At 43.8% G+C, this 71,676-nt stretch overlaps 1 protein-coding gene and 1 long non-coding RNA gene across 9 annotated transcripts; one reads left to right on the top strand and one right to left on the bottom strand.

Annotated features, from left to right (window-relative positions):
• Window positions 1-29,006: 29,006 nt before the first annotated feature.
• LOC132230225 (uncharacterized) lies at window positions 29,007-33,867 on the bottom strand. The gene is made up of 2 exons (XR_009451828.1): window positions 33,443-33,867; window positions 29,007-29,197 (listed from the first exon to the last, which is right to left on the bottom strand). It is a non-coding gene; the product is annotated as an uncharacterized LOC132230225 (long non-coding RNA).
• Window positions 33,868-33,988: 121 nt separating this feature from the next.
• Window positions 33,989-57,326, top strand: BCL6 (BCL6 transcription repressor). 8 transcript variants are annotated; one of them, XM_059687344.1, is made up of 10 exons: window positions 33,989-34,103; window positions 44,748-44,786; window positions 45,606-45,777; window positions 47,283-47,504; window positions 48,968-49,939; window positions 50,214-50,404; window positions 51,809-51,976; window positions 53,071-53,201; window positions 53,308-53,445; window positions 56,111-57,326. In XM_059687344.1, the coding sequence occupies exons 3-10, from the start codon at window positions 45,617-45,619 to the stop codon at window positions 56,252-56,254; spliced, it is 2,127 nt and encodes a 708-aa protein (XP_059543327.1). In that variant the 5' UTR covers window positions 33,989-34,103; window positions 44,748-44,786; window positions 45,606-45,616; the 3' UTR covers window positions 56,255-57,326. The 8 variants fall into 8 exon arrangements, with proteins under 8 accessions (XP_059543327.1, XP_059543330.1, XP_059543329.1 ...); XM_059687347.1 differs by lacking the exon at window positions 33,989-34,103 and adding an exon at window positions 35,206-35,832; XM_059687346.1 differs by lacking the exon at window positions 33,989-34,103 and adding an exon at window positions 40,573-41,907.
• The last annotated feature ends 14,350 nt before the right edge of the window (window positions 57,327-71,676 follow it).

Here is a 71,676-nt window from a genome sequence, read left to right as displayed (position 1 = left end):
AACAGCAAGAATGATAAATGGCTGGTGGAAGGAAATGACATTTCATTTCCAATAATTTCCTATTGAAACACAATTTTTCTCCCCCAAATCACCCTCATTTTTATTAAGGACAATTTGGCCTGATTGTTTACATGAACACAATAGGAATAACATTTGATCACATAGGCTATTTTTTAAAAATATGCTTTGCTAGACTCTCATGATCAAGCTTTAATTAATCCTGCAGGGCAAAGAAGCTGAGCCACCAAGCTGCCATCAGGTGTGCCTACAATACTTATAGATGGGAGAATTCCTCAAGTTGAGGTCTCCAATGATGTCTTGAGATTCCTTCCTTGCCATCTCTCAGGAAAGCAACCTTTGTTCCTTACCTAGAAAGACTGCCATGAACCATGTGACCAAGCAACGTACCAGACTATTTCTCCAAGCACTCATATTGGTTCCAAAATTAGCTTTCATTCCTTAAACCTTCCTTGTGACATCCAGCGTGTGGGCATGTCTCTCTCAGACATGACATTCCAGTCAGTCTTGGTTAATATAGACACAATTGGGAACAAGTCTTATTGAATTCATGTAAAGAAACGTATTGCCACTTATTAAGAATTGTCAAATTCTGGAGGGGCAGGTAGGAAGAAAAATACATAATTTACTAAATTGCTTTAAAATGCTTCCTTATATCTGAAAAACAAAAGTTTAAGAATCATCAATACTTTCAACAAAAGTTACAAAAACTATATAATTATTTTCCATTCATTCAGCCCCATAATCAAATTTTTGTTTCTCCTGATTTTTCCCGCCAGTCCTTCTATAAATCCAGATACTTTATAGAATAATGCAAATGACATGGAATCCTGTCCTTTCTGCAAAACACAATATTCCAGGATAACAATTAGAGCTATAAATGAAAGCATAATATAGTTGTCATTATTATTTGACAAGGCTTCCCATGTACTTCTCAAGTACACAATGGGGGGGGAAAGGAGACATATGTACTACTATTTGTAATACTTTAAACAATAAAAAATAAAAGAATAGATCCAGAGACAAATTGTAGGGGAGGGTGGGGGGTTAGAGAGCAACCAAAGGATTTGTATATATGCTTGCTCAGGGTGGGAATGGCTAAGGGGGAGGGGGAGCAGAGGGATCATCTGGGGGAAAAAGAGACATATGTAAAATTTTAGACAATAAAAAAAATATTTTTAGTGGATTTAACCCTTGCCTGACTGGAAATACTTTTTTTCTAGTTTGTTGATATACATAAGATGTAGAGTACAATTAAGGGGAATAATGACCTTTATTTCCTAAGGGTTTACATATAATGAGAAAGGGGATGAAATTGTTTAGATATAAAATGTAAAGTGCTCAATATTTCAAATCAATTAGCATTTAAGAACCATATAAACATACCTACAATTTCTGGTATCATCCATTTCGTATTCTCTTTCTCCAGCCAAACTTCAATTCCCTGGAATTTATAATAGTCTTAAACAAACCTTAGTGATCAGATTATTTGATGACTTTCTTTTGTTTGTTTATTTGTTTGTTTGTTTCTCAGATGGTGAATTGAGGCTCAGCAAGGAGAGAAATCTGACCAAGGTCATGCTATTTAATTAGCAACAAAAGAATCTAGAACTCAGATTTCCTGGTTCACATTCCATCCCTCCACCTCACCCACCCCCTTTGTGCCAGACTGAAGGTCCAATGGGCTTGGTAGCTGCAGGCTCTTATTCTTTCTATAAGCTCTCCCCTTTTCTCTTTACCTTGGTTAGAACATCCTCACTCTTCCTCCTCACCCACCCCACAAAAACTGACTTTCTGCATCTCTGACAACCAAGACTCTTAAACCTTCAAAACCACAAAGCCAAAGCAGGACTCATGAATAGCTGGGCATCATGCTCCCTGTGCTCCATGCTTATGTCCCCTCAGTAAGGACCATCTTACTTAATCTTTATAAAAAATCAAAGAGGTGTCATTATTCAGTTGGCTAATCTTACAGACTAACCAACTGAATCCTCAAAGCACTGTTTCACTTACCCCCAGGTCACAGCTAAAAAGTAGTAGGGCCAGGATTTACATTTGATCCAGTGTCAGAGCAGCTGATTGCTGCTTTATTGCCCCTGACCTTGGAAAAGAGAACCCAGTGGTTTAACTGAATACCCAGAAGACAATTGAATCTTACCTCTTCAACTGGAGGAGAAGGCACTGTGATCCTGGATTGTTGAACATTTCTGAATCCTTAACCACATACTATGCAGTGAGAACTAGGGCAAGTAACTTTACTGCCACTCAGGTAGGATAGGTAATAAAACACTGTTGTCTTCTTAACAAATATTACAGAATACATATTATGTGCCAGAGACTGGTCTAAATACACTCTATTCTCCATCATCTCATTCAATTAGCAAGAAGTATGTACCTTCATTATCTCCATTTTATAGATGAGGAAACTAAACCTTAAAGCATCTAAGTAACTTGACTGAGGTCACACACCTGTTAAGTAAAAGAGGCAAGTTTTTATAAGTGTACATAGCGTATCTGATATTACTTTATACCACATCTGTCAAAATAAAACTTTTAAAAACTCTTGAGTGGCCTGCAATCAAGGTATCCAGTACAGTAGAACATAAGCAACATATTAAAAGTTCACCAGTGAGAGTGTGTGTGTGTGTGTGTGTGTGCGTGTGTGTGTGAGAGAGAGAGGGGGGGATGGGAAATAGACAGAAAAGCATAAGAAAATTTAATCTAAAGAAATCCACTGTAATTGACCATAAAAGGTACCTCTGTACTTCCTTACACAGAGACTTATAGGCTTACCAGCTAATTCATTGACCAGCAAATAATTGAGTACTTACTGTGTGCAAGGACAAGTGTTCAAGTCTAGAGAATGCAGAAAACATAGTCACAGAGCCTCCTTCATGGACCTCACAAACTCCTGGATACATTGTCAGATAAATGCACTTAAAATTTGTATGTGTGTGTGTGTGTTGTTTGTGTGTGTGTGTGTGTGTGTGTGTGTGTGTGTGTGTGTGTGTGTGCCACTTAAGTAAATTTCCTCAAGGGTGTGCTGAAAATTGCCCTTTTATACACTGCTTAAGGAAATAAATAAGAATGTCTAACTTCATGAAATATGAGAACAGGTTTTGGAGAAGAAGAGGTGAGTTACTTAAATTGGTCAAGACATTGAGAAATAAGATACTTTTATCATTAGTGGAACTTTGAGCTCTTTGCAAAATATTTTTTTTTAAATCCAATGTCCTGAAAGCTAAATAAAGCAAACTGTGCCTTTAATTCCCCAAGGTTCAGATTAAGAGCCCAACTCTTCCATGGAGGACAAGAGAGACTGGATTTCCATTATAAATAACCCCAGAGTTCAGTCAATAACAATTTCTTTTGAAGCCCTTTAAGAAGCCTGGGATGAGGCCAGAAGAAAGGTACCCACTAGGCCAGGCCAAGAGAGCAGGAAAAAAATCTATAGCTGATTTCATTTTACAGAACACTTATTGCTGTAAGTCACAGCAAAAGAAAGTGGTCAGCAGGGGCAAAAGTAACCCCTGATTTGAGGCTCCTGTCTTCAAAATTTCTCTTCCCCGCCACTCAGCATGGCCTTGACTTCCCTTTTGCATCTTTGCATTCTTCTACCTCGGAGAGCAGAAATTCTTTGAATTAGTAGCCATGCTATTCACATCCCAGTCCATCCAATTAACAGCTTTGCCACCGGGAGGTTATCTTATGTCCATGTGAGTTGCCTCATCTCCTCATGTGGCCTACTTCATAAGGCTACTCAGATGACATGACAGATGTTAAAGTATATCTGGAAGTAATCTAATTTCCCAGACATGAAGGAATAAATAACTTAAAATTTCAAAGGTCTGAATATAGGTCCCTATACTCACCCACTGTTAAAAACAAAAATGAAACCAGTGAATGATGCACATACACCCACAAATACCCACCTGTCTACATAGAGTAGAATCCAAACTCCATGGTTTTCAAGGTCCTCCCCAAGATATTTCCAACCTTTTCTTTAGGATAGAGAGACTCTATCCTTCTTACGTCTTTCGTAATTCTGATAAATTAATTGTCCAATGACTCAAGAGCCCATTATATGGGCTTGTTCTTTAATACCTCCATTTATTTATTGGGCTATTTCCACCTCCTGCAAAGCCTCTCCCCTACGTGACTATATGTCCAAACCTGCTTAATGCAGCCTTCTCCAGAAAGGATGCCTTCTCTGACTTTTTCCTGTTTTAAGTCATCTCTACCAAATCTGAGCACCCCTGGCATTTTTATTTGTACCTCATATTTGAATAACATATATTCTCATGAGTTTTTTGGTTTCTTGAGAAGAATGATCATGTCTAATTCCTCTTTGTTTCACTTACAATGGAAATAATAATAGTTAATTGGTGAGATCTATTGAGCACTTAATATATATGATCTTCTTGAATCCTCATAGCTAAGGATATTAATACAGATACTTTTTCTCATTTTGTAGATTAAGAACCAGGGGCCCAGAGATATTTAGAAAGTTGCCCAAGCTATTAAGTGGCGAAGTCAATTTAGAAACCAGAGATTTCTAGTTTAAATCTATGGTTTTTAACATCCATGCCTCCACTTATTATATGTTCTTATCATAGAAAGTACTAAATAAATGCTTTTGACTGAATGAGCAAATTTATGAATGAAGAAAGTGTAAGTCTTCAAGCATGAATATTCCCATCCCATGCACAGAACTTCACATTCCCTCAGGCAGTAGCCACTCAATGAATATTTGCTGAGTTAATAAGTAGAGGGATTAGTACTAGAACAGACTCAGAGATTGCTGAGTCTAGAACGCTCTCAAAGGGGAGCCATTCACTCATTTGTTCAACATTTATTCATCATTCATTCATTTATTCTTTCAACACATATTAAAAGGCTGCTATGTACTGAAGAGATGGTATAGAAACAAAAAATAAACCAGACATGAGACCTAGTTTTTTGGAGCTTACATTTCAGTAAAAGGAGAATTGGTGTTTTTTAAGTCTAAGGAAGAGCAGACATTGGCAGAGTGAAGATAATTCAAACTTAGGGACTGGCCAACAAAACAGTCAGAGGTGAGAGGTAAGGTAACCTTGATGCTGAACATAAAGAAAGCTCCCCTTAAAGAGGAAATTAACTCAGCAAGACTAACTGGATGACTCACCCATCAAAATAGGAAGCTCTTTCTGGTAAGGAAGATGGTGGCATTGAGGTGGCAGAAACCACGGAGATCCTGCTCGAACACTTACCACAGTAGACTTCACCCTCGCTGCTTGGGTTACTGCCTGTGTGGAGACGAGGGGCCGGGAGAACCTGCTCACTGGCCGGGGCTCAATAGAGACAGTGCAGCATTGCAGTGGAAGATCCCTTGCTCTTGGAGTCACTGCTTCATTCTGAGCAAAGGCTCCCTCCCACAGAAGCTCTGCAAACCTGGGCATATAAAAATGTGAATAACAATTTCTCTTTACTGAGTTGTGAAGGTCAAAATGTTAATATCTGTAAGTGCAGAGAACAATGCCTAGCTTATAGGAAGCACTCACTAAAGGTTAGCTATTTTTATTGTGCTTCTATCATTGACTCTAATTGTATGTTTGAACTGAAGAATCCCCAGTGAATTTTAGAAGAGAGAATGCTTATATTACACTTGGCTAAGAAATAGGAGTATAAATCATACGTCTTGCATCTTATAACAACTTTACTTATAAGATGACAGTTCTTCCATCAATTTGGGGACTGACTTCTCAAAACTGCCATATAATTGTCCTCTGCAGCAGAACTGCCAAATGGATCATGATGTTCCATGTTTGTGGACTTGCATCCAAGTCTTGGAGCAGCAATAAAATGATTCTGCTAAAATCACAGTCACATTTTCTTTCACTTTACCAGACCATTGCACCTAAAAATAATCCATGATTTATTTTGGATATGTATATATATATATGCTACTGTTACCTAGAATGTAGGTGTTTCTTTATTATGGCAAATACTGTTTTAATCTATCTATTTATTTTCTATTTAAAACATAGAACTATACATCTTTAAAATATATATATTAGAGAAGAATTTATTTATGCAAGAGTTTATAACCAGATGCTGGATCTACCTCTATTGCAAAAAAAGTTCTGATTTTTAATTTTGCAGATAGTTTTTAACATAAATATGTTTTAATACAAACAACAGTTTTAAAAAATTATGACTAGTGAATAAATATTCTCAAAATGTTGTATTTATTTATTTATTTATTTATTTATTTATTTATTTATTTATTTTTACATATCAAACATTGCAAGTTACCACAAGATGCTAGGATCTTACTTTGCCTTCTTTTCTGTAAAATGCATTAAATTGAAGGACACACCAATAAATGGGGGAGATACTTCCCCAAATTACTGTTACTAAATTGAATAGTCAAGGAATTTCAAAAGAAATATCTAGTTTATTATACACCAGCATCAATTATCTAAAATGTTTAGGGCTTGATGGGCAGGACATGGAATAAGTTTGAGATCATCTAGAGAAGGTGGTGGCTATGAGGAAAATACATAAGATTTGGAGCCAGAAGATTGGGCTCCACACTGACCATGTGTCTTGTGAGCCTCACTTTATTGCCCTAAAAAACAATCATAATAACACTAACCTCATAGAGTTGTTGGAAGGATTAGAGATAATAAGGTATGTAAAGTGCCTGGAACATAGTAGATGCTCAATAACTTTCAGTTCTTATGATAGGAATTATTTTTACATATTCTCATACAGATATAATCAGATGGTGTTTGTTGTGTATTTATTTGTTGTGTATTGACATTTTAAAAGGCATGTTAGCAATCCTCACTAGCAACATCATGAGGTTGCTGCATGGGAAGGCAGGAGAGACTGGGTCATTCCTCTATTCCATAAAAGTTCCTATAGCTCCTTTATAGAACATCACTCTCTTCCATACTCATCATATCATCATTAATAATGAAGAGTAGAACACATAGTAGTAGAAGGGAGACCTATGATTTAGTCCTGACTCCATCTCTAAAGGGCTCTGTGACCTTGGATCGGTTGTTCCTTCTCTCTGCACTTTAGTTTTTTACTTTTAAGATGAGGAAATCAGAAAAGAGTTCCTCTGGAAATATTTCAGTTCTAAAATTATATTAAGTATACAAATTTATAATTTTTTTTTACTTAGGCATGGGTTCAAGAAAAAGAAAACTTGTAGAAATCATTAAAATGATGAGAGAGATGAACTGTCCATTTTGTGTCTGATAAGGAGTGATAGTGACCTGATTTTCACATGTTCTCTTAAAAGCTAAAATCAAAGTAAATCAGATCAAGTTCCTTTTCCTGTGACGAAGCCTCATCATCAATATTTAAGATTGTCATTTGTAAATATTTCTCTAGTCCTGACAATAGATGTACACTATGTGCAGCATACAATTTTTTCTGTTTGCTCTACTGACAAAGGACTTACATATAGGTTGAGATTTAGTGTATAGTCTGTGGTCATGGACTCTGTTTGCATTCATTGAGGTCACCAACCACACATAGTCCCAAATATTTTTGGTAAGTGCTATTTTGCCATAAAATATCCCTTCCTATCTTTGAATCAATAAATAAGTTCAAGTTTAGATCATCCAACTTCTAAATCTGATCAACCATGGAATGGGCCACTGGGAGGCAGAGAGTTTCTACCCTTGGAGATATCTAAAAAGGAGTTTGATGGACACTCTTTTAGGGATGTTATGTCAGAGGTTCAGATATGGAGTAATCTCTAAAGTCCTTCTGAACCCAACACTTTTATAATTTTCTGGTTCTACCTATTTTTACAAGGACAACTCTGAAAATGCGGGTGATTGGTTTTATCTTTATCTTTAAAAAATAAGTTGTTCAACTCTGTTGAAGAAGAGAAAGGAGCCAACTCTTCACATGGGCTTATTGACTCTTAATATTAAAGATAACCAATATTATAGGATTCTGCCGGGGTCCAACCCCAGCAGGTCCAGGGGTCCCCAAAGGCGTGGACGGAGTCGGCGAAGAAGGAATGACACGGAGACAGTGTTCAGTTGATCAGCAGCCTAGCCAGGATCTCCAGCCAAGTTCTGGTCTCGATCTCCAGAGAGGTTCAGCTTAGGATCTCCAGCCAGGTTCTGTCCAGGTTCTCCAGGCAGGTCCAGTCACCAGGTTCTAGTCAGGCTCTCCTCCCAATCTCCGCAGTCAGGTTCAGTCCAGGATCCCCTGCCATGCTCTCTCACCAGGCTCCGCCTCCAGGCTCTGAGGCCAGTCCCTGTCCAGGATCCTCCGGCATGCTCTCTCCAGCGAAGTTCTTCTGTCTCTAGAGAACGTTCTGTGTAGGTTCTGTGCCTAGGCTCTGTCTCTCTTGGTCCTGTCTTCCAAGCCCTGTCTGAGTTCTGTCTCTTGCTGTCTTGTTCTGAGTTCTGTGTTCTGCTGTCTTGTTACATCTGTATTTATACCAGTTGATTCAATCCTATCAATCTCTATTCCAAAGGTTAGGGCGTTTCTTATCTCCATTCCAGGGAGTAAAGATTATGTAGCTTAAGCATGATTGTTCGTAGTTAAAGTGATTAATTACCCGCCTGGCACTTAGTTAAGGGGTTTTATTCCCTCCCTAACTTCAGGGGAAAATCCCTACCTGGGGAAACAACCTTTCTCAGAGGTGACCTTGGTTAAAACACATAGTGCCAAGAAGGTGAGCAAACATATTAAGAAAAGTATGCCATATATGCCAGGTCCCTTGAAACAGCAAGCATGGATCGGCTCCCGGCTGGATTCTAAGCCATTGGGTTCTGTGTAATGCATTTCAATGGAATATGAATGGTAACATTATGAAAAATAGTTCAGTAGAGGTAATTGACATTCCCAGACCTGGGCTTTGGCAAACAGGAGCGGGCAAGATGAAGTTTCTGGTATTCGCTGTTGGTACTTGAAAATTCTTTTCCTGCCTACTTCTCTTTGGATCCTCTGAGAATCCCTGGACTTGGCTTGGTTTGTGCCCAGTTTTGTGCCCATGGTCCAAAGGATTGTCTAAAGTTTCATACAGTTTTTCTCTTGGCATGCTGCCTGGCAGCCTGTTTCAACTCAGAAGTTAAAAGTTTGCACTTCCTTAAAATGTAGTATTTCCCAACTGAACCTGCATCAATCAACCGAATAGTGTAATTACTCATACACTGCTCAAAGCTCAACACTGGCTAATGATCGCTAACTTTGTCCTATACCAGGTTTATTGATCCTGATCAATCTGAGAATTGACCACTTGAAAGGAGGTGCACAGGAAGATCTAAAATGCAACAGGGAGAACACCGTGTCATATTGCCATAATCGTGCAAGAGACAGCATTTGCAGAACCTGTCCAGATCTGGTAAGGTGTTTGAATCTCTGTTTGAACTGTGGGGTGTGGAGGGTGACTTGAGAATTAAAGAATGTCATGGAAAAGGAACTATTAAAGAGGATTCCTGCCCTAATTCTCTTATTGGGCTCTTTAAAAGTCCTATTCACCCCCACTCCACCCTACCCCTGCCTCAGTTTTCTGATTCCCACTATTCATCTTGGCATTGTCTTGGTTTGCTGATGGGATTAAGGAAAACCCTATCCAATGCTGGTAGGCATGACTGCTTGCTCTGTGGGTCAAGAAGGGTTTGGAAACTACAGGAGTCACCCTAGCTTCAGGTGGAACCCTAGACTGAGAAGAGGGGCCTATCCCTGAAGGATTGTTAATGTAAGGTAGGGTCTCAAGGCCTGCCTCCCTCACTCTAGGGTATCTTTTAGGAACCACAAATGGGTGGTAACACCACTAGTTGGAGTACAGGACTCATGTTTCTGCTCCTGCCTGCTCCCTATCAGAGGGTCTTTAACCTTCTATATTTTAAGAAAACTATTTGGCTCTAAACAAAAATGTAAGTCTCATTAACCGTCCTCTATCCAAAGAATACAGCAATATCTCTGTCTTCATACGCTTTCTTCTCTTCTTTCCTCACTGTTTTCCTTTTTGATTGTTTAGGTTATAGCACATGCTCAAACAGGGAATTTAAGGGTTTTGAATGTGTCGGTGAAAAAAGGGAATTGATACTGGCCATTGGGTGAATGGCGACATCAAAGAGAAGCCCACGTTCTGTTCCCTGTAGTGTGGCTGGGATTTTTTACTCCAAGAAGCGGATTAAACAACAGAGCTTTCCAGGAAAAGATTGACCTTTGTTTTTGTTTTTTTTTTCTCTTTCTATCTTCCTTCCCAATCCATTCAGAAATATAAGCATTTGATACCTGGAAACCAATTTCATTTTGTGGAGAGGACTAATGCTATTGAAAACTAATTATAAAATTATAATTCATAAAAATAATAATATCCAAATATTTTTATACCCTTGGTGTTGATCCTCTGAACAACACAGCAGGGGCTGAAAGTTCAAATATAAACATCATCCCAGTTTTTTCATGGAGTAAACGAGGGCCAGAAAGTGAAGTGCTTTACCCAGGGTCATGGACTGGTTAGACAGAAGCATCAAAACATAGCCACTTTTCTGACTTTAGGCCTAGTCTATGTTTTTTAATACCTTGCTGCCTCTTCCCACACAATAATCCCTTAAGATTACAGTTAGAGTTGGGTTCATGGAGTTACTAATGGAACTAAGAAAAATGGAGCTTTAAAATTATCATATTCTCATGTTTCTCTGTGCAGTGTCTGAGTATCAAAGAAAAGAATTCTTTTAAAAAAAAATATTAAAATTGCTTTGAAAATTTACTGATCCTTGATTACTTGATCAATGCCAACCAGACCAAAAAAAAAAGTCCTGATATTAAAACCCACTTTTTAAAAATTTTTTCTTGGTTCATTACTTGTCTTAGCTGGGTGGCCAGCTATGTGCAAATTTACTGGTAGGATGATTTTCTGGGAGCAATGACCAGTGATGAGGGTTCTGTTGAGATCCAGGAAGCAACTCTAGAAAGGTACCTATCTGTTATCACTGACAAGGATGAAATATAGAGCACAGGTCAGACTGGTCAGCACTGCCCAAGAGATTTGTGTAGCTGAGTCTTGACTGCTTGATCACCACCAGCATCACAGGACTAGTGGAAAGAGAAGTAATGATTGTTGATCAGAAGCAGGATCTGCTGCCATGGGAAGTCCAGGGCCTTGAAAATAACTAACCAATTTGGGAAACATTTTCCAGTTCCTACTAAATGAGGGCAAGATTAAAGGGCCCATTCTCCTCTTCTCTCCTCCACTCTCAAGCTTCATGAAATCAGCCTTGGGAGGGACCTTGAAGATATGAGGTCTGGTGGTGACTATGCTCAGCCAGGATGTGAAATCCCTGCTTCTACCCGTTTATCAAATGGGGAGTTGGACTACATGGCTTTCGAGATTCCCACGCCTGACATTCTTTGATTCTATCTAGAATATCAGATTCCAGCCTGACTGTGCTTAACCAAGAATGCCAAATGATGCCAAGCTTTCTTGTCTCTGGTTTGCCTTTCTCACCAAGGTTGCCAGGATGACAGTGGTCAGGAACAGTCCATCTTTGCTCATGGGATTAGAGGCCTCACTCTGATCACCTAGCTGCTAGGTCCTAGCATACCCCATGCCACCCGCCCCAATTCTTCCCTCTGCCAATGACCCGAGGCTCTGACAAATAAAACACATACTAGTAGACACAATAGGAAACCCCTTATTGGAAGGGTTCTCACTTTAGAGAGAAGACAAGAGAGACACTGGGAGTGTGGGACCCAGTCACTTCCTGAGTTGGGCCTGGATGCCAGCTCAGGCATCCTGACACCCTAGTTGAGGGCCTATTCTACAGCAGCATCAGACTGTATGTTTCTTTCTTTAAGCTCTCACATGAATAAGATGGCATCTTCTGTTCATGACTTTCAGAATCCAGAAAATTAAATCTCCTAACGTTAATCAAGTGATTATCTACACTGAACTACTATTTTAACCCCTTCTACCTTGTCTCTTCCCTATAAATAGTTTTATAACTACAAGTGCTTCCAAAACATTATCTTAAGTTTTTATAGAGAAAAAAAGGGGTTAGGTGAAGTAAGAAATAAGTAAGACCAAAACTTAACAATAAGTAAGAACAATGAAATAATTTCTAATTTGATACCTGTTTAGTGTACAAAATTAGAAAGCCAGTAAATGAAAGTAAAAATAAAACCTGTCATTATCCCACCATTCAGAAATGTCCACTGTGAACATTTGGTTTCTTTCATATATATACATATTTACTATTAGTGCTTTTTCATTGGTATTTCAAATGGGTTTTGAGGACTCATCACTGCATACCTTTGGTCTTTTATTAGTTGTGTATATCTAATTCCTATTATTTCATATCACTTAAGTGGTTTTCTTCCTAGTTGAATCCTGATTGATAGAGAGAGCATGTTGCTGAAACTCCTAAAGACATGTCAGTTCTGGATTTTGGTATCGGGTTCCCCTCCAGGACATATTCCAGAAAAGACTTTTAAAGCATTGGACAGTATGCTCCAAAACAGCTCTAGGGTTTTAAAAAAGTCAGCCATTGACTATTACATTTTAACACTTATTGAACATATGCTACACGTGTCAGACATTGTGCTAGTGATAGTACATGTATTTTATTACTTAATCCTAACTCCCTGGGGTAAGCATGTCATTGTTCCCATAATACAGATGAGGGAAAGTTGGCCTTTAGGGAAGTTACATGGCCCAAATTTGCATAACTAATAAGTGGTCCAGTCATGATTCAAATCCAGGCAGTTTGGTTTCAGAGTCTATAACCTGGATTCAAAGTTGTCACTTGCTAACACACCAAGCTGGAGAGGCCTCACTTCTTGGTAGGAGGGCAGGGTCTTAGGGCAGTCACTTGTACTATGGAAATAAATAACCCTGTGGGATGAGTCCTGCTGAAAAAGACAACAGGTATGCTGGAATGAGCACTGGTCTCGGAGTCAAACAGACAGGCTCCAGTCCTCCTGTGCTGGCATGCTAGCCATGTGAGCCTGGACATGTCACTTCCCAGTCTGAGCATTATGCTCTCATCTATGAAAGGGGAATAGTAGCATCAGTCTTAGAGGTCATGGTGAGGATGAAGAATGATAACATGTAAATGTACCTGGCATGTTTCCAGGCTTATAGTAGATGCTAATAATAGAGTTTAGTTGAATCTGAACCTGAGCAGAAAGTTTCAAATTGAAACCTGGTTTTGAGTCTTGGATTGACCACTTGGCATGTGATTTTGAACAAGATACTGGGGCCTTTCTAGGCCCAAGTTCCTCATCTTTCCTGGAGGTAGTTGGGCTAGAATCTCTACAATCCTGTCTCAAATTCTGGGCCTTCAGCTGGTCTCGAGAGGAAGGAATGTGGCAGGTAGTAGCTTCTCCTCTCAAATAAGTCTGAAAATGGTCAAAATTATCAGAATGCAGTGTTTTGCCTTGTCTCCTCTGCCCCATGGAGGTTCTTGACTAGATATAAGCACTGGATGCCGGGGTCCAGCCCCAGCAGGTCCAGGGGTCCCCAAAGGTGTGGACGGAGTCGGCGAAGAAGGAAGGACACGGGGACAGTGTTCAGTTGATCAGCAGCCTAGCCAGGATCTCTAGCCAGGATCTCCAGCCAAGTTCTGGTCTGGATCTCCAGAGAGGTTCTGCTTCGGATCTCCAGCGAGGTTCTGTAGCCATGTTCCCTCGCTAGGCTCTCCAGCCAGGCTCCGTCCAGGCTCTCCAGCCAGGCTCAGTCACCAGGTTCCAGTCAGGCTCTCCTGCCAATCTCCGCAGTCAGGTTCAGTCCAGGATGCCCTGCCATGCTCTCTCGCCAGGTTCCGCCTCCAGGCTCTGAGGCCAGTTCCTGTCCAGGATCCTCCGGCATGCTCTCGCCAGAGAAGTTCTTCTGTCTCTAGAGAATGCTCTGTGTAGGTTCTGTGCCTAGGCTCTGTCTCTCTTGGTCCTGTCTTCCAAGCCCTGTGTTCTAAGTTCTGTCCCTTGCTGTCTTGTTACATCTGTATTTATACCAGTTGATTCAATCCTATCAATCTCTATTCCAAAGGTTAGGGCGTTTCTTATCTCCATTCCAGGGAGTAAAGATTGTGTAGCTTAAGCATGATTGTTTGTAGTGATTAACTACCTGCCTGGCACTTAGTTAAGGAGTTTCATCCCCTCCCTGACTTCAGGGAAAAATTCCTACCTGGGGAAACAACCTTTCTAGGAGAGGCATCCCCTCCCTGACTTCAGGGAAAAATTCCTACCTGGGGAAACAACCTTTCTCGGAGAGGTGACCTTGGTTAAAACACACGGCGCTAAGGGGAGCAAACATATTAAGAACCGTATGCTATATATGCCAGGTCCCTTGAAACAGCAAGGATGGACCGGCTCCCGGCAACTGGAGCCTTCTGAAATGTCTGAGGTGTGATTATGAAAATCACAAATATTTCTTAGAAAAAGGGGGTGAGGCCTTTCAGTGGCAGGTGCTGTTGCTTTTATTAGCTCTTCTAGGAAAGGAGGGGTCACAGCTACATAGGTTTCCCAACAATGAAAGAAAATAAGTCTTTGACTTGCTCCAAAGAATCCAATTGGGAAATCACAAAGCCAGATGATTTCTTGGGTCCCCCATGCTCACTTACATTGTGATTCAGCTTTAAGACACCTGTTGTGTTTTAACTAAAGGGCTCCTAGATGCTAAGACCTGTGGGGAGTGGAGAGTGACTTGATTCTCACTCTAAAGGTGCCTCTAGTCTGCCTCCATCAAGGAACCATAAACCCAGAGTTGAAGGGGATAGACAAGTTTTGTTGTAATTTCACAGAAAGGATAATCAAGGTTTTCTCCTTTGTCCCTGGCCACTCCTCATTCACCTGGCTGGGGCTTTCTCCTCTCCAAACCGCTCACCCAGAGATGCCCAAGACTCCGCCACTGGACCACTTCTCACCCCATGCTCACTTCCCTGGGGATCTTCCTCAGTTTCACAGTTTCAATAAAATCTTAACACTGACAACTCTTACATTTCTGTCTTCCGTTTAGATTTCTCTCTGTAATGTCAGACCCAGAAACCCAGCTGACTGCTCAGTTGTCTCCCTTTGAATGTTGGCTTCTTTAACTGAACACTTCTAAATTAGAGTTCCTAAGGTGCCCTCAACTCCTTCAAATGGGCTTCACCTGCAGCCTTTCCTTTTGGACAAATAACAAAACCATGAGTTATCGTTGTTCAGGCCTAAGAACTTGGAACCATGATTGACTCCTGTTTCTCCACAACCTACATCTAAACTACTAGACCCTGCCTTAAAAATATAGAGAATCTGAACACTACTCACCATTTCTGAGTCCAAGCTACCATCATCTCTCTCCAGAATTATTATAATAGCTTCCTAAATAGTGCCCATGCTCCCGCATTGCCCATCTCAACAAAGCAGTCAGAGGGATTCTGTGAAAATAAATTTTCAATCCTGTCCAAACTCTCAATGGTTTTCCATCTCATCCAGAGTAAATAGCAAGTTCATCCATTGACCAATGTGGTGTACACAATGCACTCCGCTTTCCTCTCCATCCTCTCCCACTGCTCTGCCCTCCTTCACTCCATGCTAACTACACCAACCTCCTCACTGCTCCTCAAACACACCAGGCATGCTCTGGCTCAGGGTCCTGGTGTGTATAGTTCCCTCTGGCCGGTTCTCCAACCCAGGAAATCCAAATGTTTCTCTCCTCCACCTCTTCTCAGTCTGTAATGTAACCTCAGTGACACCTTCCCTGGCATCCTATCTCACATTGCATCCTTCCCCCTCACACGTATCCTCTCTGCCCTGCTTTTTCCCTTTTTAGCATTTATTATAATAAAAACTACTGTATGCATTTACTTTCCAGTGTATTTTCTGCTTTTCCCTGCTAGAAGGAAACTCCAAAGAGCAGGGGAGCATAGGGTCTGGCATTCAGTAAATGTTAGTTGAAGAAATTGGGGAGGGGGCGGGTTTGCCCAGGAGCCCGTTGCAGCTATGCTCTGAACCAGAAGACCTGAGAGACCAGAGGCAGGGAGAGGAGTGCTCAGGAGAGAGGGCCACTGAGCCAAGGCTGAGTGGGGTCCAGTGGAGACAGGGAGGGCCAGAATAACTGACTCATGTTTTCCATCCACCTTTACCTTCCTATTTTATTTCTTCCAGAATACCCATTGTCTGTCTTTTAGTATGTAGCAAAAATCCCAAGGCTGCTTAGATATTAGAAAGCTCATGGATGAAATTCAGAGTCAAAGACTCTGAATCTAGCAGTGTATTCCTGGACTAGCCACTTAACCTCTAACCTCTGCTTGCTCATCTGTCAAAGATGGATAACAATACTGGCTTGTGTTCTCGTGGACTGTGGTGAAGATCAGATGAGTAACAGATGGGAAAGTGCCTCACATTCCAAAAGCTGGGCAATCGTAGTGGGGATTAGCAAAGTGCAGGAGAGTGTTGCTGCAATAATTACTCTGACTCACATGTAGGTTACCTACCTCACTGCCAATGAAAGGGGAAAAGGGTGTTCCAAATTGGTGATTAACTCAGAAATCTTTCATCTTGGCTTTTTAGTATGGGAGGGACACAGGAGGAGAGATTGGAAGATGTACTTTTCTGAGGATGTGGCTAGTGTCCAAATAAGGTGCTGTTTATTCCATGTGCACCAGGTTCTGGGGATTACTTCTTCTCCTTTCATCCCTACTGACATTTGTCAGTTGGTTATTATTATCTTTTCTTTAGAGATAAGAAAACTGAGGCTCAGAGAGATTAAGTAAGTTGCCCAGAGTCACACAGGTATTTGGTGTCAGAGTCAAAAACCAGCTTTGTTTTAAGTCTGTGCTCTTTCCATAGGCTTCCTTTTCAGTGACTTATGCAATTAATCCCAGAGCTGACAGTGAATAATACACACGTCTGCCATCAGAGGCCCAGGCAGATAACAGACTCTGAACTACTAAACATAATTCTAAAAGTAAAATGGAAGGTGTGTGCCACCTGTGAATCCAAACCCTTTTCTAGACCACTGGCCTGTGCTATGAATGGCTTCTCATGGCAGTACACAACAAAAATTTAGAAGAAACCAGGATTTTGAGCTAAATGTTTCATATGAGCCTAAGAATAATATAGCTGTAAGCAATGCCCACTGGTCTTTCTAAGCATCAGGAAAAAAATGTTTAAAAGCAGTGGTATAAGAAATGATCTGACTTCTGGAAGATTAGCAATCCCAGTCTAGATTTTAACAGGTGACATTGTAGCAACTCACCTGTTGTCTACCACACTAAAGGGCTTAATCAGTGTTCACTGAATGTATCTATGTATCTCTATGTGTACCATATGTACAACATATAGGGTAATGGATTTGGTGTGTGGTAATAATGGATGTAAATTCATTTGGATAAAGGATAGAGGTGGATGGATCTGAACCCATAGATCAGTCATGCCTGCTGCCTGAGAAATGCAAACAAACAAAAAAAGCCTGTAACAGGAGACTTACAGAATACTTGCTTTAAAAATCTATACACAAAAAAGTTTATTGAGCACCTACTAGGGGCTGGTGGAAAGAAATGGGAGGCACATTTCTTTACATTGGCCTAAGACAGTGGTCGGCAAACTCATTAGTCAACAGAGCCAAATATCAATAGTACAACAATTGAAATTTCTTTTGAGAGCCAAATGTTTTAAACTTAAACTATACAGGTAGGTACATTGTTATTAACTTAATTAGGGTACTCCTAAGCTGGCCTTTGCTAAAAACATCCTCAATCTGATTGAGATACATTGCTGAGGTCGACCCCTTCCAACTCTCCCATCCTCAACTCGTGCATGAATCGCGTGCGCCTCGCCCACGCTACGTATCCCACGCCCGCCTGTGCAGCGTCTCCCCTTGCCTGACTGACCAACACCCCCCACTTCTTCTAACACCACTTCTTCGAAATAGACTCGCCCAGGCCGAAAACCGACTTCTGAGCATGGGCCACGAATTTTCAATCGCACTGTACGTGTGTGCCCGCACGTGGTATTTTGTGGAAGAGCCACACTCAAGGGGCCAACGAGCCGCGGTTTGCCGACCACTGGCCTAAGGTAACCATAAGAAACATTTGTAGATGATTTTAAGTTAGTGATTTTTATAGGTAAGAACTACTCGTACTTGGAGACAAAGGAGGGAGGAACATTTTCCCTTTGATGCAAAGCACCAATTACACAGTGTTTGGAGAGAAAGCGATCTGAGTGCACTGAGCCATTTTATCTTTATTATTTATTTATTTATTTTTATTGATTTTAAAAAGTAAAGGAGATGGGGAGAGAGATAAAAACATCAATGATGAGAGAGAATTATTGATCAGCTGCCTCCTGCATGGTCCCCACTGGGGATTGAGCCCACAACCTAGGCATGTGCCCTTAACTGGAATCGAACCTGGGACCTTTCTGTCGGCAGGCTGACTATCTACTGAGTCAAACCAGCTAGGGCCATTTTAGACTGCAAAGTTCAGCTGTGTAAAGCAGGATTACACAGAGATTCATAGATAGGCTTTGAAAATATAAGAACAACCCCCTCTCTAGCTACCACTGCTAGGAAACCCTGAAAACGGAGTTCAAGAGCATGGGCTTTGGGTTTGACCCCCCCATATCTGCTTCTTAGTTCTTTGATCTCAGGGAGACTATTTCCATTCACTTTGGGCGGTGAGCACACAATAGAGTGTACAGATATCATACTATAAAGTTGTATACCTGAAATATATATATTTAACCAGTGCCCGCTGGTTTTTTTAAGCATCAAAGTATTTTAAAAGCAGTGTTTTTTGTTTGTTTTTTTAAATCACCCCCCCCCCAAAAAAAGAAAAAGAAGCAGTGGTATCAGAAAAGACATGATTTTGTGATGGTTAATAATCATTATGACTGCACATGCACAATAAATGTAATAAAAAATAAAATAAAAATAAGATTGGGTTGTAAGGGGCTCAGCAGAGCAGCAGGCTCACAGCGGCTCTCAGTCTTTTATTCCTCCCCCAACCCTCAAACACCTCCTGAGCCTCTAACTTCCTCTGCACTGGCATCCTTGGGCAAGGCACTTACTGCCTTCTTTCTTCTCACCCATCACATTCAGCAATTGGACTATATGATCTCTATGATTTTGTTACATGAGTCTAACTATCTAGTCCTATTTCTTATCAGATGGCTAGGGTAGCTGGACAATATATCAAACAGTCTACTTTCTACACTTTATGTTAACAAGCTATTTACTGTGTCTTACTGCATTTAATCCTGAGAAAATTCAACTGAAGGTAATGGTTGTTTTCCCCTGAGCAAACCAAGGCGAGAGGCACAGAGAGGAATCATCCTAGACCTCTGGTTTGACATTCAGCTTGCAGGGAAGACTCTTTTGAAAGGCTTAACAACAGCATTAAAAAAAAAAAATGAGACCCTTCATTATACCCTTGGCCTTGAAAATCAAGTGGAAAACTTCCCCATTTTCACTCCATCCATTCTCCCACTTCTTGCACTAAAAGCTTTAGTCATCTTTTTGGTTGTCTCTTTTGAATGTTCCCATTTCAGGCTGAGGTTATGTCTCTCCTAAGAGCCTTAATCAAATCTGCAAGGCACAGGACTGAACAGAGTCTTCCGTACCTGGTTCCCAGACTGGACATGCACAAACAAAGCTGATGATCAAACAAAGCTGATGCCCCTGCTGCCTGAGGCCATGGGGTTCCCTATGAATTTTTACTGTCTCTTGCCTGATTATCTTTCTTCCCCATTTGACATACTTGTCACTGGATTTATGGTAGAGCCAACCTCTTTTTCTAGCCACTGATTTATAGACCCCCCTAAAGGGCCTAGAACTATGCCCTACACAGCAGGCACTCACTGAACTAGAGATAGCATTGCCAACCAGTGCAGCCCCTGATTGCATCGAATATTTCAGCAATTGCACCAAATTGCTGGGCACCCTTAAAGATTTGGTCAGCCCTATTCCCACCCTTTGTCTCATAGATTCACAAAGCCCAGTTTTGGCAAACTCCTTATAATACAATTACATTTTGGGAAACTGAAGCCAGGTTTCATATTCAAATGTTGACTTCAACCACATGGGAAAGGTTGGCCAAATGCAGGAATGACTGGAGGATTTTGGCAAAGAGATTAATTGGGATTTTCCATTCTCAGAGATGCTGCATGAGCTAATGCACAGGTAATACTCTGTCTTCAGGGGCTCCTAGGGACCAAAGAGTGGACAAAGCATGAGACTGAAAACCCACATGCCTTGTAGGGAATCATTAATGTTCTCAAACAAACAAAAAAAAATTAAGTAGTGGAAGAATTGAACTGTTTCTTCTTTGAAATGCAACACCACCTACCTCTCTAAGTATTGTGGTGATGCAATTGAACATACATGAATAGGCTAGTACAGGGCCTTGTTCAGAATAGAGAGCAATGACTGTATGCAGTTGTTAATACTACAACCTGGGGAAAGGCGCTTGTGTGAAGTTGAACAACCAGGTTTTGAACCTCACTTTGCAGTTAAGTAGCCCAGCTGATGCTTTCCTAATCTGGGTTCTAAGTTCCTATCTTTCGAATTGGAACAATAATTGTGGCATACTTCACAGGGTCACCATGAGAAACATAATAAAGAATGTATATGGAAAGTCTAGTCCAGATCCAGGCACATAGAAGGTGCTCTATTCATAACTTTTGTAGCTACATATTGGTAAGAACTGAAAAGATCAATATATTGTTTTATTCCATGTAAAACACCCAACCAAATGGGTGACAAAATAAGGAAATATAGTTGAATATATTGTTTATCCAACCTTTTCAATTCCTAACCCCTAGAATCTTATAATACTCCTCCATTTTCTTACTGAACCTTCAGGTTTCAGAGTTCAGAAGAGAAGTATAATGTTCCTAGAGTAGTTGAGGAGACAAGTATTATACAAGGAAATCCACAGATGAGTAAACAAGGGCAAGATTGGGAGGGGGGTGGATAAGCCAGGCAGAGGGAGCAGAGGTGAAATAACCATAAAGAAGTAAAACCAAGACATATTCAGGGACTTGAAGGAAGCCACTGTGGCACATGTAGAGATAGTGTAGAAGATGAAATTGGGGGTGGGGTGTCGGAAGCTAGACCATGCAGGAATTTAGACCTTTATGCTGATACAGAAATCTGACTAGTCTCCCACCAACTCTACATCTGCCAATGTCTTTACTTCTTTAGCTCCCAATTTTGCTATCTATTGAGAAATTAGTTTGGACTGGAGTATTTCTGAGGACAATTCCACCTTTACTGTTTTTTTTTTTTTTAAATTCTATTTCTCCTAGCTTCAAATACTACCTGTAGTTTGAGAAATCAAATTTGTCTCTAAACCAGACTTCTCTTGCAAGTTCAGGTCTTGAATATCCAATTGCCTTCATCTATTTCAAACACATCAAGTTCAAAACTGAGTTCTTGCTTTCCATCAACTGCCCCCTGGGAGCTTTTCCCCAACAGTGTTTCTAATTCAGTAAATAGAAGCACATCCACCTCATTGCTCAAACCAGAAATGTGGGATTTATTCTTAATACCCATTTCCCTTCACCACCCCCTCCTGCTCATTCCAATATGGCTTTCAATCTTGTTGACTCCACCTTCAAATATGTCTCGAATCTCTCCATACCTCACCACTTGCCCTGCCACCTCCCTAGTCCAAGTTACTTTCATCTCTCACCAGGACTCCTACTTCTAACTCTTTCTAATTCATCTCCCATACAATAGCTGGGGTTCTTTTCTTAAAATATAAACCAGATCATGTCATAACCCTGCCTAAAAACCTTAACTGACCTCTCTATACACTTAGAATAAACTCTAAATTCCTGCAACTTGCTCCCAATCTCTTTCCATGTATATCTCAACATTTGGGGATCCACTCAGCATTTGTGGCAGAGACAGGAAGCATAGATTCAGGGATTCTCTTAGCAAGTTGAAATTAGCCCAGGGCTTCCTATCATTCAGACCTTTGGTAGAAAGTTATCCTATTTCCTTATTTTAGTAACTATAGAAATCTACCTTGTTGATCCTAGAAAATGGCCCTGATAAATTGGGACACTGTCTACACCTTATGCTAAGACTCAAGTTAGCTCAAAACAAATGATTTTTTTTCCCCATTTGGGTACAGAGGAAGGGTGTGGAAGGCCTAAGGTAGAAAGAGGAAAAAGAGGAAGAGGTATCAAAAAGGAGGATCTAATACTGGATTTCAGTTCCCACTACTGGGAAATGGTTCATTTCCAATTCTGCATTTCAAGAACAAAAAGACTTTCTGATTATCTTTTTCATTTTCTTTGGATCAGTATGAATCCTTAGCAGTAATTTATGTCCTCTTATAGTTAAAGGGTTAAGATATTTTGGGAAGTGAAATAACCATATTTAAGGATGGCTACAAAGTCAGGACAGGGCATTTCAAATACATTGTTCCCCAGATAGAATCTGAGTCACAGAATCTGTAATCTGTTCTGGAACAACCTGATGGCTTTACTTAACTGTGATAGTTTGCTCATTAGTTTATCCATTCATTCAACATTCAGCAGCCACTTTGAACTGTGCATTGTAAATTTCAAAGTGCTTTCCCCTCCATTGCACTTGATTCTTATGAGAATCCTGTGATAGAGTCCCTTAACAGAAATTATTATTTTGGAGAACAAGAAACTGAGAACCACAGAAGTTAGTCAGTTGTGGAACTTAAACTGGAACCCAGATCATCAGATTTTACATCAAATTCCCTTTCAGTTCTACCTACTTTAATCAACATATTCTAAGTGAGTACCATGTTTTGGATAGAAGTCAAAGAAAACAAAAATCAAATATTCTTGTCCTTGAGGAGCTTCTAGTCTATCAAAGAAAAGCAGAGATCAAGGCAGGGATGTAGACTGGAGGTAAGTACAGGGGTCCTTCCTTAGAGAGTGCTGAGAGTCTGGTGTAGAAAATTATGGTAGGAGATGAGCCTGGAAAGAAGTTTGGGGGCTTAAAGTGCTTGATTTATTGATTCACCATCATCAAGTCTTCTCAATATACCTTCCCAAATGATGGCCTTCATTAATGTCATTATTAATCTTTTTCTGTCCCATTTTCTTTTCAGCATTTTGCTGGCATTTTAGTGCCAGTGCCTCCAAAGGGTAGTGTTGTTCATAGCAACTTGATGTTTAGACATTAAAAGCTACCAGACAATTGTAGATTGCTGAAATCTTATCTGGAAGTTTTATGCATGTGCCATTATATGTAACTCATCCTTGCCTGGCCATAAAAAGGAAATGGTCACAACTCCTGGTACATAAGTTCAACCCTGAGGCAGGTTGGGCCTTGGTGACTAGCATGCTGTGGAAACTGCTCTGAATGCAGGGCTGGCACCTGGAGATATCATCTGGCAGTGTGTTACCCCAAAGTCTGGAATACCTAGAGGGTTGGGATGAACTTGAGCTTAGTTGGATAGGCATCAGGAGCTATTAAGTGTCTAGTTCATGTTAGGGATGGTGTTGTGTTCTGGAGTCTATGCTGTGGGCTGTGGAAAAATATGAGGCTGGGTGATCTGTCTGTTCCTGATAGAACTTGCAAGAAGATATAAAAATCAGGGTCCAGACAAAGCTCTGGCCTGCAGGTTGAGCCAAACTAGTGATGGTGGTGGGGGGGAGAGCTGAGGCTCTAACTGTGCTCCAGGCTCTTGTGGATCTTCCTGCATCATGTATGGGGTGTTACTGGATGGTACATCAAGATGGCTGTGTTATATATAACCTGTTCTAATTAATACTGGATGAAAAACTCTGAGGTTGAGCCTGCTCAGGAAGGGAATCAGTGCCTCGCACTGATATTGGCGTGGGATGTAGGATACTGCATGTGAGAAGAAGCTGTAGTATTTTATTGGGCTCAGAATCAGGATATTTGGGGCCCACTCCTGGATCAGTACTCACCCCAAACAAGTTGCAGCACCTTTCTGGGCCCTTTGTTTCCTCAGTAAACTGTGTGCCCCCAGAAGTCAGGATCCCCTACTATGTTTGTTTGTTTCCCCAACATCTAGCACAGTGTTTATCCCACACAAAAACTGCCAATGAACCATGTGTTGAATGATGAATGAGTGAGTGAATAGAGAAAGCTGAGCATGAAGAATTAGTCAGTAGCTTAAGGGAAGAGGGGCTTATCCGAACCATGGTCCTTACCCTCACCCCCTAGATTTTGATGTCTACTCCCATGCCCTTTGTTGAGGAATAGTGATTCAAATAATGTATAATCCCCCAAAGTTCCTAACAGTCTTATGAGTCTCTGAAGAAATAAACATTGATATAGTTTATTTTTACATTGTTTTCCTTAGCATTCATTAGTCAAATGTGTTATAAGAATAGAAAACAAATCTCCTGGAGCCCCAGAAGGAGCCAATGAAGGTCTATCTACGAGGAGAGTTACTGGGTGGGTTCACAGAGACAGTGAAGAAACCAGGAAACCCTTTGACATTTGCAAATGCTGTGAAACACCAACAAACAAGATAGGCATACTAAAACCAATGGGGAGGTGGAAACAGATCAAAGATTTACAGCATTTGTTTAATCTCATTATGGTCAATATGCTCAAAAAGGGTGATGTTTTGTTGGAGTGGAGACAAGTGTCTCCCAGAGTGAAAGGTCTTATCCAAGAGTGAGTGGGCAGTTCTCACTTTTGCTCTATGCCCTAAAGATGTGGGAAGCTTTGACTTTAGGTCAAACATCCAAAACTCTAAATTAGAGAACTAATTGTTTGCATGCAAAAGCTTTCACCAAGGGCTCTTCCATCTATTGAGGGTGAGCTTGTGAGATATACTAGTATATCAAATTAATATATAAACTTTACACAATTTGGAATATAAAGAAAAAATAAAGGAGAAAAATATTCATCCGTAATCCTACAACCCTAAAATAGCCATTGTAAATATTTTTTGTTAATTGTGTACTCCTGTGTATGTATATCCAGTCTAATTTCTATGAAGAGTATTGTTAAACAGTTATGAATACACTACTTACATATATGTCATATATATGTATATATATGTGTATATATATATATATATATATATATATATATATATCCTACTTCTTTTCACTTCACCTGTTACCATAAGTATTTTCCAATTCCAATTTTTAAAAATTAGTTGTATTATTTATTTAACTATTTTCCACCCAACATCCTTTCCCCAAAATGAATCATGATGGGACGTATAGGTTGTTGAAAATTTTTGTTGTTAGATAGAATACTTGAATGCATATATTCGAAGATACTTTTCCCTGTATGTTGAACTGTGCCTTGAAGATAGATTCCTAGAAGTAAAATTACTGGGTCAATGGGCATTACTATATTTATGACTCTTGAAATATATGACCAAATAGATTACTGAGTCATGCTAACTGAAATGGTGTATGAGAGGATTCAGTCTCACTGCATTTCACCAAGAATTATTTACATGTCAGCCTCCATAGTAAATAAAAGGGTTGATTCACAGATCTTATAACCACTTGGTAGAGAAGCTGACAGAAGTGGGAAAAGAAGGGAATGGGAAAGAAGGAAAAGATACTGGAAACTCAAGTGCAGCATTCGAACTAGACACCATTGATAACTGACAATTGGTTAGAAATTAATGAAGCACTTCTAAAATAATGTAGTGTATCAAGGTAATAGCAGTCCTCAGTTTACTGAAGTGAAGACTGAAGCAAAATAAATAACTCAGGATGGACTGGTTGATGGGAATTAACTCTACCACTCATTTGCTGGGTGATCTTTGCAAACCATTATCCTCTCTTGACCTTCCCAATTTAGATTATGGGATGTTATCTAGAAAATGAATAAAAATTTCTAGAGTTTTGGGGTCCAGTCAGCAGTTCTTTAGATACCCCAGGGTTACAACTCTGCTATTCAACTCTGAGGAGATCCAAAGTTCTATTGGAGTTGTACAATGAAAGAGCACATAATCCATGAAGCTCTTGAGGCTCCCCCAACCTCAGTGATGAATCCCCAAGTCCTATTGTCCTATATGGACTGATGGAAAGATTTTTCTAGGCCTTGTTTCCATGGAAGGTTTCCACAAAGAAACCTGGAATAAGTGGATTTATAAGGTGGCTCAAGTCATCTACCATCATGACAACATTTGGCCTTTGGTGCTTCCCTAGAGTTCTCCTCTTAGTTCTTTATACAGAAAATAGTTAAATCGCTTTCAATTTAGTAAACTAAAAGAATAAATGCAGGCTTCCTTATTTCCTTGATTCTATTTTGGGGGCATGGTTGGATGGGAAGCAAGCCCTCTCAGATGTTGAGAGAGGCCTGGCTCACTTTTTGGAGATTTCTGGTATTGAAAAGGAAATAAAGATATGCCCCTATTCCCCACTCCCCTCTCCAACTTTATATATAAATTGAGAAGATAGTACAGAGAACAACTATGTGCCCAGTTTTCCCTATTATTAACATTTTACAATACGATGGAACAGTTGTATCAATTAACAAAATAATATTGATACCATATTAACTTAAGTCCGTCATTTATTCAGGTTTGCTTAGGTTTACCTTATGTATTTTTCTATTCCATGCTCCCAGATGGATTACTATATTACATTAAGTTGTCATATCTCCTCAGGCTATTCTTGACTACTTCAGACTTTCCTTGCTTTTTTATGACCTTGACGCTTTTGAGGAGTCATGTAGGTAGAGAACCATTTTCATCACCTCATATCAAAGGTAGATACAATCACCATGGTTTATCACTATTGATGTTGACCTTGATGACCTCTTTGATGTACTCTGTTTGGCAGGTTTGTCTACACAAAATTCCTCTCACCCTCATCCGCCCTGCCATACTGTCCTCTTTGGAAAAAAGGCACCATGCACAGCTCACACTTAAAAGTAGGGAGTTATACTTCCTCTCCTTGAGGGCAGTGTATCTTCATAAATTATTTGGAATTCTTCTACAAGGGAGATTTATATATTTTCTCCCATTTATTGATATATTTAATAATTTATTTATATCTGTGTGGATTCGTGGATATTCATTTTATACTTTGGGTTGTAATTCAATATTACTCTATTTTGTTGCTCAAAATTTTCCAGATTTGGCCATTGGAGCTCTTCAGGTGGCTTTAGGATCTCTTTGAAATATCCCTCATTGATACAGCTTTTGTTTTTAACAATTCCTTACTCTATGGTGCTACAAGATGTTCCATTCTAATTTTGTGTAGTTCCTGCTCCAGTCCTAGAACTAGAATTAGCCATTTGTTCAAAAGCCTTGCCTCCCGATACTGGAGAATGTATCAGGTCACGATCTGCCTGGTGTGCTCACTGCTACTGCAGCATCATTGTTTTCAGGCCAAATGATATTTTAAATGTAAAATTATTATCTTCAACATGCACACAACTATGATACAATTGCACCATTCATAAAACAACTATAGATTTATTAACTATATTAAATCACAGTACCTTAGGAACCTGTGGGGGATCATATACTGAGTCCTACGCTGGGACCGAACACAAAGCACATGTAAAATGATCTCCTTTCCACCTGTCTATGTATGGAAAGACTGATGGAGAAACTCTGGGGAGATCATGTAAAAGTCCAAATGTGAGGCCTTCTGTGAATGTAAGGCCACAGAAAATGGCTATTTTTCAGGGCTACCCACTCCAAATCCTCTTTCCATGATAAGCCATGGAAAAGCCATAGCCCAGATTTAAACCAGAGCATCCAAATTCTGGATCCAGCTTTGTCAGTGATTCAGTGTGTGTGGCAAAAACATTCTGCCTGGGCCTCAATTTCCAATTATACAAAATCAGTAGTGTTGGATTGGATAATTGCTAAGGACCCTCCCAGTTCTAGTATATTATGTAACTGGCTCCACCTCTCCTTGTCCATGGGGTACCAATAATATTCCAGAAGGTCTAAGCCAGTGGAGAGATGGTGGTAGTACGGCAATCACTGCTATTAAAGACCTTATTTTATCTAGACAATCAGATTTGAAAAATTTTAGACTTTTCTTTTTCAAGAATGAAGATTTAAAAATTATAGGAAATATTTTTTAAAAATATAGGAAATATTAATTTGATGGAAAATATCTCTTTCATTAACTTCAAGTTTCTTCTGGTAGACAAGGCTTTTTTTTTTTTTTTTTTTTTTTTTTTTTTTTTAAAGGCAAACTCCTCATCTGTAATTTCCTCTGACTTCAAATAATTACCTTCAATGCAGTGATGGCTGGGTTACCTCTAATTTTCTTACTAGGAATCTCTCTCTCTAGGTTTTTCTCTCTCTCTCTCTCTCTCTCTCTCTCTCTCTCTCTCTCTCTCTCTCCACATTATGACATTTTTCACACCCATATGGGGCTCTGTGGCTTAAAGACTGCCCAGTTTACAAGTGTCATCTCCTTTCTATCATTAACTAGGACAGTTTCCAAAAACAAACAAAACTACAGAAGAATTCTAGGGCAGAAAAGACACTTGGGAATTGTCACATTTGATTCTGAATGCTGGAGATCAAAAGTACAAGGTCTTAGAAACTGCCTCTTCCAACTCCTAACATTTAAAATCTTCAGTTGGCTTTTGGACCCAACTCAGCATAATCCCAGACTTTGGTCTACAATTGGTTAAAAATTGATAGAGGTGGGAATTCTGGAATTGCCTTCTTTACTTAGAAGATTAAATTTTAACCCTTTCCCCCATCCCAGGTACACAAAGCTCCTTTCCATCTCTCCTTCCCCACCTTAAAGTTATGTAAATATGCATTTAGATACATGGGTATAGAATTTTGGACAAATAGACATGCATATCATCTGGATTATTCCTTCACATAGTCAAGGAAACTGAGTCTTGACAAGTGGTTTTGCTCCAGGTCCCATAAGGACTTCCAGGCAGAACTGTAATTAGAAACAAAGGCTTTTTGGCAACCTATCCAGTGTCTCCCCCCGCCCCCCACCCGCCCCAACCTCACACTATGCCCCTGTGGAGTTACACGTTTGTGTGTGTGTGTCTCCATAGGTACATATGCTACACAGACACCGACATGTAGGAAACATGCACCAAACATCTGTAGTCTGACCACAGGGAACAGTTTAATGACTCGAATTTCAAGCAGCAGAAAGGTTCCTGCGGGTGGAGGCTGAAATAAACAAGAAAAGCCACTGTGGAGATGTGAATGGAAAAGTACCAAGCACTCCCTCCCTCTGCACATTCTTCCGCTCTCCAGCTCTCCCTGCCATCAAGCCGGCTTCAGATAGGCTTCTGCATGGTCAGGTGTACAGAGGGCGGGGTGGAGAAGAAAGAAAAAAAAAAGGCAGGCACAACATGCAAATCAAGTTTTTCCACTTCTAGCCTTAAGTAGTAAAGACAGCTAAGTACAGCAGCGGGCAGAAGGGTGGGCCCTCCGCCCTGAGTTTACAAACACTCAAGTGCTTTCCTCCTCTCATCCCTCTCAGAGTCCAGCTGCTGCTTTCCTTCATGCGAAGGTTTCATAGGAAGTGAAAACCCTGCTATTCAAAACAGTGATCGAATGCAATAAACAAATGATTACATGCCCCCCCCCCCAATTACTTCTCTATTTTAAGCTCCCGATATTTATTTCCATTTCATATAAGTGGGGAAAGTGGAAAAATCAGTGTTTGGGGGAAAATTCTGATCTAGGCTGAAAAGAAAAAACAAGTCTTAGAATAATACAGGCTGAAAGCAGGAAGCATATGGATCAAAATTAAACGTCGGCACTTTTTCAGAAAGTAGTGGCTAGAAATCATCTTTTTTTTTTAATGTCTCAAAACTTTCTGCTCCATATCTCTGAAAAATACCAAGAAAACTCCTTTTTTCTCTCCAGTGATAATATACTGAGCTTGCTTGCAATAGCTCTAAATGAAGGAATTGAAATAAAATGAATAGGTAACAATTTTCATGTCAGGTAAATAACATCTCCAATATCCATCAAAAATAGTGTCACAGCAGCACAGGTGACAAGCATAACCAAATTCAAATGACCATCAAAAGTCAATACTTATCATGACTTGGAGTTTGTTCTGAGAACCAGTTTATAATTTTCACAGAGCCCAAAGCAGTCTTGCTTCCCTTCCCTCAATTCTGCCAGAAAACAAGGTAACCTGCTCCAAACCTAGGTAGTTATATCACCCTGATTTTCTAAAATGACACAGAACCATCAATCCACAAAGACCCCCTTTCAGCTGTGTTCCTGGGGTCACGCATGTCTACAGTTGAGGGCCAGCTTCTCCTGGTAGAAGGAAACCTGGGGGAGTTGTGTTATTGATGGGCAAGGTTCCTTTCAGCTTGAAAGTCTATAATTCTGTAATGTGACAGTTTATAGATCTGCCCAGGTAGCAGAAGTTCCTGACAGGAGAAAACAATTTCCTGTTTGGAGCCCCCTTAGAATGAGACCAGACAGTGTTTATTCCAACAATAGGTTCCTTTTCAGCTATGACTGAATTGTGAGGAAGATTTCGTGAGTGGAACTGGATGCAAAATGTGTTCCTTTCTTTAAATAGTTGTAACATTAGGACCAGGATATTTTATTTTATAACAAAGCTTATATTTACCCAGCAGCTGCAATTAGGAACCTATTACTATGCCCAGTCCACCGAGCAAAGACTGGGCTGGTCCCCTATTCTGAGTATTAATAGCCAGTAGAGTCATTAAATCATAGGACTGGTTGATACACAGCCCCTCCATATCTCCAGGAATCACACATAAGACTCCAGACACGGAATTTCTCTTTAGAGTTTCTTCAGGATGATTTAAAAGAATTTGAATATATTCAAGTCAATCTTACCTTTAATCCTATAATGGTAGCACTGCTGTAGTGAGGGAGACTTACATAGCGATGCGAACTGGTTACTAACAGAGAGTGATTAAAATGAGAGAAGGAAGAATATGCTGGAAGAAATTCAATTGGTATAAAATTTGATAAAGTTTATTCCTAGGAATTGAAAATAGATTGAGAAGTGGGTGCACAATTTTCCTTGCCACTCATTCAATAGAGAGGAAGGGGCCTACCTAAAAGTAAATCTCTACCTTCGGAATATTTTCAATAATTTTTTTTTTCTTGTAATGGTCTGTGTTGAATTTCTTTCAATGTAAACAGTTTGATTTGGCAAAAAAAAAAAAAAAACTGAAGAAGAAAAAAAGAAAAGAGGAAAGAAGAAAGAAAAGAAAAGAAAAGAAAAGAAAAGAAAAGAAAAGAAAAGAAAAGAAAAGAAAAGGAAAGAAAAAAGGTAGGACTCTGGAACGTGGTCCCAGAAATAATATGCTGAGAAGGTTTGAGGTCCCTGGTGATGGGGTTAATCATCTCAAAGTCAAGCCTGGTGGGTTCTCCCTCCTAGCGCTCCCTGCAGAGAATTAAAGAGGACTGAGGTACAAAAAGGGTGGATTCCTTCCCAGCCCCCACTCGGGTTAATTCTATTGCCAGAGGGAGCAGATTTCCCTTTGCTCTTCAGCGCCCCCATGGGGCTAAAATTGAAGTAGCAAAGAGAATGCAGAGGGACAAGCTAAGTGTGTTAAGGTGGGGAGGGACCAATGAGGCTAGAGGGCAACTTTTACAAGAAAAATATCCCAAAATCATAAAACCTCATTGTACCACCAATAATAGGGCAGATTCATACAATTCACATTCCAAACCATATAGATACTCCCAAGAGACCCTAAAGTTCTTATTGCTCATAAAAGAAAAAAAATATCACACATATAAATACACAAATAAACTCACTTCAGTAAAGTCGAGTTGTCATTTTGAATCCAGTGGGATTCATTTAAAACTCTTTGAAAATGAGGGGAAATGAGATGATTAAAAAAACAAACATAAGCCTCTGGCAGAAAGAATCTGCGACTTGACAATATCATGTGTCTTTAAGGGTAAAATGTTCATTTCAACAACAGTGACAGGATTAGACCTATGTATATTTTTCAAAAAATTTGTCACATGACATGCTTTTCTGAGAGGCTGTAAATAAGTATTACACTATTCAGATTTCTCAGGGACGGACCTACGTATTTCCTAAGCTCTGGGCCGTGTAGAAAATAATCACCTCCTTTGGACCTCTCCTGGTTCTAAAACCCCCAACGCAGCCTTTTAAAAAGGGGGCTGCATCAACCACAGCATTGTCAGCAATAGATATGAACTTCTTATAGACTTCTTTTGGGAAAGAGATCCCAAAGATCCCAGGAAACAGCCAGCAATCTTTCATAGCTCTGCTCACGTCTCCATTATAAACCCAAATTTGAGGGATGGAGAGGTACATTATTTTGGATGATATCGTTATTGGAAATTAACATGTGCAGAAATTTTGTGAAACCTTTAAGAACTCATCTGTAATTTAATGAGTCGCCGGAAGGACTCTCATAGCCAAAGCTTAGAACAGCCTGACCTTTGAAATCTGCTTCTGGTCCAAACATTTTGGGTTAATTCTTGAGGAATCCGAAATATTATTTTCCCCTCACACCCTTTTTTTAAAAGAGAGAGACATTAAAGAAACAAGAGTCTCCCTCATTCAGGGATGAGTAGGAGGGGAAAAAACCCCAACCAACATTTAAATAGGGAAACTGGCAGTTCTGAGTAAACAAACCAAGGCCCACAGTGAAATGATTCTGCACTGCATTTGCCTTTAAAAAAAGAAAGGAAGGAAGAAAGAAAGATTTCCCCTTTCTCCTCCTCCTCCCAACTCAGCTTGAAAGCTGAGAACTGTGCTGCGTGCAGCGCATTATGGTTGTAGCACAGTCTGTTCTAAATACACGCAGTATCTGTGATTCTGGCATGGCAGGCCTTTAGAATTCCCTCCGGCTGATGTCTTAGAACACAGACAGAAGAGATTTTTGACAACGACCTTGAAAGGAGACAGGAGTGGGGTTGGGGGTGGGGAGGAATCAAGACTTTAGGAAAAAGCAAAACACAAACAGGTATTTTTGGCTCACAGAATTCTGTAGAACACATGCGTACACATACCTAAATACACACACGTTTCTGCAGCAAGAAATTTCCTAAGTCTACAATAACAGAAAGAGTAAACCCACCACTTGCTGTCCTGGAGAGAAACAAACCCAAACAAAACAAATCCTCTGAACAGCCACTTAAGTGCAGGAGAGCCTCCTCTCAGTAAAAGTCCAAGGGGAAAAACAAAATTGCTGCACCCCCCCCACCCCCAAAAAGCGGGGGTTGGGTAGCTTACATACGACTAAAAATTTCAGCTTCTTTCAGTAATAGCATCAGTATTAAAATAGCACATCTTCTTTAAAAAGCTTGAGAGATTAGGGAAACACACACACACACACACACACACACACACACACACACACACACGACACCCAAATCCAACCTTTGCGGGATCCTACGATTTATGTAACACCACAAACTTGCAAAAGGCAAACATCAGAAGCAAAAATCCGAAAACCATCAAAATACAACCACCAAAAATCCCAACCCATCACATTGACAAGGAAAACAAAAACTGTCCCAAATGAAAATAAAGCAAATGAACCCACCGAAAACTGCTTGGCAAATATTTTTCTCGTGGTGCCTACTATTCTAGCTGCAAAGAACTGTGGTGTTTGTTTTTTCTCTGCCTCGCTTCTAAACCTAGTATATATAACAGACTTTTCCCAACGGTTCGAATCTCTCGCTCCCTTTCGTGTAATTTAGCTCCAGGAGCTGAGTTTATGGGTAAGAGAGGAAGAATTAGCCCCAGACCCCAGGAAAGCAAAGCGCACTCCCCTCTTATGTCACCGAATAGCAAATTAGTTCTCAGAATTCCAGAGGCCGAGCTTTGCTACAGCGAAGACGCCGACGTCACAGAGAGGCCGCCCACGTGACGCTGGCGGAGCAGGCTGTACCATCGTCCTGAGTCCGGGGAGGGAGGTCCACTTTCCGCCCCCTCTAGCCTCGAACCAGAACCTCCAAATACGAGACGCCCAGCCTAGTAGAACCTCTAAATATGTCTATCTGTGGAAAAAGATTATGCTTTGAATGCTTTGTACCGGCGAGGGGAGGCAAAAGTCCCGCAGAGCTGACATCGAGTCCTCCCCTGCCATGTAGCAGTGGTAAAGTCCGAAGCTCAAATTCCGAGAATTGAGCTCTGTTGATTCTTAGAACTGGGGTTCTTAGAAGTGGTGATGCAAGAAGTTTCTAGGAAAGGCCGGACACCAGGTGATTATTGCTGTTGCTGCCGCCGCTGCTGCTGCTGCCGCCGCCGCCGCCGCTGTTGCCGCTGGTGCCGCTGCCGCCGCCGCTGCTCATGATCATTATTTTACCTTTTAATTCTTTTTTTTCCGCTCTTGCCAAATGCTTTGGCTCCAAGTTTCCTATGTGTATCTATTGATATAAATGTATATATTTATTTATTCTAGCTGTCAGGTGTTAAAATAAATGCCGAAGATTAGTCCCATGTCTCTCCCACTCTAGGATATAGATTTTTATGTATTTGTTATTTGATTCTTGTTGTCTGAGTGAATCGGCCGGTTTGGGGAGGCTTTTTGCCACCCTCCCTTGTGTTGTTTTGGTTTTTTAAAAGGAGGTGGAGGAGAGGAAGGAGGACAGTTAGGGGGCGGCCTGAGCAGAGAGGACGAGACAGTGTTTGGGGGGTGTTTGGGGCAAGTCTGGGGGCTGTCTGGCCCTAGACCGCGGAGAGGACGCGCGCTCGCGCTCTCGCCCTCGCTCTCGCTCTTTCTGCTGCCTGCTTGCGTACGGCTTGTGATCTCGCTGGATTCGTGCGGCTGTGTTTTCCCCCTCTTTTCTAGCTTGCAGACTGCCTTCCTTGCTAACCTCGCTCCTGCCTCGGCTTCCCTCCGTCCCTCCACCTTGCCCTGGCCTCTTCTGCCATCCCCTTCCCGTCCTTCTTAGTAACTCCGGGAGGCGAGGAGGGAGACCGCCCGCTCGCTCGTCCCGCTGGCTCTCTTCCACCGGCCTCCGTCCTCTAGATTCACTGCCTCCGAGCCGAGATTTTGAAGGAAAAATGCAATCGAACTCCTCGGTGGCTTTTTTTTTATTATTCCCTTAAAATTCGGATGAAGTATAGTTTCTACTTTTTCCGTTCAGAGCCGTGATCTTCCTAACGAGATGCGAGTGTTTTGGTGTCCCCTTTCCCTGTGTTTTGGGGGAGGTTTAGCTTGCCTGGGGGCGGGGATGTTGAATACTTTTGGAAATTATTCTTTCTTGGTTGCAGACAAGGGAGTCGGAAACACCGCGCGCTCCTTCTCCCATCCTAAGGAGAGAAGCTGATGGCGGGACGGGGATTTGGGGGTGGGAGGTGGTCAAGGGGTGCGCGTTTGCACCTGCGGTGCTGTTCAGTGTGTGGGGACTCCGGGAACCTTCACCAGACAGCCTAGCAGAGAAGGAAGGTGGCGGGATTTCTTGGCGATCGCGGTGTTTGTATTTTGGGTACTGCGTGACTTGGTGTTAGCTCCCAATGGCTGTTCCCCCTGGTTCCTAAATTTTATTTTATTTTTCCTATGGTGCAATCTTTGTAAAATGACAACGGCGGGCCGGAAAGTGGCCAACATTAGGCTTTACGTTACCGAGGTCCTTGCACTGGGCGAGGGGAAAACAAAACAGCCCCAGCCCGCGTTCCTACGTGCAAGACCCGGGAGGAGAGAACACTTTGTGGACCTGGCCGGGCGACCCGGCGCGGGAGGAGGGGGCGCGGGCGCGAAAGGGAGATCTTTGTGAGTGATTTTGCAAAATCGGAATGTGCGGTTGGTTGGATTTGCAACCTGTGGCTCTTCTCGAGGGAGTAGGAATGGGAGAAGGCGGCGGCGGCGGCGGCGGCGGCGGCCCGGGGCGGGAGCTGGTTGGGAGTTGGAGCCTCGGAAGTCGGCTGCTCCCGGCGACAGCTGGAGCGAGGGGCCAGCCCGCTGCCGTCTGTAGTGACCTGATCATGGTAAATTTCTTGAGAGCTGTGGATTGCGTTGCCTGTATGATGCTGTATTATTGGAACTCTGGCGAAAAATGGAACTGGTGTTGCAATCATGAGTTTTAAAGCTCCCCCATGAAAAAAAAAAAAAAAAAAAGAACACAACACAATAGATTTTTAAAAGAGTGAAAAAGACCCCTTTACTGTTGTATCCCTTCTCCCAGTAGTTAAGACTTGGTGGTAGGGGTCCTGACAGCTGAGCAGGGGAAATGACCCTAAACAGTGTGCTGAAAGTCCAGAGCTGTTTACTGTGTCCCTCCTGAGAGAGCTAGCCACCTACCCCACCCCCAAAACCCCAAAAGAATTTAATCCTTTATGGGTTTTTTTTTCTAGTTAGTTTATAGTTTCCAGAAGAAAAATCTTGTAATGTTTTTTTTTTTAAATAAGTAAAGTGAATATCAGTAGAGGCATTTTTTATTACTGTCCAGAAAGAAAAAAGTGGGGCAGGAGAGAGGGAACCAGGGAAAGGGCTGTTTAGAAATACAGTTTGTGGCTCTGAGCGATGCCACCGGCTTCCTCTACAGAGACTGCCAGTTTCCCTTTTTCTTTGCAAGGTGTGTGTGTGGTTTTAATAAATAACTTAAAAAATATAAGGGGGGCAAGATCCTTCAGAGAGACAGGTATCTGTTTTGCTCACGATTTACTACCAAGAGCCTTTGGCATTGGAACAGAACCTCGTAAATCTGCAGCCCAAGTTGAAGTTCATCTGGCCCTAGTCCACACGCTATTCCTGGAGGTAGCAAACATGAGCTCAAAGGAATGAGGTGAAATCACTTTCTTGCTTTAAAATATATACTTTAAAAAAAAGAGAGAGAGAAAAGATATGTCTCTGGGGGAGGAAGAAATGAAAAGAGGGCACCAGGAAATGGGCATTCCCTTGCTCAAATGACTGCTGTTGAGTCTTCAGGCCAAAATAGAAACTTGTAGATGAGAAATATTTCCCCTCCCCCCATTTATAAATAGAAGTTTCCAATATCATACTATTTGGAAGACTTTCTAATACTGCAGGCTCAGGCGCATTGGCTGATTTTAAGGGTCTGTTGGTTGTGACAATAAGGCCAGAAGCTGTTTGTGAAAACTAGGCAACCTGAAGGAGAAGGCAGCCAGAGGAAGGGGGAATTCTCCAATTGGCCTTTCCTCTGTGCTCAGTTTGGAAGGGTTTTTATCCCATGCTTTCTTGAAAAGACCTTCCAATTCTTTCTGGGCTTGGTGGACAGGGGTGGGACTCTAAATTCTTAAGCTGTCCTTTCCTGAGCCCTGAAGAGTTCCAGTTATTGGTTGAGTAAATGTTAGCCATGACTAGATGTCAAAATCCTTCCTTCCCTCTCTCTCCTGCCCGGTAGCCACACTCACAAGCCACTTTGTTATGAAAAACTTAAGATTCAGAGGAGGTGGTGTGGCAGCGCCACCCCTCGGTGGGTGAGACTCTGTGTGCACAAGTCAAAGAATTTGAAAAATATTGTGAAATGACCTTATGAGGAATTTATTTTTTATTTTTTTTGCCTTTAACAAGCAGATATAAAACTAACTTTTTAAAAAGGGACTTTGCAGTTGATCTCTCAAATAGGAAGAGGAAAAGTTGATTTTCAGCTAGGATGGTGTCGTATAATCAGCAAAGTAGTTCCAATAAGAGAGAGAGAGAGAGAGAGAGAGAGAGAGCGAGAGAGAGAGAGAGAGAGAGAGAGAGAGAGAGAGAGAACCAGAGAGAGAGGAAGGTTGCCTAGTTGGCTTTAAGCAAGGGAATTCTCCTGGAGGAGGTAGCCCCCTTTCCCTTCCCTTTCGACTTGACTTCTCAGAGCACCTGAATTCTGTCGCCTGTCTGACATTGAGATAAGAAGGAATGCTTTATTAGCAGTGTTAAGATCCATAATGACTGGAAGCCCTGTAGTTTTGCTGGCGGTGATGGTGGTGTATGCGTGGGGGAGGGGGGAAAGATTCGGGAGTGAGGTTAGGGGATTGTTGGGGGCGATGGTGGTCTGGTCTGTAGCTTGGTTTGGAGCCCAACCGGAGTCGAAGTTAGTGTGGCGCATGCTGGTTCCCTGCACTGCGCAACAAGTGGGAATGCTGCAGCAGCAATCCCAGCGAGGGTGCTTTGTTGTGGGCGGGCTTCTCTTCGCCCCACTTGAAGCCAGGAGAGGCTTCTCCCAATCCTCTTCGACTCCCGGCCTCAGATCAGTGGCCCCAGCAAAAGACCAAATTCGTCCCCTCTTTCCCACTCTCCCGGATTTTTGGAGCGCTGTAAGCCTGGGTGGAACCCTGCAGCTGAGCTCCAGGGACCGCTTTCTTTGTGGGGATCAGGGGTTTATTATAAACTTTCCTTGCTGGTCGACCAGTGTTTGACAGGGAGCTCTGCTAAATGCCATGGAGTGCCATTCTGTTCTTCTTTTTGAAGACAAGTGCACCCTTGCTTTCCCTTTTCAATACATTCAGCCTTTCCGGCTGAAAAAAAATCACAGTCTACTCCAGGGACTCAGTTCCAGATAATGTGTTGTGGTTGGGAGAGGCGTGAGCATCGCGAAGAAAAGAATTACATCTAGTAAATTAAATGTTTTCCAGCTTTGCCTATGATGGCAACTCCCTCCCCCTAACAGGCAAAAAGTGAGGGGGGTGGGGGGGGGGGGGGGGAGAAGGTTGGGGGTAGTCCAGTGTGGAAGGTTGTGGCCGCCAGTGATTTTCAGATGGACCGAGTCTGCCACCTAGTGATAGGTCTTGCCGAGATTCCAGCTTTGGGCGGTGGGTGGACCGGGCCACTTCTGGTCTCCAAGTCTCCCAACTTGGTACTAGGTCTGGCAGGGAGGACAGCCTCCAGTGAGGATGTCACCTGACATCCAAAGTTTGGGTAAGATGGATGAAAATTATAAAGCCTCGGGATGCTTACCCGATCCAAGATTGCTTAGTGATGGGCATCTGCCTCCAAGAAGAGAACCGTAAAAGAACTCAAAAGAACTCGTTTTGATTACACTACCTCCAGATCGGGGTTACCTCTCCGGGTGAGGGGCTGGGACTGAGGGGGGTTGAGGGATGTTAGTAGTGGAGGGATGCCATGGGGGCTCTTAGGACATACAACTCTTTACAGTTGAGGAAACAGGCCTGATGAGGGGACCTGTAATGGTGAGACACTGACTTAGTCCAGGACAGATTTTAAGTTTCTGAATTTCCAGGTTAGTGACTGAAAGTCAAAGGTAAGCTTACCTCTGCTCCTTTGAGGTATGCAAGAGAAGGAACAGCAGTCAGAGAGCCTTAATTCCAACCTCTCAGGTCACTGTAGTTGGAAATGGTTCTCCAGCTGTCTTAGAGGAATTGGTTTATAAAGTATGGCCTAAGATTTTCAGTAACTAACATGAAACGCCTACAGTTGTGCTGTGGAGTGTGTGTGTGTGTGTGTGTGTGGGGGGGGGGGGTCTCATACCTTGAGGGGGAGGGAGGCCTGTGTTAGGGAGTGATTAAGGCCCAGTCCCTGGACATGCGGAGATGCATCTTGCAGCACCTGAGGCTCACATTTAGATCCTGAAATTCCTCTCTATCCTCTTCTTTCTAAACTTTGCTAAGTGGCTTGGAGAGAAATCAGTTGTGTGGGTGGGTCCTATAGACCGGCAGAGTGTAATCCTCATAGAATTTGTGCCACAACCGCTTCATAACAAACTTTTCTTTCTGGGAGTTAAAAACTTAAGATGGCAAACGTGCGTCGGTGTCCTGGCGGCCCCTAGCGACGGCCGCACGCACAGCCTCAGGAGACGCTGTCGTCTCCACCGCCCAGGTCCCCGGAACCGAGTTTAGCCTCTCTCACTGGGGGAGTTGTCGGAGGCCGCGTCAGAGAAACGCGCCTCTCTTCGGGTTGGAAACGAATCTGGGGACGTGTTTGAAGAGCGGTCAAGTTTGACTCATCGCTTTCCAAGGACAGTTAGTGCCTTCCATCTTCATTAACGTGAATAAAGACCTTGGCTGACTTCTGTCCAGATCGGATTTTTAAAGGCATTGTTTGCTTGGGGAGATCATGCCGCTTCCCTCCCCCGCAGGCCTTTTTGCAGAAGCCGAGCGGATCCAACCAGGATGACCGAGATATCTTTGCTCGGGGACGTGGTTTGCTGGCATTGTCTGCCGGACCTTTCTGGAAGGCTGTCGCAAGCTGGGAGCTTGGGGAGCGAGCGTCCCTTCTGCAGCTCCTCTTCAGATCTTGCTGATAAAACACATCCCTCTGTTTTATGGCATTTCCTAGAAGCTTGCAGGCTTAAAAGAGCGCTTTTGTCAGAAACGTGATAGAAATGAAAGTTAGGACATAATGTTCCTGAACACCTCGGTCACTCAAAACGACTGCCGAGGCCACCACATTATCAAATTGGCTTTCATCTACTGTCGACTCCCCACCCTCCCGTCCCCCAGCGAAAAAGCTGGAAGAGAGTCCCGCACTGAACAGAAAGAACTCCACAGTTTAACCCCATCCCCTACTGCGGGACCACTGAGGCTGGACCCGAGCTGTTCCCTAATAGAGATGCTACGTAGAAAGGGAGCGCTCCGCCGGCAGGAACCGCGATGCGGGTTTCACTGCTCAGCTGCACCCTTATTAAAATTCCTCCTCGTCACTGCCCCTAAACGGTGCTTTACACTTCCACAAGCTCCTTTGGATTTCTCAACGAGTTATTGGAGTTATTAGATTACCAATAACCCAACGGCCGGCCAGGATTGGGCGGGGGGGTGGGGGTGGGGGGGAGGACCGAGTTCTCCAGCTCCCGAGACTGTCGAAACTAGGTCAATGGGAAGGAAGAAGGGGCGGGGCGACAAGGGATTGTTGGTATCGAGCCCTGGTGGGAGGGCTCCCTCTAGTGTTCAGTGGCGGTGAAACATGATTACGGGACTCCTAATTTCCAATAAGTGCATTTACTTAATTTTAACCTCTTTTTCCGGATTCACACCCCATCCCATATTAAATTTCAGCCTTCGCTTCCACCAGTACTCCACCGGGCGAAGGAATGAGAAAGCCTCAAAGTATGAGGCTGCAGAGGCCCAGTCTTGAACAACGGACCTTAACGCCGCCTCCTTTGCTGACGGGTGGCGCGGCGCTGGGTGTCGCCAACGCCAGTTTTAGGACCCAGCTGTGGCTTGAAAGGCTGCGTCTTTAGCATCCCCGGTACCCCAGCCCCCACCCCCCCCCCCAAAGTCCCTCTTGGAGCCCGCTGCTGAGATAAATAGGAGATAAATATAATTCCAAGGAAGGCTACGGGAAGGCGCGGCAACCTTAGAGCGCGCGCGCGGCGGGGTCGGTGTCCGGGCCTCTCCTGGATCCTAACCTTGTTTCTAGGGGGTTTCGGAGAAATAGAATTCGGAAAAACCGAAACCTGGCCAGATTCGGCCTGGCAGCTCTTACTCTAAAGACTTGGGGCGGAAACCCAGCCGAGCTGTGTTCCCCTACTTGCCAACGTAGGCGGAAGGGGCTTTCGGTTTAGTTTTTCTCCAACTCGGCTGGGGTACGCTGCATACAGACCCTGAGCCCTCTACCTTCAGGCCTTGACGCCTCGCCTAACTATCCTCTTTAAAAGGATTTCGGGGCCAAGCGAAAAGAGAAAAGAAAGAAAAAATGACGCCCCAGGCAAACAAACGCCAGACTTGGGCAACCTGAAGTCATGAAATGGACCCGAAATCCTGAGGTCTAGACCGGCTCTGCTACTAACTCGCCTGACCATCCCCGTTTATAAAACTGTTGCGGGGAAGGGTAGGACTCGAGCTGAGTGCCTGGATGCGCGTGGCCGGCGGATTTAGGGGAAAGTGTCCGTACTCCCCGCCCGCCTCCGGGGCGCCCCCACCCCGCTCCCTTCCCGGTGAATCCCCGGCAGCCCGCGCGGCGCAGGCGGCGATCCCGGCGGCCGTTGGGGGCCAGCGGCTTCCTGGAAAGTTACTTCTCGTTGGAGCCGGCGATAGGCAGAGAGTGTTCCGTGAACTCCGCTGAGCGGAGATCGACGACGTTCCGGGAATGAGAGGGCTGAGCCATTCCCCTCACTGCCCCCTGCCTTGACGGGTGTAACAGGAAAAGAAAGAGGCACACACAATGTTAGTTCCCGAGGTGCACGAAAAGTTTTATCTGAGTACAACCAAATTCAGGGCTGCCACGGTAGTCCCGCGGGGCCTCCGCCGAGCCCACGGGGACGCGGAGACAGATGGGCAGCGGTGGTGGCACAATGCCCCCGGGTGGGCAGCCCCTGGCAGCCAGGTACCGTATAGAAGGGGTGGGCTACGGGGTGGGCTTGGGTGTGTGAGCGAGAGAATGGGGCTGCCCAGTGCCCACCGAGTGTAGGGAGGAGGAAAAGGATGGGTCTTTGTATTGGCTCCCTGTCGCCAGAACATAGCCTGCCTCTCATCTCCTGTTTGGTCTGTCATTTCTGCTCTCTCTCTCTCTCTCTCTCTCTCTCTCTCTCTCTCTCTCTCTCTCTGTCTTTTCTTTCTTTTAGGGGGAGGACCCTCTTTTTTCTTCTCCAAATCCTTTAAAGGACCTGCCTTTTCTCCTGAGGGTGCCTAAGTTTAAAGCACAAAGGAAAGTGTGTGTGTGTGTGTGTGTGTGTGTGTGTGTGTGTGTGTGTGTTTGCCGGGTGGGGGTGGGGGCGGGGGGAGGAGAAGACAATCTTTAACTCTCATTTCGTGGTTTTTTAACTCTCACTTGGTAGTTACTGTGGCTGGGGCGGGGTGGGCTGGATTCAGAGGAGTCCAGGTCTGGGCCCTTGCAGTTGTCACTTTCTCCTGGACAGCTCTGATCTCTTGGTTGTTTTTGTGGAATGAATCTTGTGTGTGTCTGGTGCGTTTCTGAAGCTAGCAGACAGGTTTGCCCAGGGCTTGCTGGTGATTAGTTTTGAGATGTTGGGCAAGGCTTATCCCCCTGGAGCCTCAGTGTCCTCCCCCACTAAATCAGGGCTGTTATGAGGATCAGATACAATAATGGACTGGAAGGAGCTGAGTGGTCTGTAAAAAACAAACCAAATGCTAGTGGTCCCTCCACACATGCAGCATCTAGAGGGAAGCTCATCACCCACACCCACCATAACCCACATATTCACTAATTGTGGAACCTCCTGAGACAGAGCTATATAGGAAGGAGTGGACTTAATAAGGACATGGACCTCAGTGTGTGTGAATTTATTTTGGGACAACCCAGGCAGAGGTTTAGGGTGAAAAGGGCCCAGCCCGGAGCATGGCTGATAGTAGACCCAGGGGAATTGTTTTGTTTGTTTCAATCCGAATCTGGAGTGAATCATTGACAAGTGTCAAGGTGAAATGGCAAATCTGGGCTTCCTGTGGTCCAAAGGTGTGTGACTGGAAATCCACAGGATAGCTGGTGGTTGCAGCTGGCTGGAGGACAGCCTTAGGTATTACAGAAGTGTTTAAGGATCTCTTCTGTGAGGGAAGAGGAGCGGGTTTATAAATAAACCTCACATGTGCCTTCAACGTTCTTTTTCAAAGGAGACCAATCATCAAACTATTGTTAGGATCAATTTAGTGTATCTCTCTTTGCCCATTTTGAGTTAGAATGGGGAGAGGAGGAAATAGGTTCTTTTGTCTTTTTCTGTCCTCTCCCTTCCCCCATTTTCTTCCCCCTAACCCCACTCACTCACATACACACCTAACCTTGAAGCCGATGAGATTGAGTGACTGGCACTTGGGACCACAGAGAATTGTCAGAGTTTTTGGTTACAGACTCAAGGAAACCTCTCATTTTAGTGCTCATTTGGTAAGACTCAGCAGCCTGGAATGGGGGCAAAGTGTTTGTGTGGGGGGAAGGAACTTAAAAATGAGATTCACCCACGTCAGGGTGCTGTCTTGCATGTTCTACAGCACGTAGGCTGATTTGGAAAGGATCAGGAATTTGAGCCAGAAGACCTAGGGCCGGGCTATTCACCATCTATGTGGTCTAACAAGACCTCCCTGGCCTCAGGCCCCTTTACCTGGAAAATAACTAAGGCCTAGGCTTTTTTTTAAAAGGGGGTGGGGAAGAGGGCTAAGATAGTTTTTTTTGTTGTTGTTGTTGCTCTGCAGCCCATATACTGTCATAAACGAAAGTCTTCCACCTGTGCTTTTAAATTATTTTGTTTTAAAGAAACCAATTTGGAGAAGGTACATATTTCATTAATGCTCCCTGGCCAGTTCTCAGCTAAATCCGACAATTAAATCTTTTCACCAGCAGGGGGAAGCACAAACTTGCAAGATTGTGGTAGTATATCTTGTCTTAGACCCAGGAGGGAAGGGAGAGGAAACTTTTAAACAGAAGGCAAAAATCCTTAAGAAAAGCATAGCTAGGCCATTGCAGGTTGTATTCTGCAGATTCTGTATTCAGTACTTCAGTACCTTCAGACAGTCAGGAAGTACTACCTGGCTGTTTTGTCCTGGGAAAGCCACTTGAACCTGAGTCTCAGTTTTGTCACTAGTGAAATTAGGGTAAAGATATTGACCTTGTTGGCCTTGTGGAATCATTCTAAGACTTGAAAAAATAATGTTTTAGCAGGTTTCAAAAAGCATCCAAAGTTTTTAGGCCCCTGAATGATCATCCTTATTAATACTGATTTTTTTCTTTCTTTAAATGTTTTCTTTCCCATAAATGCACTGGCTTTGGGGTAGTGAACATTGTTTCCATTGAGAAAGGAAACATATGTGTATATGTATATGTATGTACTGTATCCCCAGTACTCCGGGTATAAACATTATCGCAGGGCTTCGGGTGCCTGTTGTTTTCATAAGAGCAGAGCTGGAAAAATGCTTCCTAGCTTATAGTAAAACCGCACCAGCTGGCAGGCTGCAGCTATCAAAGTAAAACTAAACACGTGTGTTCTAAAATAAGACCATAGTGGACAATCTTACATTCATTAAATCAATTTCTGTTTGTTTGTTTTTTCTCTTCCCTGCAGGTTTTAAGCAAAATTTTGGACTGTGAATCAAGGCATTGGGTAAGTAAATTGAACTATATGCCTTAAGATTTTGTGGGGAAACTGTTTCTTTTGAATTTGCCAATGCATATGTTCCTGTGAACTTTGCCAGTTTTCATTAGATGAGGTGAAGGATTGCTGATTCCTTCTCTATCACTCCCAGCCCTCATCCTGTACCCCTGCGTTAGACTATCTTAACACTGTTGTGTGATCATTCATTCCCCAAATTATTTTAGTTCAAATTAATGTAGCCACCTACTATGCACTAACAATGTGCTAGGTGCTCATCAGAACATTGAGATAATTCTAAAGCCTGATAGAGGAGAAATGAGATACTGATGAGAATAGCTACAATTTTTCAGAACCTAGACTATGGATCAGGCACATATCTCTAATTTTGCAACTACATAGGTATTACTACTCTCATTTTGGGAAACCAAAGCCCAGAAACATTGAGCAACCAGCTCCAAGTCACACAGCTCAAAAAAGGTCAAGCTAGTATGCTAACCTTCAAAGCCTGGTTCTCTCCCCTGGCGCACACTCACTGCTTCTCAGTGCTGGTAGAGTATTTGATATGTGGGAAAAACACTCAACAATATTCATTCCCTTCCCCTTTTCTGTAAAGGCTTTCTATTCCGATTTGTTGGATAAAAATTATTCTCCCCATTTTACAGGTGTGAACAGTAATATCCAGAGATGGGCCATGAATTATTTAAAGACCAAACACAAGGGGCCTCAGTTTGCATTCCATGCTAGCAGGCTGAACTACCTGCTCTCATGCCCCTGGTAAGCAAGAAACAGGTTCTGGTTAACTAATAGGATTTTGACCCCTTTTTGCAGGTGAAGACAAAATGGCCTCGCCGGCTGATAGCTGTATCCAGTTCACCCGCCATGCCAGTGACGTTCTTCTCAACCTTAATCGCCTCCGGAGCCGGGACATCTTGACTGATGTTGTCATAGTGGTGAGCCGCGAGCAGTTTAGAGCCCATAAGACAGTCCTCATGGCCTGCAGGTGAGGGTCTGGAAAGGAAATTTAGATGAATATAAGGGGAGTGATGGTGCTGGCAGCGAACGAGGTGGAACATGTGGGCCTCTTGCTATGTTTGGGATCACATCTGATTTGTGTCCAGATGTCCAGCCTGACTGGGTAGCCTCCCAGAAAGGGAATGAATGCCCACACCTTTCGAGAAGAAAGCGTTTCTATTCTGTGGGAATAGAGGGAGAAGAAATCACATACTGTCTCAAGAAAGGATGTGTTTGGAGCAAACATGGAGAATAACTTCAGTTCACATGTGAAAAAAAATGAAAAGTGAAAGAGATTTTTAAAATATGTTAAGCAAGCTAATTTGAAATATTTTGCTCTTTTATTCCATAATTGTATTTCTTTTATACCGTGGCTGTATTTCCATGGGTAAGTTAGTGAAAGTGAGCCAGCTATTTTTTCATATTTGTCAAGGATTTCAAGTGTTCACAGCAATTTTATATTACATCATCTCCCTGGATCTTTGTAGTGGCCTGTGTCATGGATGGCATGATTGCTTCCATTATGTAGATCAGCGGTTCTCAACCTTGGCTGCACATTAGAATCACCTGGGAATCTTTTTAAAATCCTGATTTCTGGGCCTCATCCTCAGGAAATTCTGTTTCTTTGTTACGGATGAGGCCCAGAAATCAGGATTTTAAAAAGATTCCCAGGTGATTCTAATGTGCAGCTAAGGTTGAGAACCACTGCTTTACATGTTCATTCTTGCCTCAACCCTATAAGGGAGATACTATTGTTTTTGCTTTTCAGGTAAGGAAACTAAGGTATAGAGAAGTATCTTACCCAAGGTTGCATTCCTTCTTACTGGTGGAAGTGGGGCTCACTTCTGCAACACAGGAAGAGTACACTGAGGTGGCAGCCCTAAATTTTGGCTTCTGAGTGCTCTTTCCTCAGCCAGACAGCATGGTAACTGGAGGCTTGACTTGGACCTTCTAGGAATACTGAACTTGTGATAGTCTATGGGATTTTAGAAAAAATCAGTAGAATGTAGATGTAGGCATCATTTTATTGATTTATCATCATTATTCAACTTAGTTTTTTAAAAATACAATAAGAGTTGTAAAATAAGAAAAAGAGATGGAACAAGGAAAAGGCTTATCTCCAAGATATAAAATAATAAAAAATAGTTACTGCAAATGAGTGTTAAGTTTAACTCTGGTCATCTGTGCAGTTATAACACTAAAAGGAAAACAAGTTCTGGGACTTTGAGAGAATCACTTAACATCTTTGATCTTCATTTCCTCATTTGAAAAGAGGGAGAATGATAGTATCTACCTGGCAAGGTTGTGAAGAATAAATATAAAAAGTGCTTAATGACTCACTGGCATTTGATAAGCACTCCGTAAATGGCACTATTATTAATTGCTGTGGAACTTTTGGAGGTAGGGCCTGGGGAGAGGGGCTGCACGTGATGCTGACTGTAATTGATGAGAGTCAGTACGCCTGCTATAATGAGACATGTGTTTGTTTTACAGTGGCCTGTTCTACAGCATCTTCACAGACCAGTTGAAATGCAACCTGAGTGTGATCAATCTGGATCCTGAGATCAACCCCGAGGGGTTCTGCATCCTCCTGGACTTCATGTACACATCTCGGCTCAACCTGAGGGAGGGCAACATTATGGCCGTGATGGCCACAGCTATGTACTTGCAGATGGAGCATGTCGTGGACACTTGCCGGAAGTTTATCAAGGCCAGGTGAGCTGCCACCAGGTGGAAGGCTGGGAGATGAGAGGGATCAGAAGGGATGAGAAACCCTGGACATTGCATGCATACAGAAAAAAAAAAATCCTCTGTAATGTGCCACAACCTACATTTCCACTATTTTTGCACACTTCTGCCCTTATGAAATCCTGTGCTCCAGCCAACCTGACTCCTTACTGCTATCCAGATACACCTCGTGCATCCTCACTTCCGGCTCTCTCCCATTCACTTGACACGCCCTTTCCTCCCACCTACCCTGTAAAGCCATGCTTGGATGCCAGCTCCTCTGTGGATATTTTTATGATTATCACTCACCTCTTTCTTCTGCTCTTCCTCTCTGTTCCAAAGCCTTTGCTTATCCTTTAGATTTTTCTTCTATTTTAGCTACTCCCTATCCAAGGGCTGGGAAGACATACCATTATGTAAAGGTGAGGAATCTGAGAGCCAAAAAAGGGAGGAGCTTTGTTTAGAACCATTTGATTCACTGCTCTGGGGTGATTGTAACCCTTGTCAAACAGAAGGGTTTCTAGCCTCTGTTTGAACCCCACCAGGAGCTGGGAACGCAACGTTCCCAGAGCTATGCAGTCTACCTTGGACAGTCAGAAAGCTCCTCTTTATGGCGAGTTGAAATGGCTCCCCTAATATTCACTCATTGGTTCTAGCCCTGTTAACTGTGATCATGTTTGATTTGGCCTATTTTTCGCCCACATAGTGTCCCTTCCAGTATATGCAGCTAGAACTCTTTGTCTTCTGTGGGTGACAATGGTGGCAAGATCATCAGAGCCATCATTTCTGAGTGCTTTCTCTAGGTCAGGCCCTATGCTTGGAGCGGTTAAGTAACTTGCTCCAGGTCACACAGCTGCTAAGTGGCTCAGCTGGGACCTGGAAGCCAGGTCTGGCTGTTTCAGAGTCAGGGCTTCCTGCACAAGCAAGGCTGCCTATTTTCCAAAGTCAACTTACCTATGACTTGAGTCCTTTTCTCCCCAGGGCATCAGTTTGCCTATGGCCCTCTGCACATGTGGCACCAGGACTGTATGAATTCTTCCCTCCCTGAGCCTTAGTTCCCATACGTATAAAATGGAGACAGTAATACCTGCCTTCCCTTCCTTGCAGGACTTTGCCTGGGTGAACTGAGATAAGGACTCTGAAAGCTTTACATTCCATAGTAATCCAAAGAATTACAGAGTCACATTCCTACTTATGTATGTGACTTAAACAGGCTCAGATTGTGTGGGTAACTCTCTTCACTGGGCCTATTTACCCAACTGTGGGCTAGATTGCTAGATTTCAAGCATTCGTGCCTTGTAATTGCAAGTGTTTCCCTACTCCAAAGCCATATTTCCTATGTCTCGCTGGCCCGAGCACAACTGTGGTTGCATAGACAGTGGCACTTGGAAGGTCGTCTGTGTAGTGGTTCTGATTTGGAGGCCGGTGTCTTCTCTTGTTTTCTCCTGCAGTGAAGCAGAGATGGTTCCTGCCATCAAGCCTCCCCGTGAAGAGTATCTGAACAGCCGGATGCTGATGCCCCAAGACATCATGGCCTATCGGGGCCGCGAGGTGGTGGAGAACAACCTGCCGCTGAGGAACCCCCCGGGGTGTGAGAGCAGAGCCTTTGCCCCCAGCCTGTACAGTGGCCTGTCCACACCGCCAGCCTCTTATCCCGTGTACAGCCACCTCCCTGTCAGCAGCTTCCTCTTCTCCGATGAGGAGCTGCGGGATGCCCGGATGCCTGTCGCCAACCCCTTCCCCAAGGAGCGGGCCCTCCCCTGCGATAGTGCCAGGCCAGTCCCTGGGGAGTACAGCCGGCTGGCCATGGAGATACCCCACAGTGTGTGCCACAGCAACATCTACTCACCCAAGGAGACGGCCCCAGAGGAGGCACGGAGTGACATGCACTACAGTGTGGCCGAGGGCCCCAAGCCAGCTGCCCCCTCGGCCCGGAATGTTCCATACTTCCCCTGTGACAAGGCCGGCAAGGAGGAAGAGAGACCCTCTTCAGAGGATGAAATTGCCCTGCACTTCGAGCCCCCCAATGCACCCCTAAACCGGAAGGGTCTGGTTAGTCCCCAGAGTCCCCAGAAGTCCGACTGCCAGCCCAACTCGCCCACAGAGTCCTGCAGCAGCAAGAATGCCTGCATCCTTCAGACCTCTGGCTCCCCTCCAGCCAAGAGCCCCACGGACCCCAAAGCCTGCAACTGGAAGAAATACAAGTTTATTGTGCTCAACAGCCTCAACCAGAACGCCAAACCGGAGGAGCCCGAGCAGGCCGAGCTGGGCCGCCTTTCCCCTCGAGCCTACCCTGCCCCACCAGCCTGCCAGCCGCCCATGGAGCCAGAGAACCTTGACCTCCAGTCCCCAGCTAAGCTCAGCGCCAATGGGGAGGACTCCACCATCCCTCAGGCCAGCCGGCTCAATAACATTGTCAACAGGTGATTGAAGAGGCAGTCCAGGCCTGGGCTCAGAGGTTACCTGGCAGGGTTCCGGGGGTCACTTCTGAGGGATGCAGGGGCTATCCCAGCATATCAGAGGAGTGGGATAAGTGCCTAATGATTGAATTCACCTAAGTAAGGATGAAGATTTTTCCATAGCCAGCCAGGGAATTCCCGCCTCTGTACTGTGGGAAAGAAACTAGGTCCGGGAGTGGGGACCGGTGGAGGGCTCGCCTCTGCTTCAGGAGCTGAAACTCTGTTCTTCCTCCCGCAGGTCTCTCACAGGCTCCCCCCGCAGCAGCAGCAGCAGTGAGAGCCACTCACCCCTCTACCTGCACCCCCCGAAGTGCACGTCCTGCGGCTCTCAGTCCCCACAGCACACGGAGATGTGCCTCCACACCACCGGCCCCACGTTCCCCGAGGAGATGGGAGAGACCCACTCTGAGTACTCGGATTCCAGCTGTGGTGAGTCCCACCCTCCGACCTCTCCGACCAGGGAGAGGCCCGCCCCTGCCTCTGCTTTGTGGGGGGTTTGTCTTCCATTGTATTTATGCTGTTGTCATCGGTTGGGAGAAATTCCTGATGAAGACCATTGGCACCAGCTGATCGCTCCTCTCTTGACCTTGTAGGGAACTAGGCTGACCAAAGCAGGAGATGGGGCGTTAGAGTTAATCCTGGGTAACAGAGAATGACCAAACAGACTTTGTAGCTTCATTCCAGAAAAAGAAGCTTGTGGGGCGGTAACTCCCAGCACTTCCTCAACCCCTCTGGGCCTAAACTGCAGGTGCAGGGTCTATGGGCATGTTAGTGCACCTGCTGGGTTGTCCGTTCCGGAGGGGAAGCATCTGAACTGATTCACTCCTGCATCTCCCATAGGTCCTAGGGAGTCTCTAGAACAGAGTGGGTACTCAGTAAATGTTAGCTGAACTAGATTAGTTGAACAGAATTATTAAATTAAAGTTTCTGAATAGTCTGTGTTTGACATCCCCAGTTTTTACCAGATGAAAAAGTCTGTCTTCCTGCAGCTCTGGCTCCCATAATATAGCGCAGAAATATCGAATCAGGGCTGACCCACCATGAGGTGTCATTTTCAAGTTGTTATAACCAAAGGAAAAATAAATTATTTACACTGAGAGATTTGGCACAGGGTTGTGGACCTATAGTTAAGAGAGCAGGGGCTGTAACTCCCAGCTGTAATGTCCCTGTCTGTCCCTCTGGCCATTTGCCTTTGTTCTGCATTCGAGCTCCTTCTCTCTGGGCCTCTATTTCTGCCCCCATGATCATCTGTAGTCTCCCAGGCTCACAGACCTTTGGGAGACATGAAATGCAGATTGGTGCAAGGGTGACCATGTTTGTCATTCATCTTCCCACTGACTTCAAAGTATCATTGCATTTGATTTAATCTTACATTCCTATGCTGCTTTTGTTATGTCAGGTGCTCCTATGAAGCAGGTAGGACAGGGGTTTATTATCCTGATTTTGGAGATAGAGACACAGACAGAGGCTCAGGGACCTGAAGGGCCTTGCCAAGGGCGTCTGTGAATGAATACAAATAAAACTATGAACTGATAAAAGCAGCCAGTCCCCAGCACTCTCCAGAAAAGGGAGAGCCCTGCGGTGCCTTCCTCAAGCTGCTGTGGGCCATATGGGTACCTGCTGGTTCGAGCTTCCTTCTATACCTTAGTATTCAAATGCTTCCTTTCTCCTTCTAAATGCTAAGAAAAAGAAAATCTCCACAGGCCCTTTGCTCTGGGCTCCCATGTATGTTGGGTGGGCAGGGGCACTGGGGTGGCTATGGAGGTGAGGGGCCTTGGAGCCCCGTCTCTCTTGCTCCCGCTGATGTTCGTGTCCCCTCCAACCCTTTGACAGAGAATGGGGCCTTCTTCTGCAATGAGTGTGACTGCCGCTTCTCTGAGGAAGCCTCGCTCAAGAGGCACACGCTGCAGACCCACAGTGACAAACCCTACAAGTGTGACCGCTGCCAGGCCTCCTTCCGCTACAAGGGCAACCTCGCCAGCCACAAGACCGTCCATACGGGTATGGCCCCGCCCCACCCCACCTGAGCTTGCTGATTTTCCTGGGGTCAGGAAAGGGAGAGGGTTCCAGAGAAAGTAGTCTGGGGCTTGGTACCAGTGGAGTGAGGCAGAGAACAGGCCCTGTCCTGGCCTGAATGCGGGCTCTAGCCCTGTCACATCTTTGCTTAGTGGCTCGTCTACTCCATGTACCCTTCGTCTTTTCTCTGAGCTGCTCTGTTCTGCTTCTCTTCTTTTGCTAGAGTCCGAAGTGTTGGTCCCACTGTTGAGGAGGAGAAACTAAGGCTGAGAGACACAAAGTAGATTTGGTTTTTGCAAAGCCAAGAAAACACACACACACACACACACACACACACACACACACAAGCCTCTTGATTTCCTCTAAGGGCCTATTCCTTATCAACTCACATTCCTTTACCGGGTAGCTTCTAATAACCGGATTGTTGTCCAAAATGGACTCTCTCTTGGTATTTTAAATGGCTCCTTTATCCCAGAAACTTTCCATGAAGGAAAGGCACAGCCCTCTATTGGTTTCCTCTGTCTGAACACCTAATCCAACTCAGGCCCCACCTCCTTTGCCAATGGAATCCAGCTGTAGTTGCCACAAGCGGAAAAGCATGTTTGTTCTGAAAGAAACTAGAGCAGCCTGATGGTATCTCCCTGTGGAGTGGGTTGACTAGTGAGTCAGTCTTATCCAAGCGAAGAGCTAGAAGAGCCTTTCCAAGCCATCAACGTTCGCCCCTCAGGTTCCAGAGAGGGAAACTGAGGCCCAGAGAAGGAGAGTGACTTTTCCGAGTCCCACTATGAGATGATCCTGATGACAAAGCTGGTTGCAAGGCTTCCTGGAACCTCACTCTCTCCCTTTTCCACACCCAGCATTGTTTCTACCCCTCCATGCTTCTAACTGTGATCAAGGGGTGCTGTTGTGTGTATGTGCAGAGGGGAGGCAGGCCCCTGGATCCCCTCTTTGACACCTTCCAAGGGACAGTAAGTCAAAACAGTCCTGGGAAAGGCAGCTTGCTTTGAAATCCAGGAGCTAGAGACTATGGTGAACTCCATTGAACATAGCTATCCTTTTTCCTTTTCCCTCGGTAATAGGTGAGAAACCCTATCGCTGTAACATCTGTGGGGCCCAGTTCAACCGACCGGCGAACCTGAAAACCCACACTCGAATCCACTCTGGAGAGAAGCCCTACAAATGTGAAACCTGCGGAGCCAGATTTGTACAGGTGAGCTGGGGGCCTGGGGAAAGGACCCCTCGGCCTGTGCATGCGGCTGCCCAGGGGCGTGCAGCTCACCCCGACAGAGCCTCTCACACTTTGCTCTTCTGCCCAGGTGGCCCACCTCCGCGCCCACGTGCTTATCCATACTGGCGAGAAGCCCTATCCGTGTGAAATCTGTGGCACCCGTTTCCGGCATCTTCAGACTCTAAAGAGCCACCTGCGAATCCACACGGGAGAGAAACCTTACCATGTAAGGGAGCCTTTGTGGCTACTGGTTGACCTGGGAGGGACAGGGACATGGAGGGGCAGGGCAGCAGAACTGTTTGCTCCTGTCTCAAGTGCACAGTGGGATGGTCACTGGACTTGGGATCATAGACATGGATTTGGGCCTGATTTTCAAAGACACCCTGCTTGACCTTGGCCTGGGTCTCAGTTTGCTCATCTTTAAAGGGGGGTAATGTGGTGCCCTCTTAAGCGCAGCAGGCAGCGCGTCAGTCTCATAAAGGGGGGTAATGGGTTTAGTGATCTGGGCCTTAGGAAAGAGGTCTGGACTATGAATCCATAAATGGTGGAGCCACTCATTCATTCATTCATTCCAAGATGCTTATTGAGTGCTTACAGCATGCCTCAGTGCTGGGCTTGATGTCTACTGAAGATGAGCTCAGGAGTTTGAAAAGGAGCAGCCAACAATAGCATTAGGAGTAGAAGAATGTGGTGACATAAAATAAAACAGAGAAAAGGACATTTCAAGAAAGAAAAAAACAGGTGGCCAACAGTCAGCAGCCATGATTGGCCCCTCAGAATCATGGTGTTCCAGGGCAGGGACTCTGCAAATTAATGGCTTATAGGCTAATTTTTAAACATTCCATGAACTAAGAGTGGTTTTTATACACTCAAGTGTGTAAAAAACAAACAAACAATATTTTGTGATACGTGCAAATTTTATAAAATTTAAATTTCAGTCCTTAAGCAAAGTTTTATTGGAACACAGCCTTGCTTACTTATTTATGGATTGTCTGTGGCTACTTTTAACAACACAGCAGCAGAACTGAGCGGTTGTGTCAGAGAATGTAAAATATCCCACGAAACCTAAAATATTTACTGTCTGGCTCCATAGAAAAATAGTTTGCAGATCTCTGCTAAAGAGGGGAAGATACTGGACAGGCAGCTGAGATATCTTGGTTCTTTTTATGGCCTTGGGCAAGCCCTTCCCCTCTCCGTGGGCGACAGTTTTCTTTTTCTGTGAAATGATGAGGATGCTGTAGAAGAGCAGTTTTCAAATTGTTCCCTTTCAGTCACTGAGGTTCTTCGGCCCCGAAGGGCAGTACTGAGACCGCAGCCTCTTTTGTCTTTCTAGTTTCCATCTAATCTGAAAAGAGAATATGGCATCACTCTACTTAGTGATGAGCACAAGAACTGAAGAATGGTTAACCCATATCACAAATGTTAGCAGCAAAATGGGGTTAATTTCATTGTCTTGTTTATTAATCCTTGAGTGAATATCTTTTTACTTGCTATTTATTCTTGGGTGTATTAGTTATCCTCTTAGTACCTTAATTTTATCACCTACAAATTGAGCCCATAAGAGGACCTACCACGTAGAGTTGTTGTATTAAGTAAATGAATTCGCTAAAATGTGCAGAGCAGTTGACATGTAGTAAGAGGAAAATAAATCTTTGCTATTATAATTATCCTCTAGAAGTTTAGATGCACAGGATGTCTGAGTTAGGAGTGACCTGCAGAGTGTATTGATTCAGTCCATACAGAGGGACAGCCAAGGCCCAGAGAGAGAAATGATGCACGCAGGGCACACAGCGGAGAGTGGCATGGATGGGCCCCATTTCTCCCGAGACCAGGGCTCTTTCTACTCATTGTCCTGCCCATTTGATTTGTTTATTTCTGTAAATGTATTTCCATTTTTACTTTAAAACATATTCTCTATATGAACACATTTTATTACACTTTTATTTAGAATGGTTTTACATTTATAGAAAAGTTGCAAAGGAGGTGCAGAGAGCTCCTATGTGCACCCAGTTTCCCCTGTTGTTAATGTCTTATGAGTTACGTCAGTATGATACCTTTGTCACAACTAATGAACCCATACTGATATGTTATTGCAAACTAAAGTCCATATTTTATTTGGATTTTCTTTTTACCTAAATTGCCTTTTTCTCTTCAAGGATTATGTGCAGGTTACCCCATAGAGTCATTCATTTTACTTTTAAGTAACTCTTCCACTAAAACCATTAGCATCCATTCATTGAATCAAAGCAAGAAACAGCTCTACCTGGTGATGCCTTCTTAGCGTACCTAAAGTGTACACACTAAGAAGGAGTCTAACTGCATTTTTAAGGCATATCCTTGGACTCATCAATTTTCATGAGTCAGTCCATTTGTCCAAATGTGTTCAGATTTAATGTATAATTGCCTAAGAAGTATATTCTGCTAGATACTAAGACGTTTATGAAGTTTAGTAAGGAGTGGTCACTGCCCTCGAAGCATTCCCCACCTAATAAGACAAGGCTAGAAATCTTACAGAGGTTCAATGGGAAGAGGGATTCTTTTCATTCTAGAGAGATTCAGAGACTCCTTAATAATTAGGGGAGTTTTCACCTGAGCTGCATTTTTTGGATAAGACTTGAACTTGTGGAGTTAAGTCAGGGAAATACAGCTTAAGCAGGAGAGAAGTCTGGGCAACGTTTTGGAAAGCAGGGAAGGGGCATTTGCACAAAGCAGTACTGGTCCCTTAGCAGGATCCCAGATTCAGGTGGGCTCGCAACCTGGCCCCTAAGAGGAAACAGCTGCTGGATGGCTCACAGGGAGAGACAGGGCGAAGCTCCTTCTCTGGGTCTTTGAACAATGACATGTTTCCTGGGCCGATGACAGCTAACAGTTTACCTCTGGTTTTCCTTCAGTGCGAGAAGTGTAACCTGCATTTCCGTCACAAAAGCCAGCTGCGTCTTCACTTGCGCCAGAAGCATGGCGCCATCACCAACACCAAGGTGCAATACCGCGTGTCCGCCACCGACCTGCCCCCGGAGCTGCCCAAGGCCTGCTGAAGCATGGAGTGTTGACGCTTTCCACTCGAGCCCCTTCTCAGAATCTACCCAAAGGATACTGTAACACTTTACAGCATTCATCCCATGATGTAGTGCCTCTTTCATCAACTAGTGCAAATCATAGCTGGGTATGGGGGGTGGGGGGAGGGGCGTGGGGACCGGGAGCCAAGGCAGCTCCCCTTCCCCCACTGCCATCCAACATTAAGAAAATAATATTGCTTCTTCTCCTATGTGCAAGGCGAACCATGTCAGCAAAAAGCAGAATCATTTTGTACATCAAAGTGGGAGAGTATGCAAAAGCTCTGACTTGACTTAGTCTGCAAAATGAGGAATGTATATGTTTTGTGGGAACAGATGTTTCTTTTGTATGTAAATGTGCTTTCTTTTAAAAGAAGAGACTTCGGTATGTTATCAAACAGAGGGCTTTAATTTTTTTAACCAAAGGTGAAGGAATATATGGCAGAGTTGTAAATATATAAATATATATATAAAATAAATATATATATATATAAACCTAAAAAAGATATATTAAAAATATGACATTGTGTTAAAGGCTCGATTTTGTATCTGCAGGCAGACACGGATCTGAGAATCTTTATTGAGAAAGAGCACTTAAGAGAATATTTTAAGTATTGCATCTGTTTAAGTAAGAAAATATTTTGTCTAAAATGCCTCAGTGTATTTGTATTTTTTTGCAAGTGAAGGTTTACAATTTACAAGTGTGTATTAAAAAAACAAAAAGAACAAAAAAAGCTGCGGAAGGAAAAATGTGTAGTTTTGTTCTAGTTTCCGGTTTGTATATACCTATACAACGTGTCCTACGGTGCCTTTTTCATGGAAGTTTTCAACGATGGATGGGCGAGCGCTCCATCCCTTTCTGAAGTGTAGGCAGACACAGGGACTGGAAGTTGTCACTAACAGCCTCTTTGGGAATGTTTGTCTCATCCATCACATTCTGCGTCGTGCTTGTGTTAGAACTGCTCCGGAGACAGGGTTTGGCTGTGTCTAAACTGCATTACCGCGATGTAACATATAGCTGTACAAATACAAGAATAAAATGTTGAAAAGTTGAGACGCCTTGTTCAGGGGTCTTTCTTTGTGTTGGAATCGGGACTTAAATGGGTCTGGTTTTCTCTGCTCTTACATAGTGGGGAGTGATCACAGCCACTGGCGGGGTTGGGGGAGGGGGGGGAGCGGCTGCGGGTGGTGGGTGGAGTGTAGGAACCAAAGCTGGGGCTTTGTCTCCCAGCCCAGGAAGTATCACAGACTCCAGACCCTGGTTGTGAGCTTCGGTGGGGGATTTTGGATGGATCTCTCACCTCTTTTTCTGGCTGGTTCCCTCCTCTGTGTTTTTTTGTTGTTTGTTTTTCACTCAGTGTTCTAGGCTGAGCTTTGATGACTTTAGTTCTAGTCCTTTTGACACAAGTGTATGTGAGTTGATTCCTCCTCTGGGCTTTGGAGAATTTGCCCATTCTGGGATGCAAGAGGGTTCATCTTGCCTCCTGGCTTCATAAACAACTCTGCTTGGGTCTAGACCAGAGGATGGTATGAAGGCCTCTGGCCCCAGTCATACATCTCTCAGCATCGGTGTCTTTCTGGTATCTGCTGAGCGGTGGGCAAACATCTATAGACTTGGAACCTTTATGAATGGCTGCTAGCCAAGCAAACCTCCATCACTGCAGGAGTGGTCCTTGTCTGAAGAGCTCTGTGGTGGAGGTCACCCATCTCCTCCCATGTGTGGGGGACAATCATTGTCCTCTGGGTCCCCCTTCCAGCCTGCCCATGAGCAGATTGGATTATCTAGATCACTTATGATGTCATGATTCAGACATAAATTCTTCCTAGCTTACTTTGGCACCTAGTTTTAATTTACCTCAAAAAAAAAAAAATGCCAAGTTTGATTGACAAGGCCAAAGAACAGGGAAGACAAGCGTGGTCCTGGCCCCTGGCCCAGAGGAGAATGCCTGTACACTCCCCTGACCGCGGGGCAGGGACATGAACCAGAGCCTTTCCTGAGTCCTTGTGTGGCTGGTGGCAGGATGGTGTGTCCTGGCAGCGCCTTTGCAGCAGGCCCTGAGCACGTGCTGGGAAGCTCCCGGGAGCTGACCACCCAAAGCCTGAGAGAGAGCCTCTGAAAGTCACACTCCCCTCTGCCAGCCACATGGCCTTCCAGCTCAGGTTTCCTTTGAAAGTGACTTTAAAGGACTTGCCAGCTCGAGGCCTCAGCTCACCCTGCTCTTTGAAAAGGGAGAAAGTGATCCCTCTGCTCCCATAGAAACTTGGCAAAAGAACTTAAAAAACAGACAGCTTCAGGAATGACAATTCACAGGCCCGAGGGAGGCTGGCCCTAGTGCCCCTTGGTTCCCTGAGGGGCTAGGAGTTTGTTTATATATCATTACTGTTTAATAAAGAGACTAGGGGGCCCAGGCAGACAGTGTGGGTGGCTTCAAGTTCAAACAAAAGAGAAGATCAAAGAGTGAGTAACTGTAGCCAATTGACGATCAATAACAAGTAAAAAGCAAACATCTCTAAACAGATAAGCTAGGGTAAAGGGAATAGAGAATTTTTATTTCAAAAGCCTGACGTGAATGCAACATTTCACAAACACATAACTTTCAAAACAGCGACGCCTGAGGTCCTTCTCTGTGTTGTGGGATTTTTAAGGGGAGGGTTTCTCAAGACCAGGGTGGTGGTTGGAGGCTAGACCCAGAGAAGAGGGGTGGTTGGAATCAAGCAGAGCAGCTTAGAAGCTGGAAAGGATGGGGGATGATAAGGATCACCTAATTCAAGTCTGTCATCTCTACCCATGAAAGGATTGAGACAGGAGACATGCAAGAACTTGCCCACTGTCCTCACCCGGTGTCCGGGGACAGAGAGTGGAGGGTGGGCTTCTGCTCCTCACTCCAATCTGAGACAAGGAAGAACAGATGCAAATGTTCCCATTTCAGATATTAGGAAACTGAGGCAGGGACTCGGCCAAGGTCACCCAGCCAAGTAGTGGCTAACTAGTCTAAGTTCAGACAACTGGTCGTTGGTGAAACTTCAATCTTTTTCTTTTCTTGAGGAAAATGAGCTATCTTTGGAATCCGGGTTCCCATTCCTCTCTCTGTGCCAATCATAGCAATAAGTGTGTTAAGCAGTGATAATAACATCTTGCATTTGTGAGGTGGTTATGATTTTCAAAGCACTTTTGTATCAATGATCACAATAAATTCTCAAAGTCACCCTTCAAAGCAGAATTTATGGGGGGATGGAAACCGCATGCCCACCTCAGAAACTCCAGGATAGAGACAGTGCCCAAGAGTTACAATGGAACCAGGAGCCCATAAAAACACATCACACTGCACCTGCCCACAGAAGCTGCTCCACCAGAAACTTTGTCTCAGTCCCTGCTAGAGTCAGAACTTGGGTAGCCATATCTCATAGCATGTGACCACTCCTCTGACCACTAATTTGTCTAAGGATGGACAGTGCATCCAAGGCCAACCAACCACAGGCAGGTCCGTGGCCTATTATGTGTGGCATGTAAAGTGTTGCTGAAGGAGGGGATGCTAATATGTTGGGCCACCAAGATGGTCCTGGGAATTTTTTCTGTAACATAGAACCACCAGCCAGTCCAGTGTTTCTCAAATTTCATTCACTTGTCATCCATCTTCATGATTTTGCTATAGCATCTCACCTTGAATATATATATATATATATATATATATATATATATATATATATATATATGTATATATATACATATATATATATACATATATATATATATATGTATATGTATAATTTTTCTTTCGATCAACTCACATTTTAGATATATTTTCCCCAAGTATAAATTAAATAGCATTCAAAATAAAAATGTTCATTCATGTGCCTTCTCAAAATTGTTCTGTGTTCTACCGGAGGCATTTTGGAAAACACTAAGAGAATGAGACTAGGGCAGAGCAGCACAGAGAAGCTGACCTGTGGAGAGTGGGGGGTCGCATTCATGCAGGGCATTGGAGTGAGGTCCCCCAAGGAGGAGGCTTGGAACAAGGGTGACCTTCCAGTATCAAGTTCTAGGAAGCTTGTCATTGATTGAGGGATTCTGTCTGGTTTTAGGTTTCTAGAAGATTCCATTCATCTTATAAACACTTCATAATAAGGTCCCTGCCTCTATTCCTACACCATAGTTGGCCTGGTCTGTGTGAGTATCTGTTTCTGGAACCAAAGAGCATAGTTTACTCAGGTGTCCAGGTCTCTGAGGTGTCTGCCACTGGGAAGACCCTTATATACTCTTAAATTGAGTTTAGGCTCTTAATAGTAAAGGCTGAGGTATGCTGTGATCCCTCCCAGGTAAGACCCCAAAAGTGGTCTACCCCAAATACTGTAACCACTTGGAAAGACAATGTTCCTCCAAGCCCCAAAGCAACTATAGGAAGCTTCTAAGACGCATGCAGGACCCAGTCCCTGTGAGCATGCATGATCCAGTGTATAGGACCATACACCTTCAGTGAAGGAGAAGGAAGCCTCAGTGATTCCTAAGGAAGTGGCATTCCAGAAACACAGGCACTGAGGCAGGAGGGCTTTGCAGTCTAGGAAGGGGACCCACAGATCTTGGAAGCCTGAACTATTATAATACTCCCTAAGGCCCAGGGTTAACGTCTTAGTAAGTGAGTCTGACTCATTCAACAGCAATGACAGACTTCTCAGAGATGAGCTCCCTGGATCTCTCCCTGCCTTTTGCACAACAAGCAGGCTTAGGGTCAGAGTCAAATATTACAACTGGAGGGGCCTTAGTGATTATGATTCTATTCTACAAGTGAAGAAACCAGGTTAGAGGGGAAAGGGGCACACTTAAAAGGTCACACCAAGCACTTCTTTGGAAGAGGCTCCTGACTCCCAGTTTGGCTTGTAACATTGTCCCATTCTTCAAGGTGTGGGCAGTCAAGTTGGGAAACACGGACAAATATGGAAGCAGGCATGCAGGAGCCCAGTCCCTGTGAGCATGCATGATCCAGTGTACAGGACCATACATCTGCAGTGAGAAGGCTTCTGCCTGGTAAGCCCACAAAAACATACCAGTGTCTTTGTACACACCACACCCACCACTCATCATGTCCTTTTTCCCTGACTCTGCCCCACCACCCCTAGCCAGACATATCAACCGTCCTTCAATAGCAACCGTCCATGAATTTCCTCATCCTGGAAACCATCTGTACAGGTGTGGGAGAGGATGCATTTCTCCACGTGACTTCATGTTGGGGAACACCAGGTAGAAATAGTGGCAGCAGGGACAAGGTACAAAGAAGAGGTGAGGATGGTGCCTCACCTCTTTCTGAGAGTATGTCACCAGCCCCCCTCCCTCAAACAATTTCTGTCGTAGGTTAAATTGTACATCCTCCAAAATTCGTATGCTAAAGTCCTCTCCCAAACATACCAGTGTCTTTGTACACACCACACCCACCACTCATCATGTCCTTTTTCCCTGACTCTGCCCCACCACCCCTAGCCAGACATATCAACCGTCCTTCAGTATCAACCGTCCATGAATTTCCTCATCCTGGAAACCATCTGCACAGGTTTGTTGAAAGAAGCAGTGAGAGAGTGAGTGTGTGCTTTAGGGTCCCACTTGGTTTTATTGCTCCTCTGGCACCTAGGTTTTAGGAGGCAGTTCTCCCAGTGCAGTCTAGAATACCGCCACAAGGTGGCAGGGTAGGCCAAGCAGTGATGGCTAAAGCGCCGCTTTATCTGGTTCCAGGGAAGCAAGGTGGTGCAAATGGGGTCAGTGCTATTTTTTCTAGTTGGCCTTCTATGCCTTTGTGCCAGTTCCCTTCCTCTAACCCTCTTCTTCATCTTGGTGAAGCCATCCAACGGAATTGGCTAGTGGTTTTATGGGATGTGATGTGAGGCCCTCTGGCGCCAAAACCTCTTCTTCGGAGACCTACTTGGGTGTGTAAATTTCCACTCTGAAAGTCATGCCTTTGAGTTTCAGGTTTGCAGTTCTCCTTGGAAATGAGGGGGGTCATATCTCAATTCTCAGGCAAAGGAGGCCAATCCAGAATAGAAGCCTGGAGGGAGGCAGGAGCTTGTGAGATGACAACAATAAGTGTAACTAACGTTACAGGTCACCAGTGGCTTTCATTTCCAAGAGCTCACCTAATCTGAACCACAATCTTGCCAGTTAAGGAAGTAAAAATCTCACTTGGTGGATGAAGAAGCAGATTCAGAGAGGAGAGGCTAGGCATGCAGGGCTAGTGAGTGGCAGGGATGGGAATGACTTGCAGTGAGGAGCTCAAATAGCCAGGATGCCTGAACAAAAAGATGCTCCTATATTCATGCACCCAGGACACAGCTTTTTAACTGAGCAACATTGTCTATGAAGAGAGTTTAGGATTTTAAAACTGAGATTCTCTTTCAGTCAAAATCTCAAATTCTGCCAGGCCAGTGTGGCTCAGTGGTTGAGTGTCGACCCAGGAACCGAGAGGTCACTGGTTAGATTCCAAGTTAGGGCACAAGCCAGGGTTGTGGGCTTGATCCCCAGAAGGGAACATGCAGGAGGCAGCCAATTGATGATGTTTCTCTCTCACTGATGTTGCTATCTCTCTATCCCTTCCCTTCCTCTCTCTCTCTCTCTAAAAATCATTAAAAAAATATATATTTTTAAAAACCTCAAATTCTGAATGTAGAGAGGAAGCCTCCAGGGCATGTCCTGTAGCTGCCATCTATGTCACAGTGTTGCCCTGAGCTCCGGATGCCTGGTACCAGGTGTGGACTGGCTGCACCATGGGCACCTCTCCGCTCCCCTTCCAAGTCTGTGGGGAGGAGGGGTGCCCCCTGAGCTTTCCTCTCCTGTCATACTCAGTGACCCTGGATAGTTGTTGGGGGGAGGCATCATCCAGTCCCTGCTGGCCACAGTGAGATCCAGGACAAACAGCTCTGGCCTGGATTAAGGTAACTGGCCTTGGGCAGGAAGCTTCTTCTCCCTGGCCTTCAGTTTCTGACTGTAAATGAAAGGCTGCACAGGGTGCTCTCAAAGGCCCCTCTGGAAACCGCGACAGTGGCTTTTCTTGCCTAAGTAATCAACCGGGAGACAGGATGGGTGATTGCTCTCACTAGGAGTCCTGGGAATAGAAATCACTCATCAAAACCAGAGAGTTCAAATGCTGGAGGCAATTTCTCATCTACTCTTTCCAGAATTTCCTGCATCCAGGTGACCAACATTCTCAGACCCAGGATTCGGATCTTCCTTATACCTGCTTCCGATATTATCACAACTCAAAAGGGGCATAAAAAATGACACTAGTTATCAAAAAATAACCTACCTAACAGTGCTCAAGGGGCCCAAAGTTCCTATATATTTAACAGTAACTTTGTTGATGTACAATGTTGCTGTTTTTTTTTTAAATAACATGTAGGGCTGTTTATGTACTTTCAAAATTAATATATATTAAATGCAGAAAAACGTGAGAGCTATGACAAAATAATACTAATATTGATTGAATGCTCACAATGTTCCAGGATATTTTTTAAAAAAACTTTTGATTTTTAAGTAATTATAGGTTCTCAGGAAATTACAAAAATAGTACAGAGAAGTCTTGTGTACCCTTCCCCACCCAGTTTCCACCAAGTGTAACATCTTACATAATTATAACACAATATCAAAGCCAGGAAGTGGCGTGGCTCAGTGGTTGAGTGTCGACCCAGGAACCAAGAGGTCACCAGTTCAATTACTGGTCAGGGCACATGCTCAGGTTGCAGACTTAATCCCCTGTAGGGGGTGTTCAAGAGGCTGCCAATGGATGATGCTTCTCTCTCATTGATGTTTCTATCTCTCTATCCTCTTCCTTTCTGTCTCTCTGAAGATCAATAAAAGCATACTAAAAAAAAAAGCTAGGAAGTTGTTGCAGTTGATATAATCCACAAATCTTATTCAAATGTCACCAGTTTTACATGCACCCATGTGTGTGTGTGTGTGTGTTTGTAGATTCATAGAGCCACTATCACAACCAAGATACACAACTATCCTCTTCCCACAAAACTTCCTCATAGCCATCCTCTCCTCCTCCCTTCATCACTAACCCCTGGCAACCACTAATTTGTTCTTCATCAGTGTAATTTAGAAGCCTGTAACTGGCACAACTGAGCTTAAAATCTAGATCTGATTCTAGAATCTGAAGCTTTAATTATAATTGTATAGTATCTCTCTAAATAGATTCAATATAAATGTTTAAAAACTAAATACAGGAAAGGATAAGAAAGAACAGCTGTAGCCTCAGAAAATGTCAAATGATTGAAACCATACAGACTACATTCTCTCAAGAAATCGCAATTAAGTTAAACATCAATAATAAAAAGGGAACTACAAAAATTCCATTTGTCTGTAAATTGAAGAAAACTTTGCCTCTGGACAACTGTGGGTGACAGAAGAAGAGGGCAGTAGTTGGAGCAAGAGAACCAGCCAAGAGTTGATGGATAGGATGTCTCGCAGTGAAGGTGCGATTGTTTCAAGGCTGTAAACAATGGCAACACTACACTGCCCTAGACTGAGTTCAGGAGGGCAGGGACCGTGTATTGGTCATCCCAACAGCCTCAGAGCCTCACCCGACTCTTGGCAGGAACAGGGAGTCAATAACTGTTTGCTAATGGACTAAAAAAACAGACCCTGCAGTGGCTACTGCCTCCATCCCCTTGGACCCGTAAGTACAGCAAAGCCAAAAGAAACCGTGGGACACTGAAAGCAAAAGTAAACCAAAACCAAGACAAGGTGAGCAGACACAGTCTAGGTTACAGGCTTCTAAATGGGTGTCTGTGTGGGTCGGTGAGAGCACTTTCCTTTTCACGGTACCCTCAGACACCAAAACCGCAGAGTGAACAGGGCTGTCGAGGTCAGCACTTTTGAAATTTGCAAATAGAAAATCAACGCCCAGGAAATGAAAGCGATTGATCTGGGTGAATACAAGTTTGAAATGAGAACCTAGGTCGCCTGGCTCTCCACAGAGACCTTTATGCCAACAGAGTAGACCTTTGACAGTTCCAGAGAGCATTTCTTAGACTTCAGGAATCCCACAAGTCAAAAACTCAGACATATTTGCAAAGGCACTCTGACTTTTACTGGATTCACGTTTAGAGAGAATCCTAAGTTGCCAACGCATGGCCTCACATCACAAATGAACCACTTTATCAACTTTTAATAAAGTTTCCTCCTTTGGGTAGTGATTTTCACATAGAGGCAGTGTTATAATGACAAGGCAGTGTCTGTGCAGCAGGTGGGCCCAGCAGGACCCTGCTGCTGAGGTGCTGATGCTGGTGTCAGCGGGGGGGTAGGGGTGGGGGGGGAGTGGGGGGGGTAACTCAGGAGCTAACACAGACTCACAAACAAGACTCCGTGTCTCATAAATCATCATGTACCAAACTGGAGAAATACTGATGGTATGTAATATTTTAAAGAGTTATAGAGATTAAAAAAAAAATCATAATTTATTTTTTATCAAATACATTTTATAATCAAGAAAATTCTAAAGTTTTACCAATAACTTGGCCAAAAAAATGAAGGTCAGAGAGAGGTAGGGTAAAAAGAAAGTGGAACTTTCATTTATTTGTTAACTAGAGGCCCGGTGCACAAAAATTTGTGCACTCGGGGGGGAAGGGAGGTCCCTCAGACCGGCCTGTGCTCTCTCTCAGTCTGGGACCCCTCGGGAGATAACGACCTGCTGACTTAGGCCTGCTCCCAGGTGGCAGAGGGCAGGCCCAATCCCTAGGTGCAGCCCCTGGTAGGGCTCAGAGCAGGGCCGATTGGGGAGTTGGGGCGCCGCCCCTGTCATGCACAGAGCAGGGCTGATCGGGAGGTTGTGATGCCACCCTCAGTCACGCTCAGGGTAGGGCTGATTGGGGGGTTGGGGCACCGCCCCCTGTCATGCACAGAGCAGGGCCAATCAGGGGGGTTGGGGCTCCATACCCTGTCACACACAGAGCAGGGTCAATCAGGGGGTTGGGGAGCTCCCCCCTATCATGCACAGAGCAGGGCCCATCAGGGGGTTGGGGTGCCGCACCCTGTCACACTCATGGCAGGGCCGATAGGGAGGTTGTGGCCCCACCCCCTGTCACACACAGAGCCGCAGGGCAATCAGGGGGTTTGGGCGCTGCCCCCTGTCATGCTGATCCCGGTGCCTGGAGGCCTTGCAGCTCTGCTGATCCTGGTGCTGGAAGGCATATTACCCTTTTACTATATAGGATAGAGGCCTGGTGCACGTGTGGGTGCCGGCTGGTTTGCCCTGAAGGGTGTCCTGGATCAGGGTGGGGGTCTCCACTGGGGTGCCTGGCCAGCCTGGGTCAGGGGATGATGGCTGTTTGCAGCTGGTCACACACCCTTCAGGGTGGGGGTCCCCACTGGGGTGCCTGGACAGTCTGGGTGAGGGGCTGAGGGCTGTTTTCAGGCTGGCAGGTGACGGAAGCTCCCAACTGCTCCTTTTTTTTTTTTTTTTTTTTTTTTTTTTTTTTTTTTATTCTGGGCCAGCTTTAGCTCTGAGGCTCCTGCTCTTAGGCCTCCGCTGCTGAAAGCAGGTATCTGGTTTGTTTGGGTTCTATAATCGAAACAATGTATAACTCTAGCTCTGAGATCCCGGCTGGCTGAAAGCAGGTTTCTGGGGTTTTATTTAGCTTCTATATTTGTTACAATGTTTCAAACTGCAGGCTCAGAGGCCGGCAAGGCAGGCAGGGAACGTTGGTTTCCTCCGTCACTGAAGCAAGGAAGCCTCATGTTAGTTTCAAGCTGCCTGGCTGCTGGCCGCCATCTTGGCTGGCAGTTAATTTGCGTATCACCCTGATTAGCCAATGGGAAGGGTAGCAGTTGTACGCTAATTACCATGTTTCTCTTTTATTAGATAGGATATACTTTTGTTTGAAGTTTTACAATGAGTTTGGTGGATAATTGCATGTAGTCGGTGAGCCAGACTGGGTTCAAATCCTGGAACTGTCACTTACTAACTATGTCAATCTGAGTAAATTACTTTGCCTGTCTGTGCCTCAGTTTACTTACATGTAAAAAGGGGAGAATAGTTATGGTATTGAGCTTATTGAGTTCTTGTGTGCTTAAATGAATTATTTTATGCCATGTAGTTAGAAACACTCATGATACAAAGTAAGCATCTATCACTATTAACTTTCATTATAATTAAGGTTTATTATAATTTTCTTCCCAACAAGTTTTTAAGATGAGGAAATAATTTGTTGTTTCTTTGCCCAATTCCTGGTGCTACAAGAACTGGGTTGCAGTTTCTGCTGTTTCTTGCATCATATAAAGTCTCTTGGAAGAATGACTGGACTCCCATGTAGAAACTGCAGTTACCCATGAGTTTGGTGTAGTACTCTGACCAGTTTCCATCAACAGGTCCCCTGGACATTGAAACCATTCTGGACTAACCTTAAGGTTTCCTCACCCTCTTGGACTTTGCTTAATTGCTTTGCATGGAGTGACACAGATTAAGTAAGTCTTATGCCTCTTGTACCTACATGTCTACTTTATCATCACAGATTTTACTCCCTAGTGTAAATTGTTTTCAAACTCCTTCTTTTCCTGCCTACTAGCATAAATTCAGCTTAAGATTTTCCTGTCCTCCTGGAATATTATATTTTGAAAACCAGCTAGAAGATTTAAAGCACTTTGATGGAGGTATCCTGTGGATGTCTGTTCATTTGACAAATGCTGATGAACTAGTGCAGATTTAGAAGCATGAGTGGATCTAGTTCATGAACCCCCATTGGCGAAAATGGTCCATAGAACCTTTATTGACAATTTAAACTCCCTATCATTTAGTACATCTCCATCAGAGAAGAGTAATAACAGGTGAGGCCTGAGAGATATGTGGGACCTGGATTATAAAGGGTTTTTTAATGTTGTGCAAAGAGTTCAGATTCTGTTTTAGAGGGAATGTGGAATCACTGAATTATTTCAAGCTTCAACCTGATCAGATTTGCATATCAATAATGGGCCTTAGCCTTAGGTTCTGATTACTTCTAGCTTCTTGCAAATCCAGACCCCTCTGCAGAAGGAATGGGAAGCACCTTTACTCTATCCAAAACAACTCCATAGAAAGTTCTGTTGTGCACTGCCAATTGAGATCTACTGAATCAAGTGTCATGAGAAATGGAGAAATAAATAGTTTATAACCTGGTAAGCAATTGATACTCAAAATTTAAATATTAAATGTTTTTAATGAGTTTATATAGTCAATAAAGCTTCTAAGGGTCATTTCCCCCAAATAGTTTTGCAATAAGTCAATGTTAAAACACCATTGGAAAATATCAGTGTGAATTTATGATGGGTCCCCCATCATTAGGTCAAAATAGAGCTTTCTGTGTATGTCCTTTACAACTCACGTTAAATGTGAATTCCAATAACACAGGAGCCATGTAATATGTGTTCACAGTGGGATGGAAGGGGAGCCCTGCTGCTCATAGCTTCTTGGAATCAGACTTATAGTCACAGATCTAGAAGACTATTCTTACTGGTGCTATCAACTTAACACAATTGCTTGTTATCATAAAGAGGGGAAACACTGGATCTACCCAAACCTAGCCTCAAGGAGGATATGTAATGTTTTAAATTTTTTTTATTGATTTCAGAGAGGAAAGGAGGAGAGAGATAAAAACATCAGTGATGAGAGAGAATCATTGATTGGCTGCCTCCTGCACACCCACTACTGGGGATCAAGCCTGCAACCAGGCATGTGCCCTGATTAGGAATCAAACCATGACATGTGACCTCCTGGTTCATAGGTTGACACTCAACCACTGAGCCATGCTGGCTGGATGAGGATATCTAATCTATATAATAAAGAGCCAGCGTCCTAAGGACTGTTTTGACTGAAGGCTGACCAGACAGGAAGTCAGTGCTGGGTTGCCATGGGGACCAGCACTGACTGGGGGCTGCAGGGGCCCTGACCCAGCACTGAGTGCCTAGGGGGCTGTAGATCAGGCCCGGAGAGAGGCCTGCAGAGAGAGAGGCAGCATCTGATCCGTAGCCTCTGTGGTAGCCATTGATCAGAACTTGCCTCTCTTTCTCTCCCGGCCTGACCAACAGCCATGCCTCCATTTCTCTCCAGGCCTCCACCAGGGCTGCTGATCAGCCCTGCCTTTCTGATCAGGCCCCATTGATAGGCCCAGGGACATTGACTAGCATAGAAACTGGCCAATCAGAACAAAATCTGGGTCAACTGTGAGGAGCCAATGGCTGCCTAGGAGGTGGAGTTTTTAATGCTAACTGGCATAGAAACTGACCAATCAGAACCAAAATGGCCGGCAGAGGAGGGCAGTTGGGGGCATATCAGGCCTGCAGAGGAGGGCAGTTAGAGGTGATCAGGCAGGCAGGCAGAGGGGTTAGGGGCAATCAGGCAGGCAGGCAGGTGAGTGGTTAGGCGCCAGTGGTCCCATATTGTGAGAGCGGTGTCCGATCCACAGGGATCGGGTCTAAACTGGTGGTCAGACATCCTCCGAGGGGTCCCTGATTGGAGTGGGTGCAGGCTGGGCTGAGGGAACCCCACCTTCCCCCATGCACGAATTTCATGCACCAAGCCTCTAGTTTTTAAATACAATTCTACTTCACTCAGACATATCAGACATGTCAACCACTGTTTTGAGAAGCATCTATATGCTGGGGCTACAGATCGATATTGTGCTATAGCAGCTATAGTGATGCTACTTATAAACTCTTTCAATTGGTAAACTTGAAAAGGCTAACTTTTTTTTTTTTTGACCCAAGATGCTTGTGGGAAAACATATTCCCTTCAGTAACAATGGCTGTTTTTTCTCAGAACTGGAGTGGGTTGAGGAAGCACTGTATACACCACCTCAAGACCATGTACTGGAATCTTTGGAGTAAGGGTACATATAATTTTCAAAATCCCCCAGGTGGTATCTACTTATCTCACCCCCACCCCACCCCACCCCCCTGCAACCCGTCATTACTTTTGTATTTTTGGCTCCACATTGACATTCTCTGTATTATTCTAATAAGTAACATTTAAGTAATGGACATTTTACAAAAGTGTTTATTAACTCACATTCCAAATTGAAGAGGGGTTTAATTCTTTTAACCCTCTCTCCTTTGCTAATTTTGTTGGAAGAATGTAAGTTCATAGTATTTTATTTTTATAAGTGAATAAACATTCTTTTATTTCAAAAAGTGTCATACAGATTAAAAATATGGCAGCAACATATAACAAACCTGCCAGAGTGTGATGTGGCTACAGCTGAACACATTTATACCTTAGTGAGCTCTTAAATTGTGACTTCTGAAGCAACCCAGTGACATTTGCAGAAACTGAGGTAGTAACTGTGTTCATTGATTGTTTCACAAGCAAGTTTGTTTCTTTAGAGAAAACAGGGCTGTTGTACAGAAAGATGAATTATATTAGTCTCTGCTTAGAGGTCTCCCATTCTAAATTAAACCTTATAGTAGGCCTAAGGGGGATTGCATCATTTGGGCAAATACAAACAGATAAACCCTGACGATTCTCACCCTCTGTGTTTTTGTGGGTTTTTTTTTTTCCTTTGTCAATTTTTTTTTCTGGGAATGATGAAACAGTATTTCTCAGAGATTTACTCCTAGCAGGTGTCTCTAAGCTCTGCAGTTCATTCCATTTCTCAGAATTAAGGGTCCCCCATCTCACTTGGGCTGGAAGCTGACTGCTGAGAGTGCCCCCATGAGGGTTGAGCAGCCCAGTCCTGAGGCCTCGGCCAATTCATTTTCCGTTTCTGAACTTCAGATGTCGTAATTCAATGTCAGGAGGGTTAGATTAAGAGGTAGAGAATTCAATGAAGAAATTGGATTTTTTTTTAAAAAAAAAAAATGAAGATCCTTTCTAGAGCTCTCAGTCAAGGGCTCTAAGACACAGTTTTGTCTTTTCTGAGGTCTTCAGCCCAAACCTAATTTCTCCATTCCCAGAGAAAAATCCAATAGTCTTGTCCCCGATTTCACTCCATGCAAAAACCACTTGGGTGCAAGTGCCACGGCTGGAACACAACAGTGCAAACTGCCCTTCTGTTTCCCAGCAACCCTTTTCAATTCTGCATGACCTGCACTCTGTGTGCCTCCACATGTCTGGGGACCAATTTCCAGGTTAAAGAGCCATATGATGATTACAAGTAAAGGAAGCCTTGGGTGCCATGTAGCACAGCATCCCCTGTGCAGGTGAGAGGAACGAAGTCCATGGAGGGAAATAACTAGATCTTAAGGCCACAAGATATTGGAGCAGACTTGGAATTAGCTGCCAAATAGACTGGCCTTTACCCAGCTGAGACTGCCTCCCTCCCTCTTGGGACTCTGCCTTCATTTGGATTATGCAAATTTGGGGGCAAGTTCCTTCCTAATCCCTAAAGTCTTTAAATTGGGCATCAGGGAGCTGTGGGCTCCTATTGCCTGGCCTCTTGTAGCAGCAGCACAG

The sequence above is a fragment of the Myotis daubentonii genome, chromosome 3, assembly GCF_963259705.1.
Source record: "Myotis daubentonii chromosome 3, mMyoDau2.1, whole genome shotgun sequence".
NCBI lineage: Eukaryota > Metazoa > Chordata > Mammalia > Chiroptera > Vespertilionidae > Myotis > Myotis daubentonii.
This window is presented reverse-complemented; position numbering and strand designations above follow the sequence as displayed.

Bases quoted from the DNA above. Each gene is read 5' to 3' on its own strand.
- BCL6 (XM_059687342.1), top strand. From the start codon at position 45,340: ATGTGGGAAAAACACTCAACAATATTCATTCCCTTCCCCTTTTCTGTA. The intron at 51,977-53,070 runs GTATGGCCCCGC...CCTCGGTAATAG, and splicing joins CCACAAGACCGTCCATACGG to GTGAGAAACCCTATCGCTGT. The intron at 53,202-53,307 runs GTGAGCTGGGGG...TCTTCTGCCCAG, and splicing joins GCGGAGCCAGATTTGTACAG to GTGGCCCACCTCCGCGCCCA.